The following is a 58,315-nucleotide window of genomic DNA, read 5'->3' as shown; positions in this document are numbered from 1 at the left end:
CATTGGGTCAAGCTAGAGAGCATCTCTGATAAGATTGCCCTTGCACTTTGTGCTGATGAAACGAAGCAAAGTGTTACCAACTTAGACCATTCAAATGTGACGTTTAACACCAAAGAACTGGTGAAAGACTGCTACCCACTCTGTCATGAAATAGGTGTGGGCCTTGATGTTGCATCCAAACCTGCATTCACTCACTGTGGTTATTTTGAAGCTCAAATCAACCCAACTTCACAGGTGTTTAGCGTAAACCAAACCCAGACCAATATTGAATTGCCATTGCCTGCTGAAAATGTTCATCTAGCAAGATATAGTACTGCCGTTCCTTCTGTGCAAACCTCACCTGCTACAGAAAGCGGATGTAATTTAGCTGTATCTACTAGACCGAGGCCTATTCTTTCAGATTATTGTGAACCATTCAACTTTCCTTCTGATGAAGACGAAGACTACAATGCCGATAGAAGACGAAGACTGCAATGCCAAAAAGCGGTAGAGGATAAATATATACGGCAGTGGCGTGTCAGTTACGCAAAACATAACCCAAGAGATTGTGGAAAGTATTGGAAAGATCCATACACGAAGTGCAAGGAAATTGGTGTAGATTTCAATGTTGGATCTGGAGTGAAACAGAAACTTGATCGTCATTTACTGACAAATGGTGTAATGGTTGAGGTGGCTGAATATGCTAAAGCGATTAAAAGCGCTGAACAGCGTGTTATCTATGATATTCTAGAATACAACTTTGATCTTGGTGTTTGTAATGAAGTACAATATACTTTTTCTGCCCGGACTATGGCAAAACTAAAAGACATGAAAAAGAATTACAAGAAGAAACAACCTGGGTGGTTAGCAGAAGTGTTTGAACTTCCTGATCCAAAGACAATGAAAGCAAGTAACCGCTCTCTTACATGGGCAAGGTCCAATTTGCATGACAGCGTCTCAGAAAATCGTACACCCTTTGACATCTGCATAAAGGAGGAGCCTGTTGTGGACCTGATATCTCCTCCGCATGTCAAGACTGAAAGCCTCTTTACTGAGACAGTTTTAACACGGTGTGCGGATGAGACCGCACTCTTTGGTCCTGGAAATGGACCTCATGAAATATGCACAAAGGATGAGGCTGATCTGGCTGTGATCTATCCTCAACATGTCCAGACAGAAAGCGTCTTCACTCAGAAAGACATAACAATGGAGGAATCCTTAATGATGCCCACATTAGAAGAAGCATTGGAGTACCTCTACCCTCTCTGTAAGGAAAAAGGACTTGACCTGGATGTGAAATCTAAATGTGTGAAAAAGGAGAAACTTGACTTGCATCTATTGACCAGAGACATGATGTTTGAAGTGGCTGATTTTGCTTCAGACGTGTGTGGAAATTACAGGCAGATTGTCTGTGATGTTCTAGACCAACATTTTGATCTGGATTTACAAAGTGGGAAAACTGAGCTGGCTCAAGAGATTATGGTTGCGTTAGCAGCAGTTTGGCAGAGAAAGACACATTTACAAGGTCGAAAGAGATGTGAATTTTACAAGGATACTTTCATGAAAAAATGTCGCAAACGAAAGAATCCTGCAGAGATTTGCAGTAACCAGAATTTCACTACATCATCACTTGAGCTGAAATACCGAAGACGGAAAGAAGTAACAAAAAGGAGGAGGTTGGATTTAATGAGAAAAAAAAAAGAAATGGACATGTTATTAGCCAGGGTGTCGAAGGGAGGCGATTTGCTGGAAGTCAGACAAGTAGAACCTCATTGGGTCAAGCTAGAGAGCATCTCTGATAAGATTGACCTTGCACTTTGTGCTGATGAAACGAAGCAAAATGTTACCAACTTAGACCATTCAAATGTGACGTTTAACACCAAAGAACTGGTGAAAGACTGCTACCCACTCTGTCATGAAATAGGTCTGGGCCTTGATGTTGCATCCAAACCTGCATTCACTCACTGTGGTTATTTTGAAGCTCAAATCAACCCAACTTCACAGGTGTTTAGCGTAAACCAAACCCAGACCAATATTGAATTGCCATTGCCTGCTGAAAATGTTCATCTAGCAAGATATAGTACTGCCGTTCCTTCTGTGCAAACCTCACCTGCTACAGAAAGCGGATGTAATTTAGCTGTATCTACTAGACCGAGGCCTATTCTTTCAGATTATTGTGAACCATTCAACTTTCCTTCTGATGAAGACGAAGACTACAATGCCGATAGAAGACGAAGACTGCAATGCCAAAAAGCGGTAGAGGATAAATATATACGGCAGTGGCGTGTCAGTTACGCAAAACATAACCCAAGAGATTGTGGAAAGTATTGGAAAGATCCATACACGAAGTGCAAGGAAATTGGTGTAGATTTCAATGTTGGATCTGGAGTGAAACAGAAACTTGATCGTCATTTACTGACAAATGGTGTAATGGTTGAGGTGGCTGAATATGCTAAAGAGATTAAAAGAGCTCAACAGCATGTTATCTATGATATTCTAGAATACAACTTTGATCTTGGTGTTTGTAATGAAGTACAATATACTTTTTCCTCCCGGACTATGGCAAAACTAAAAGACATGAAAAAGAATTACAAGAAGAAACAACCTGGGTGGTTAGCAGAAGTGTTTGAACTTCCTGATCCAAAGACAATGAAAGCAAGTAACTGCTCTCTTACATGGGCAAGGTCCAATTTGCATGACAGCGTCTCAGAAAATCGTACACCCTTTGACATCTGCATAAAGGAGGAGCCTGTTGTGGACCTGATATCTCCTCCGCATGTGAAGACTGAAAACCTCTTTACTGAGACAGTTTTAACACGGTGTGCGGATGAGACCGCACTCTTTGGTCCTGGAAATGGACCTCATGAAATATGCACAAAGGATGAGGCTGATCTGGCTGTGATCTATCCTCAACATGTCCAGACAGAAAGCGTCTTCACTCAGAAAGACATAAAAATGGAGGAATCCTCAATGATGCCCACATTAGAAGAAGCATTGGAGTACCTCTACCCTCTCTGTAAGGAAAAAGGACTTGACCTGGATGTGAAATCTAAATGTGTGAAAAAGGAGAAACTTGACTTGCATCTATTGACCAGAGACATGATGTTTGAATTGGCTGATTTTGCTTCAGAAGTGTGTGGAAATTACAGGCAGATTGTCTGTGATGTTCTAGACCAAAATTTTGATCTGGATTTACAAAGTGGGAAAACTGAGCTGGCTCAAGAGATTATGGATGGGTTAGGAGTAGTTTGGATGAGAAAGACACATTTACATGGTCGAAAGAGATGTGAATTTTACAAGGATACTTTCATGAAAAAACGTCGCAAACAAAAGAATTCTGCAGAGTTTTCCAATCACCAGAAGGCCACTACAGTAACACTTGAGCCGAAATACCAAAGACTGAAAGAAGTAACAAAAAGGAGGAGGTTGGCTTTAATGAAGAAAAAAATAAGAAATGGACATGTTATTAGCCAGGGTGTCGAAGGGAGGCAATTTGCTGGAAGTCAGACAAGTAGAACCTCATTGGGTCAAGCTAGAGAGCATCTCTGATAAGATTGACCTTGCACTTTGTGCTGATGAATCGAAGCAAAATGTTACCAACTTAGATATGTGAAGTTTAACACACAAATGGGTGTAAGAGTGCTACCCGATCTCTCATGAAATAGGTCTGGACATTGATGTTGGATCCTAACCTGCAAAAACAAAACTGGAATTGAATTTACTGACTAACAGTGTCGTTATCGAGGTTCATACATACTTGCGTAAGAATCGTTGAGGTAAGATTGGAAAAGATGGGTGGATATTTTGTTTGCTCTCTGATATTCTAGAATACAATTTTGATCGTAGTTTGCAAAATCAGAGACGTTATCAAGCTCAATTATGGATTTAGAGTAAAGTGACGGTTCCAAAACACAAACCTGAGCTCTTGGGAAAGGGTAAAATGTCGAAAGAAGTGTTCATAATACCTAATGTTTATTTAAAGCCGTGCAACAACAAAAAAAAAACAGTGCTTTCAGATGATTTACCTAAAGGAATATCAAAGAAATCTCACGGAAGACCATGGAACAAGATGCAAGACTGGTATATCCTAATCATGGCAAACACTATCGCCACGAAGAGCATTTAATCAAAGATTGTTCATGGCATGGCTCAACGCCAATTGATATTCTGACAGGAAATGTATTCAGCCTCCCAGAATTGTCACTACGCATTGCAGAAAAGGGTTCTTTTGAAAGTCAAGTCTACCCAACTTCAGATATTTAGGCAAACACCAACTGAACGACAACATCAGGCCAACAATCTCCCAAAACATGGTACTGCCATACCTTTTGTTCTATCCTCATCTGCTACAGCAATCGGCTGCAATGTAGAACTACCTACTAGTCCTCCTCTTCCAGCTAATTGTGAATCATTTGAACTTTCCCTCTGAAGTCTACAATGTCAAAACTGTAGATGAATATAAACTCAGCAGAAAAAGAAATGTCCTCTCACTGTCAACTGCATTTATTTTCAGCAAACTTAACGTGTAAATATTTGTATGAACATGATTCAACAACTGAGACATAAACTGAACAAGTTCCACAGACATCTGACTAACCGTAATGGAATAATGTGTCCCTGAACAAGGGGGATCAAAATCAAAAGTAACAGTCAGTATCTGGTGTGGCCACCAGCTGCATTAAGTACTGCAGTAAATCTCCTCATGGACTGCACCAGATTTACCAGTTCTTGCTGTGCGATACCCCACTCTTCCACCAAGGCACCTGCAAGTTTCCAGACATTTCTGAGGGGATTGGCCCTAACCCTTATCCTCCGATCCAACAGTTCCCAGACGTGCTCAATGGGATTGAGATCCGGGCTCTTTGCTGGCCATGGCAGAACACTGACATTCATGTCTTGCAGGAAATCACGCACAGAATGAGCAGTATGGCTGGTGGCATTGTCATGCTGGAGGGTTAATACAACTTTGATCTTCTTTTGCAAAATGAGTAATGATATGACTTTAAAAATGGCCAGAAGCAAGATGCATTACAAGAGAAGAAAACCTGGGTGGTTAACAGAAGTGTTTGAACTTCCTGATCCAAAGACAATGAAAGCAGGACAATACTCCCTTACGTGGGCAAAAACCTATTTGCATACAGTGCCTTCGGAAAGTTTTCAGACCCCTTGACTTTTTCCACATTTTCTTACGTTACAGCCATATTATAAAATGTATTAAATTAAACAATGTCCTTAGCAATCTGCGTTCAAAAGTGCTACCCACGCTGCAAGGAAATAGGCCTGGACCTCGACATTGCATCCAAACCTGCAAAAAACAAAACTTAAATTTCAGTTACTGGTAATGGTGTAAATATTTACTAATAGGATGTAAAAAGGCTAAAGGATATGCGTCTTCTCTCTCTGATAGCCTAGAATACATTTTTGATCTTAAAGTGGAACTGACAGCGTTTTAGCAATATGTAATCTTAGATCTGTTCATATACATCCCAGGAAGATTATATATATATATTTTTACCGTTTTCAGACACGTGATCACTTTTAGATATGGTCGTTTTTATAAATTCATTGAATGTTTGAGAATGAAGTATAGTAAGGCATTTGTGAAAATTCTATAAGAATATAGTCAGAGGTGTCCACATACTTTTGTGTATGGGATTTGTGTTAACGGTTAAATCTTTAAATAGTGGATTTTGCAGATTCCCTTGGCCTCCTGTTGGTTCACTTTTGTTCTTGCTGTGAAGACTGATTTATTTCTAGACTTATTTTTTCTTCACCATTAAACGACATGTTCATTGACTAGCCTAACTTTTCTATCTTTGAAAGCCTCTGTAGATGAACCTCCTGATCTTTTTTGATGTAAATAAGGTGAACAAGGATATTTTTTCTAAATAAGAGTAGCCCTAGGCACTGGTAAAAAAATCCTATGGATAATCTTTTTCTTTTTGCAAGTTTGTTTTTCAGCCATTTTTGGAGTGACTTATCAGTGGGCTATTTCTATTTCATAAAAAAAAAAAAATGAGGAGAGATTAAGAAAGACACTGCATCAAGACTTGCTTTGCAGTTACCCATACTTTTCTATTCTAAGGTCAACTATGAAGTGAAAGTATTTTTATTTTTAAGGACACTTTCATTGACATTATCAGGTGTTCCTCTGACACCTGTGGCATTACAAGGTATGCAAGTAAATGTGTGACTGAGATGCACATTGCAGCTTTTTCTACTGCTTGCCATTCAAACTTTAAAACTTGCAAACCGGTCTATCCGGGATCCTTGAGACATCGCTACCGCATTGTTTTGAAACACCATGGAAACACTAAGAATGTACAGCAGCTTTTTTTTTATGTCTACTTGGCATTTTCTTTGTTGGACTTTTTGTCACCTTTTTTAGACAAATGAGTGGATTGTCTTTGTTTATATTTTAATGAATAAATATCTACTTTTTTTGTCATTTAGACACTTATCCAAGTGCTTACAGGTTCGTGGATGTTTTTGTGATATACATTTTTCTGAGCAGATGTTAGTTTCAGCCATTTTTGGAGGCTGATTTATTTTATTTTTTTCCTTTTTTTTCTTGGGAGGATTAACACACGTTTTTGAAAGTCTTCATACTTCTCCCATTTGTGGACTGCCTAAAAGGAGTTTCTTTCTGGCATACTTTGGAGTGTCTTTGGAACAAAGGGTATGTAGCCTTTATGCTGCATTTTTGTTAATGAAATGTTAACTGTTAATTAGCTTATTCAAGACTTTTGCTATTTCAGTTATCATCTTGTGTTATCATGTAGTGTTGTAAATGTATATTTCTTAATTTCCACTCTTGAATGTATTTTGTAATCACTTGGGCCCTCCCTTGAAGCGACCACTATCCCCCAACCCCTAGGATTAGAAAGTATTTGATATGTTAAGGCCATATGGTAATAGCTCCAGCATGCCTTCTGATGGTCTTTCAGCATTTTAGCCATATTCTTTTCATATCTAAGTGTAAGGGTTAGTAGTGTTTGCTGGATCCTGCCCTGTTCTGGTAACTGAATACACATTTCTTCCCAGGTGCTGCGTCTCTGTGTCAACCGGCTGAGCGTGCGCCCCAAAAGCAGAATGGTCTTTCCGTCCTTTCTGTCATGTTTGACAGAACTCTTCAGAAGTAAGTAGCCTACCTCAAAGCCCTGAAGGGGTGTTATAGTCAGAGAATCAACTGGCAGCTTTAAAAAAAAAAATTAAAAAAAACTTTTTGAAATTTTTATTTCATCTTAATTTAACCAGGTAGGCCAGTTGAGAACAAGTTCTCATTTACCACTGCGACCTGGCGAAGATAAAGCAAAGCAGTGCGAGAGTTAAACATAGACAAAAGTACAGTCAATAACACAAAATAAAAGAAATTGAAAAATCTATGTACAGTGTGTGCAAATGTAGAAGAGTAGGGAGGTAGGCAATAAATAGGCCCTACAGGCGAAAATATTTACAGTTTAGCGTTAATACTGGAGTGATAGATGTGCAGATGATGATGTGCAAGTAGAGATACTGGGGTGCAAGAGGGTAAGTAATAACATGGAGAGGAGGTAGTCGGGTGTGCTATTTACAGATTGGCTGTGTACAGGTAGTTCTTCTTTTGGTGTTTTTCAGAGTCAGTAGAATGGTGTCTTCAGTGTTCTAAGTTTTTATAACTGTGACCTTAATTGCCTACTATTACTCATGTTACTGAGTAGGTGGGTGTGATGGCTTCCGATAGAGAGTTGCTGATGGTTCCTGGGGTGAATGGAGTCCATTTTGTGTTGACTGACACAAGAGAACTCCCACGCAATGTCACTGTCAAACACAGAGGGTTGACCAGGGCTGGGAGGGTGTAAAACTATAGTACAATACTGTTGGTCTACTGGGGTTAAAGGACTGAGTCTGTGTCTGTCTTTGCGTGTGTCTGCTAATATGTATGATGTCATGTATATCTTCTCTCCAGACTACCATGGTGGTTTCCAGCTTCAGCCAGCCCAGGACTTTAAGATAGACCGTCTGTCTGGCCTCTCTTAGGTCTCCTGCAACAAACACCACACCTTCCGCTCATGATCCCCTCACCGCTCAAATGGCTCCTCGCCAAGTCCCCACACACCACCCTACGCCAACGCCAACCGATCTACTCCCCACGTAGTGAGAATGGTACGCCCCGGCTCTATGATTAGACCTCATTGCTGTCGGAAGATACCACTCCAGAGCGGGGGTGGTCGCCTGTGAGGAATGGACACAGCGGGAGGGGCAAAATGGACCAATGGGAGTGCAGTGCTGAGAGGGGAGGTAGGAACACTCAACCCCTCCCCCTGAGCCCCCTCCGCAGGACTGAACCCTCTCGACAGGGAGGGAGAGGGGGGACTGGGACAGACAGGGAAGGGGAAACAAGTGAACAGATATTCGCCAGGACAGTCACAGAATGGTCACCATGGAAACATACCACCTGTACCAGTTCAGGACATGAGATCGCCACGTTGACCATCTTTAAGACGAAACAGTCTCTGGGTGAGTATGCCCATCAGTCAGCCGCCCACTAATCAGTAGCCTAGTACCCGGCCCCACCAGTAGAGGTCAGTGCATCACCTGCTTATTGTTATTAAAAGACCCTTAGTAAGGCTATTTACTGTGTCTCTTTAGTCTACAGCAACAGTTGGTCATCTTCCCCTGTAGATGCAGGATTTCAATCTTGCCAAAGCAGTAACACAACTGATTCAACTTAGTCTTGTACTAAAGACTATGATTTTTAGTTGATTGGCAAAAGCCTACACCTACACTGGCACTCTGTGGAGATATTCCGTGTCTCTACAGGTATCAGTATCTCAGGTGGGATGGAGAATGAGATGATGTTTCCAGGAGGAGCTGCCTCTACCAGTGACGCTCTGATGGTAAGCTTCTTTAGGAGATCACTGTAATATTCCGGCAGCTCATGCTTTAATCCAAGCTGAGCCATATAATACAAGGTGATGTGTTTAGCGATATGTATTGGTCTGTGACGTTTGTAAACAACAGTCAAGTTTGGCCTGGGCTCAGAACTCTGAGTCTACAATACCTGAATGAAAAGGCTTTGCTAGTGTGTGTGCCTGTGTTGGTGTGTCAGGCTTTTGTCTGACTGACAGTCTTATGAGTGGTAGAATGAGAGCGAAGTGGTGGAGAGAGGAAACTATTTTAAGACACCCGCATGCTTCCCATCCAGAACAGTTTGCGTATACACTACATGACCAAAATTACGTGGACACCAGCTCGTCAAACATCTCATTCCAAAATCATGGGCATTAATATGGAGTTGGTCCCCCCCTTTGCTGCTATAGCAGCCTCTACTCTTCTGGGAAGAATTTCCACTTGGTGTTGGAACACTGCTGCGGGTACTTTATTTAAATATTTTTTACCTTTTATTTAACTAGGCAAGTCATATTTACAATGACGGCCTACCCTGGCCAAACCCTAACCCAGACGACGCTGGGCCAATTGTGCGCCGCCCTATGGGACTCCCAATCACTGCCGGTTGTGATACAGCCTGGAATCGAACCAGGGTCTGTTGTGACGCCTCAGGCACTTATATGTAGTGCCTTAGACCGCTGTGCCGCTCGGGATTGTTCAATAACTTGCTTCCATTCAGCCACGAGCATTCGTGAGGTTGGGCACTAATGCTCGCAGTCGGCGTTCCAATTCATCCCAAAGGTGTTCATGGGGTTGAGGTCAGGGCCCTGTGCAGGCCAGTCAAGTTCTTCCACACCGATCTCAACAAACCATTTCTGTATGGACCTCGCTTTGTGCACAGGGGCATTGTCATGCTGAAACAGGAAAGGGCCTTCACCAAACTGTTGCCACAAAGTTGGAAGCACAGAATCATCTAGAATGTCATTGTATGCTGTAGCTTTAACGTTTTCCTTCACTTGAAATACGGGGCCCAAACCATGAAAAACAGCCCCAGACCATTATTCCTTCTCCACCAAACTTTACAGTTGATGCTATGTATTGGGGCAGGTAGCGTTCTCTTGGCATCCGCCAAACCCAGATTCGTCAGTCGGACTTCCAGATAGTGACGTTTGATTCATCACTCCAGAGAATGCGTTTCCGCTGCTCCAGAGTCCAATGGCGGCGAGCTTTACACCACTCCAGCCGATGCTTGGGATTGCGCATGGTGATCTTAGGCTTGTGAGCGGCTGCTCGGCCATTTCATGATGCTCCCGACAAACAGCTCTTATGGTGACGCTGCTTCCAGAGGCCGTTTGGAACTAGTGAGTGTTGCAACCGAGGACAGACGATTCTACTACAAATGTTTGTCTATGGAGATTGCAATGCTTTGTGCTCGAAGCAACAGTTGTGGCAGAAAAATCTGAATCCACTAATTTTAAGGGGTGTCCACATACTTTTGTATTTATAATGCATTATAATGTTTTGTGATGTTTTTGTTCGTTTTGGTCATCAAAGGGTTTTTTCAGCTGTTCGTGCACACTTTTTTCCCCTTCTCGAGGCAAGACAAAGTTCAGTGCCGAAGTCTTCACCCCTTCGTTGGTTATTGGTCAACAGTAGGGATTGTTCAATGAAGTGTTTGTCATTCAATGATAGCCGACTCGCTTTCATGCAAATTTTTTCACTGGAGAAATACTGCACCAAACATCTTAGTTAGATGTAAAGTTGAGTGACGAAGATATCCTCGGCAAAAACGCCAAAATGAATTCCTTAATTACATACATTGTGACTATTTTGAGGAAGTGTATATTGACAACGGTGTCTGAACATAGTACTGTCTTTCAAGGGAGTATTTGAGTATAATCGTTCGGTTCACCTCGCCGAGTTCGGATGGGCGCCAGCTGACCAAAACATGAGGAAGTCACCTTGCTCACAGCTCTGTGAGGAGAATAGTGTACAATAGCTGAGTGTGTGAGTGTGCGTCTCCTGAATGATATGTAGGGTGTCCACTCCACTCACCCACTCTAACCAGAGTGGGTGAAAACACGCTTTGGTGAGGACTTTTCACTTTCTTATGTTATAAAATACATTTGACCAAGACAAATATGATTCTTCATGTTATGAATCGCTCAGTGGGGTCGTTCTCTGACATCATTAATATTATATCCTAGAGGTCATATTTCATAACCTAATACATCCGATAATAAGCACTGAGCTCTGTTGACATAGTGGTGCAGCCTCATCGGATTTCACGTCTTCCAAGTTGTTTCCGTGGGTCGCAAATAGATAAGTTAGCATGACACGAGCTGAAATAAATGTAAAAGGCTTTGAAAATAAAAAGCTTGTGGTAGGTACGCTCAGTGCTCCGTTGACATTTCACAGAGATACGCCTGTTTTTGTTCATATTAAAATTAAAAGCATAGAATTAAATATGAAAATACAAAATGTCATGTCTCAACATTGATATCGATCTTACCTCTATATTGTTTTATGTCCTCCGGATTTGAGAAGAAAAATGAGTTAGCCTTAATTCTCTCACAGCATCCAGCCTGGCTGACACAATGCTATTCTCCTGATTTATGACCACTGTTCTCTGGCCTCCATTGATTTAGTCACTCTAATTTTGACCATCCTACAAGGGTAAAAACTCCAATAACTTTTCAACGGATTATGATGGAGACCATGGGGTTTCTTAGAGGAGTATCTACACAATTAACATATTATTTTACATATTGGTCAAAATGTTTTTGATTGGACACCCTATAATATCTTAGCCAGAGTGTATTACCAGAAAGAAAGATCCTGAATGAAGCAGGGGGATCAGGTCAGAGGTTACAGTGAGGTGAAATGGGGGTGATGTCTGAGAGACATACTGTAGCTCTGTAACCTAAGAGATACTAGGTCACAGCTCTGTAACCTAAGAGATACTAGGTCACAGCTCTGTAACCTAAGAGATACTAGGTCACAGCTCTGTAACCTAAGAGATACTAGGTCACAGCTCTGTAACCTAAGAGATACTAGGTCACAGCTCTGTAACCTGAGAGATACTAGGTCACAGCTCTGTAACCTGAGAGATACTAGGTCACAGCTCTGTAACCTGAGAGATACTAGGTCACAGCTCTGTAACCTGAGAGATACTAGGTCACAGCTCTGTAACCTGAGAGATACTAGGTCACAGCTCTGTAACCTGAGAGATACTAGGTCACAGCTCTGTAACCTGAGAGATACTAGGTCACAGCTCTGTAACCTGAGAGATACTAGGTCACAGCTCTCTAACCTGAGAGATACTAGGTCACAGCTCTCTAACCTGAGAGATACTAGGTCACAGCTCTCTAACCTGAGAGATACTAGGTCACAGCTCTCTAACCTGAGAGATACTAGGTCACAGCTCTCTAACCTGAGAGATACTAGGTCACAGCTCTCTAACCTGAGAGATACTAGGTCACAGCTCTCTAACCTGAGAGATACTAGGTCACAGCTCTCTAACCTGAGAGATACTAGGTCACAGCTCTCTAACCTGAGAGATACTAGGTCACAGCTTCATTTATTGGTCACGTACAGTAGAGTTTTGCAGATGTTATCGCAGGTGCAGCAAAATTCTTATGTTTCTAGCTCCAACAGTGCAGCAATATCGTGTGTGTGTGTGTGTGTGTGTGTGTGTGTGTGTGTGTGTGTGTGTGTGTGTGTTGCTGCCGCCGTGAACCTGGTGACAGCACTTCCCAGGTCCGATTAGTGTCATACACTCTGGGGATCTGGTGTCGGCTAAGCCTTTCAGTTTCTAAGAACTTCCCCTTAGAATCCCCCTTTCACACACACATACATACGCATGCGACAGAGACCTTTGAGAAGGAGGGGAAGGACAAGGAGGGAGAGAAATGGTTGGGAGAGAGAGGGAAACAGAGACATGGTTGGTTTGCTCTACTCTGACCCCCCCCCCCCCATCTCCAGTTTCTTAACTCAGCCTCACACCTCGCTGGCGTAGTCTGATAGCCGGTCCTTATCTTGTGTGTCTGCTGTCTGTCTCCCACACAGAGACCAAGTAGACAACTACAGCAGGCTTTCCTGTCCCCCTGTTCCTGTCTGAAAACACCCTATCTTTTAGCTAGCCACCAGGTGTGTGTGTGTGTGTGTCTCTCTCTGTGTCTCTCTCTGTGTCTCTCTCTCTGTGTCTCTCTCTCTGTGTCTCTCTCTCTGTGTCTCTCTCTCTGTGTCTCTCTCTCTGTGTCTCTCTCTGTGTGTGTGTGTGTGTGTTGCTCCTTTTCATCTGTGCTGTTAGCTGAGTAAGGTCACTGTGTAGTCAACAGCACCAGGATTATACTATTTACCCTGTCCTAGAGTTCTGGTGTTGCTGTCTCCAGACATATGACCTGGAGTCTGGACAGTGATCCACTACCTACTAGGAGCAATGCCCATCTAACTAATGTTAAACACACTTACATGTGGATGATGCCTATTGGCTAGACAGGGACAGGGCGAGAGAGAAAGGCCCAAAAAGATAAATATATGTTTACCTACGAGGATGAATGAGATTGTCTAATATTCAAAATTACTTTGCTTTATAGATAAATGGATTGAAGTATTTTGGTGCTGGTGTCACGGAAGGGAAGGCAGCAATGTTTTGGGTTAACCAACGCTATCAAACATTAGTTTCATGAGGGGAGATGTATTTTCAGAGTTCCAACAGGGCCCTGGTTTGGGGGAAATCGAGAAGAGACCTTGTAATGTCACATACCTCTTGCTTTGTGATTGTGTGTGACCCTTCATTGGGGTTGTCAACCAGGTGCATCCTCAGCGAGCCCTGATGACATCACAGGAAGTTCCTCTCCTCAGGGTTCTAGAACTCTTCCTGCATTAAACAATGCATTGTGTGTGTGTGTGTGTGTGTGTTTTCAACATAACCTTCCGCTGAGGGTAAACCTTGAGCGTGTGTGTGTGAGCGAGCGAGAGAATATGGTAATGAATGTACTGGGATGAAGGAGAGCAGTAGATGCTGAGTGGGAGCCCAGGTCACTGCACAGTAAGCATGTGTTGGCGTCTGTACCTCTAACCTGTCTTTGTGTGTGTCTCCAGGCGAGGTATGAGCTGGTTTCAGTGGACGGTGAGTCTCTGCAGCGTGTGACCCATCCGCATGCAGTGTTCAGCAACAAGGCCAATGACCCAGTGGTGTTCGTCAAGATTTTCAAGGGAACAGCTGACTTGCATCAGAGGAATCCACTGTCAGGCTTACACAAGTACTACACACAGTATTTTTATTGAACCTTTATTTAACTAGGCAAGTCAGTTACAATGACGGCCTACACCGGCCAAACCCGGAAGACGCTAGGCCAATTGTGCGCCGCCCTATGGGACTCCCAATCACAAACATATGTGATGCATTCTGGATTCGAACCAGAGACTGTAGTGACGGCTCTTGCACTGAGATGTAGTGCCTTAGACCGCTGCCCCACTCGGGAGCCCAGTACTACTGGCCTGTCTACAAGGATGCTCTGAGGTGCAGTTCACCCATCCACTGGAAATGATCTGAAATGGTGTTCAAACCAGAACACATGTCGACTTAAAGAGGAGGAGATGGCTCGCTCCAGCTAGGCTGCAATGGAAGGGAATGGTCTATTCTCAGAGGAGAGCAGCATGGGTACCTCGACACTGACCAATAAGCTTGCTTCTCCTCTAGGGCAAAAAGGATAATGGTTGTTTCCATAGCAAACAGGAAATACTGCCAAAATTAAAATGTTTTTACATTTTGTTGTAACTGCAGTCGACATGTGGGACTACTGTGCTTGCTTTGTGTATAACAATAATGTGATAAATACTATTTATCAAAGATGGACTTGATTATATGTATCCTTTTTCTTATATGAACTTACATTTTTGGAGAAAACACCCCATAGAATAAAAAGGTTATCTAGCATTGTCAGAAGTCAGCAGCTAGCTATCCATATTAGTATATGGATCATCAATGGACGGGAACTTTATTTTGTGAAAGCAGAGAACAAAAAACATGCACACGTAACCACACGCACCGTTCCAGGGAGCATCTCAGTCCATAGGGGTCCTGCCAGAGAGCGATGACTGTATCCAGCGTTGTGAGATTTATAGTCCAGATTAAGCCTCTGTATTATGTCAAAAGTCATCGTTGTAGTTTAATAGATGTCTAGTACATTGGTACAAAATTCAGCTCTGTTTAAAGTAGTGTTTCTGGCCTGTTTAAAACTGTTTCTGGCCAACAGAGCCATGTTTCTGGATCAGGCTTGATGACAGGCTTGTGGACTGAGCCTGTGAAGACGTGTAGGAGTTGGAGAACCTAAATGTTAAATGCAGGATATGAGGACCAGTGGCATGGCTTAAACTAGGACTACAAGTCTCCCGGGTGGCGCAGTGGTCTAGGGCACTGCATCGCAGTGCTAGCTGCGCCACCAGAGTCTCTGGGTTCGCGCCCAGGCTCTGTCGCAGCCGGCCGCAACCGGGAGGTCCGTGGGGCGACGCACAATTGGCCTAGCGTCGTCCGGGTTAGGGAGGGTTTGGCCGGTAGGGATATCCTTGTCTCAGTATGTAATATATAAAATGTATGCACTCTACTGTAAGTCGCTCTGGATAAGAGCGTCTGCTAAATGACTAAAATGTAATGTAAATGGGTGAGAGAAGGTTTGGAGAGAGGGGCTGGGTAGAGAGAAGGTAGAGAGGGGCTGGGGTGAGAGAAGTTGGGGGTAGAGAGAAGGTAGGAGAGAGGGGCTGGGGTGAGAGAGAAGGTAGGAGAGGGGCTGGGGTGAGAGAAGTTGGGGGTAGAGAGAAGGTAGGAGAGAGGGGCTAGGACTGGGGAGAGAGAAGTTGGGGGTAGAGAGAAGGTAGGAGAGAGGGGCTGGGGTGAGAGAAGGTAGGAGAGAGGGGCTAGGACTGGGGTGGGAGAGGGACTGTGGGTCTGGTGCAGGGAGTGGGGCTAAGGCTGGGATAGATCCATGGAAAAGAGGGACTGCATGGGTCTGGGAAGGGCTGATTCCAGGTCAAAGGCTAAGTTTAGGTTCCTAACTCCAAAGAATCACCAGTGTAGTACATTACGCATAGTGCCTTTTACATTTATGAGACAAAGGGCCTGAGAGATGCTTACATATGACTTGCTGGAGTGTCTGGCTGGTGACAAATGCTGCTGTATAATGTTCAAAGGCAGTATGGTCAAATAAGCTTCTGTTATATACATTTAGTTGATGCATAATACGCACGTAACTAGCATGTAATCAGGTGCATCTATAATGCCTTTTGATCATCATACAAATTGATCACAGTAAATGTTCATTTTATTTACACTTTACACAGTCTTCCTGTGTCTCTGGATCGTGTTCTGTCTTTAATGGAAGTAGTTCAGTTATCAACTGATAAATGTGAATCCTAACTTCCACTTAAGTCACATTTTTACTAAGGCCGGGATTCGTCCAAAGGCGCATTGTGCACTGCACAGTGCTCCATCTCGCCTTTTATATAAATCCCAGCTCTAGTCCTGCATTAATATCAATGGCAGAGAGTGAAAATGTGTTAGGATTCGCCCCGAAAAGCCTTCTTCACTTCAGCCAGTTGCAACATATATATATATATATATATACAGTGGGGCAAAAAGTATTTAGTCAGCCACCAATTGTGCAAGTTCTCCCACTTAAAAAGATGAGAGAGGCCTGTAATTTTCATCATAGGTACACTTCAACTATGACAGACAAAATGAGAAAATGAGAAAATCCAGAAAATCACATTGTAGGATTTTTAATGAATTTATTTGCAAATTATGGTGGAAAATAAGTATTTGGTCACCTACAAACAAGCAAGATTTCTGGCTCTCACAGACCTGTAACTTCTTTAAGAGGCTCCTCTGTCCTCCACTCGTTACCTGTATTAATGGTGTAACAGTATAACTTTAAACCGTCCCCTCGCCCCGACACAGGCGCGAACCAGGGACCTTCTGCACACATCAACAACTGACACCCACGAAGCGTCGTTACCCATCGCTCCACAAAAGCCGCAGCCCTTGCAGAGCAAGGGGAAACCCTACTTAAGTCTCAGAGCAAGTGACGTAACTGATTGAAATGCTAGTAGCGCGTACCCGCTAACTAGCTAGCCATTTCACATCCGTTACAATGGCACCTGTTTGAACTTGTTATCAGTATAAAAGACACCTGTCCACAACCTCAAACAGTCACACTCCAAACTCCACTATGGCCAAGACCAAAGAGCTGTCAAAGGACACCAGAAACAAAATTGTAGACCTGCACCAGGCTGGGAAGACGGAATCTGCAATAGGTAAGCAGCTTTGTTTGAAGAAATCAACTGTGGGAGCAATTATTAGGAAATGGAAGACATACAAGACCACTGATAATCTCCCTCGATCTGGGGCTCCACGCAAGATCTCACCCCGTGGGGTCAAAATGATCACAAGAACGGTGAGCAGAAATCCCAGAACCACACAGGGGGACCTGGTGAATGACCTGCAGAGAGCTGGGACCAAAGTAACAAAGCCTACCATCAGTAACACACTACGCCGCCAGGGACTCAAATCCTGCAGTGCCAGACGTCCCCCTGCTTAAGCCAGTACATGTCCAGGCCCGTCTGAAGTTTGCTAGAGAGCATTTGGATGATCCAGAAGAAGATTGGGAGAATGTCATATGGTCAGATGAAACCAAAATATAACTTTTTGGTAAAAACTCAACTCGTCGTGTTTGGAGGACAAAGAATGCTGAGTTGCATCCAAAGAACACCATACCTACTGTGAAGCATGGGGGTGGAAACATCATGCTTTGGGGCTGTTTTTCTGCAAAGGGACCAGGACGACTGATCCGTGTAAAGGAAAGAATGAATGGGGCCATGTATCGTGAGATTTTGAGTGAAAACCTCCTTCCATCAGCAAGTGCATTGAAGATGAAACGTGGCTGGGTCTTTCAGCATGACAATGATCCCAAACACACCGCCCGGGCAACGAAGGAGTGGCTTCGTAAGAAGCATTTCAAGGTCCTGGAGTGGCCTAGCCAGTCTCCAGATCTCAACCCCATAGAAAATCTTTGGAGGGAGTTGAAAGTCCATGTTGCCCAGCAACAGCCCCAAAACATCACTGCTCTGGAGGAGATCTGCATTGAATTATGGGCCAAAATACCAGCAACAGTGTGTGTGAACCTTGTGAAGACTTACAGAAAACGTTTGACCTCTGTCATTGCCAAAAAAGGGTATATAACAAAGTATTGAGATAAACTTTTGTTATTGACCAAATACTTATTTTCCACCATAATTTGCAAATAAATTCATTAAAAATTCTACAATGTGATTTTCTGGATTTTTTTTCTCATTATGTCTGTCATAGTTGAAGTGTACCTATGATGAAAATTACAGGCCTCTCTCATCTTTTTAAGTGGGAGAACTTGCACAATTGGTGGCTGACTTTGCCCCACTGTATATACACACACACACACACACACACACATATATATGTATATGTATATGTATGTGTACCAATGCACCACAGGGAATTCCAACAACCATGGGGACATTGTGTATCTTTTAATAAAAAGTCATTTTGTCGAAGAAATTTACAGCATGAAAATATACATGAATGACTACAAACACCACAGATTAATAAACAAAACACTAAATACACAAATATATAATTGTATATTTATGCACTCTAAGGAAGAAAACAAACAAGACTAATAAACAAACGCGTTGCTTTGGTCTAGACGCAGTGGCTACATTTGAAATATATATTTTGTCTGCGTAAAGGACTAGAATGTCGTTCGTTGTTAGACATTTACACAGCAAATGGTTATTATGGGATACTGAAAAACAGTGAGAGATGTGAAAAGGGTTCACTACACCTGTGCTACTTATTCCACTTCTGTTAAAATCATGCTACAGAGGATATGATGGAGGTATCTGTTTCTATGTGATGAACACACATGAAATATTATTTGGATTAAATGCTTTGTGTTAACACATGTAGTCTGAAGATGCCAAACACAACAAATTATGAAGATATGTGACATGAATGATGATGATGACAGCCAAATGAAAGATCAATCTCATTGAACAATGATGACCATTAACGTGCTGACCAATGTAAACCTTGGCTAAAAGCTGGATATTTCCCAAATTTTTGTATATACACTGAACAAAAATATAAATGGAACATGTAAAGTGTTGGTCCCCCCCAAAAAATCACACATTTTCCATATGCACAAAAAGCTTATTTCTCTCAAATTTGTTTACATCCCTGTTAGTGAGCATTTCTCCTTTGCTAAAATAATCCAACCACTTTACAGGTATGGCATAAAAAGAAGCTGATTAAACAGGATTATTACACAGGTGCACCTTGTGCTGGGGACAATAAAAGGCCACTTTAAAATGTGCAGTTTTGTCACACAACACAATGCCACAGATGTGTCAGGTTTTGAGGGAGCGTGCAATTGGCAGCTGACTGCAGGAATGTCCACCAGAGCTGTTGCCAGATAATAAAATGTTCATTTGTCTACCATAATCCACCTCCCACGTTGTTTTAGAGAATTTTGCAGTACGTCCAACCGGTCTCAGAACCGCAGACCATGTGTAACCACGCCAGCCCAGGACCTCCACATCTGGCTTCTTCACCTGTGAGATTGTCTGGGGGGTATTTATGTCATTAATAAAGCTCTTTTGTGGGGAAAAAATTGTCTGGGTCTGGCTCCTCAGTGGGTGGGCCTATGCCTTCCATGGCCCACCCATGGCTGCACCTGTGCCCAGTCATGTGAAATCCATAGATTATGGCCTAATGAATTTATTTCAATTGACTGATTTCCTTATGAACGGTAACTCAGTAAAATCTTTGAAATTGTTGCATGTTGCGTTTATATTACAGTAAGTTGAATCAAAATGCAGCTTGGTCAACAAAAAATTATTGAGTTTGTAAAATATGATGTAAAAAATGATTTTTAATGCATGCAATAGATCATTCCACTCTTTCTAGACATTTTCCAATTCTTATTGATCATCTCATTGGGATATGTGTGGTCCTGCAAAGATATATAAAAATCTTTATTATACTTTGTATATTAAACCCACAATGGTACCGGTGTTACCACAAAATATCTTCAGGCGCTATATAAAAAATATACACATCATCATCATAGATCATATTGATTTTTATTTATCTGTTAAGAATCTTTTTTTATATACTTTGTTTTACTCTGTAATACAAAAGATCACACCTCTAGTTGAATCCATTCTTATGAGAAAGCACAACTGAAGACCACCTTATTAATTCATGGTTCCCAGCATAGACATAGAATTACATTATAGTAAGTGTCACGTTCCTGACCTGTTTTCTGTTGTTTTTTATGTGTGTGATGGTCAGGGCGTGAGTTTTGGGTGGGCAGTCTATGTTTTCCGTTTCTATGTTGGTTTTGGGTTGCCTGGTATGGCTCTTGATTAGAGGCAGGTGTTTTGCGTTTTCCTCTAATTGAGAGTCATATTAAGGTAGGGTGTTCTCACTGTTTGTTTGTGGGTGATTGTCTCCTGTGTCAGTGTCTGTATGTTATGCCACACAGGACTGTTCCGGTTTTTGTTAGTTCGTTCGTTTTATGTAGTCTGTTTTCCTGGTTCATGCGTTCTTCACGTTGTATGTAAGTTCGTGTCCAGGTCTGTCTACATTCGTTTATTTGTTTTGTAATTATTCAAGTGTTTGTCGTGTTTTTCCGTTTTGTCTATTAAATCATTATGTATTCACAACCCGCTGCATTTTGGTCAAATCCCTGCTACTCCTCTTCGGATGAGGAGAAGGAGGAAGCCCGTTACAGAATCACCCACCAAACCCGGATCAAGCAGCGGGTTAAAGGACAGCGCACAAAGCAGGATTTCTGGTCTTGGGAGGAGATCATGGAAGGAAAGGGACCATGGGCTAAAGTTGAAGTTAATCACCGCCCATGGGAACAGCTGGAGGAAACCGGAGAGAGGAACAGGCGTTATGAGGGGACGCGTCTAGCACGGAAGCCCGAAAAGCCCGTGAGTACTACCCAAAAATTTCTTGGGGGGGCTAAGAGGTAGTGGGCCGAGGGCAGGTAGGAGACCTGCGCCCACTTCCCAGGCTAACCGTGGAGAGCGGGAGTACGGGCAGACGCAGTGTTACGCAGTAGAGCGCACGGTGTCTCCTGTACGGGTGCATAGCCCAGTGCGGGTTATTCCACCTCCCCGCACTGGTAGGGCTAGATTGGGCATTGAGCCAAATGTCATGAAGCCGGCCCTATATATCTGGCCACCAGTACGTCTCCTTGGGCCGGCTTACATGGCACCAGCCTTACTCATGGTGTCCCCGGTTCGCCTACATAGCCCGGTGCGGGTTATTCCACCTCCCCGCACTGGTCGGGCGACGGGGAGCATTCAACCAGGTAAGGTTGGGCAGGCTCAGTGCTCAAGGGAGCCAGTACGCCTACACGGTCCGGTATTTCCGGCGCTACCTCCTCGCCCCAGCCCAGTACCACCAGTTCCGGCACCACGCACTAAGCCACCTGTGCGTCTCCAGAGCCCTGTTCCTCCTCCACGCACTCTCCCTATGGTGCGTGTCTCCAGCCCAGTGCCTCCAGTTCCGGCACCACGCACTAAGCCATCTGTGCGTCTCCAGAGCCCTGTACGCACTGTTCCTTCTCCCCGCACTCGCCCTGAGGTGCGTGCCCTCATCCCGGTACCTCCAGTTCCGGCACCACGCACCAGGCCTACTGTGCGCCTCAGCAGGGCAGAGTCGGCCGTCTGCCCAACGCTTTCTGCACTGCCTGTCTGCCCAGCTCCGTCTGAGTCATCTGTCTGCCCAGCGCCATCTGAGTCATCTGTCTGCCCAGCGCCATCTGAGTCATCTGTCTGCCCAGCGCCGTCTGAGTCATCTGTCTGCCCAGCGCCGTCTGAGTCATCTGTCTGCCCAGCGCCGTCTGAGTCATCTGTCTGCCCAGCGCCGTCTGAGTCATCTGTCTGCCCAGCGCCGTCTGAGTCATCTGTCTGCCCAGCGCCGTCTGAGTCATCTGTCTGCCCAGCGCCGTCTGAGTCATCTGTCTGCCCAGCGCCGTCTGAGTCATCTGTCTGCCCAGCGCCGTCTGAGTCATCTGTCTGCCCAGCGCCGTCTGAGTCATCTGTCTGCCCAGCGCCGTCTGAGTCATCTGTCTGCCCAGCGCCGTCTGAGTCATCTGTCTGCCCAGCGCCGTCTGAGTCATCTGTCTGCCCAGCGCCGTCTGAGTCATCTGTCTGCCCAGCGCCGTCTGAGTCATCTGTCTGCCCAGCGCCGTCTGAGTCATCTGTCTGCCCAGCGCCGTCTGAGTCATCTGTCTGCCCAGCGCCGTCTGAGTCATCTGTCTGCCCAGCGCCGTCTGAGTCATCTGTCTGCCCAGCGCCGTCTGAGTCATCTGTCTGCCCAGCGCCGTCTGAGTCATCTGTCTGCCCAGCGCCGTCTGAGTCATCTGTCTGCCCAGCGCCGTCTGAGTCATCTGTCTGCCCAGCGCCGTCTGAGTCATCTGTCTGCCCAGCGCCGTCTGAGTCATCTGTCTGCCCAGCGCCGTCTGAGTCATCTGTCTGCCCAGCGCCGTCTGAGTCATCTGTCTGCCCAGCGCCGTCTGAGTCATCTGTCTGCCCAGCGCCGTCTGAGTCATCTGTCTGCCCAGCGCCGTCTGAGTCATCTGTCTGCCCAGCGCCGTCTGAGTCATCTGTCTGCCCAGCGCCGTCTGAGTCATCTGTCTGCCCAGCGCCGTCTGAGTCATCTGTCTGCCCAGCGCCGTCTGAGTCATCTGTCTGCCCAGCGCCGTCTGAGTCATCTGTCTGCCCAGCGCCGTCTGAGTCATCTGTCTGCCCAGCGCCGTCTGAGTCATCTGTCTGCCCAGCGCCGTCTGAGTCATCTGTCTGCCCAGCGCCGTCTGAGTCATCTGTCTGCCCAGCGCCGTCTGAGTCATCTGTCTGCCCAGCGCCGTCTGAGCCATCTGTCTGCCCAGCGCCGTCTGAGTCATCTGTCTGCCCAGCGCCGTCTGAGCCATCCGTCTGCCCAGCGCCTTCTGAGCCATCCGTCTGCCACGAGCCATTAGAGCCGCCCGTCTGTCCCGAGCCGCTAGAGCCGTCCGTCAGTCAGGAGCCGCTAGAGCCGTCCGTCAGTCAGGAGCCGCTAGAGCCGTCCGTCAGTCAGGAGCCGCCAGAGCCGCCGGCCAGTCAGGAGCCGCCAGAGCCGCCGGCCAGTCAGGAGCCGCCAGAGCCGCCGGCCAGTCAGGAGCCGCCAGAGCCGCCGGCCAGTCAGGAGCCGCCAGAGCCGCCGGCCAGTCAGGAGCCGCCAGAGCCGCCGGCCAGTCAGGAGCCGCCAGAGCCGCCGGCCAGTCAGGAGCCGCCAGAGCCGCCGGCCAGTCAGGAGCCGCCAGAGCCGCCGGCCAGTCAGGAGCTGCCCAACAGTCATGAGCTGCCCAACAGTCATGAGCTGCCCTACAGTCATGAGCTGCCTTACAGTCATGAGCTGCCCTCCAGTCATGAGCTGCCCTCCAGTCATGAGCTGCCCTCCAGTCATGAGCTGCCCTCCAGTCATGAGCTGCCCTCCAGTCATGAGCTGCCCTACAGTCATGAGCTGCCCTACAGCCAGGACCTGCCAGAGTGCCTCAGCCAGGACCTGCCAGAGTCCCTCAGCCAGGACCTGCCAGAGTTCCTCAGCCAGGACCTGCCAGAGTCCCTCAGCCAGGACCTGCCAGAGTCCCTCAGCCAGGACCTGCCAGAGTCCCTCAGCCAGGACCTGCCAGAGTCCCTCAGCCAGGACCTGCCGCCCCTTATCCCGGTGCTGCCCCTTATCCCGGTGCTGCCCCTTCATTTAGGTGGTTTTAGTTGGAGGGTGGTCATTGGGAGGGGGATACAGAAGCGGGGAGTGACTATGGTGGTGTGGGGACAGCGTCCGGAGCCTGAGCCACCACCGTGGTCAGATGCCCACCCAGACCCTCCCCTGGACTTTGTGCTGGTGCGCCCGGCGTTCGCACCTTGAGGGGGGGGTTCTGTCACGTTCCTGACCTGTTTTCTGTTGTTTTTTATGTGTGTGATGGTCAGGGCGTGAGTTTTGGGTGGGCAGTCTATGTTTTCCGTTTCTATGTTGGTTTTGGGTTGCCTGGTATGGCTCTTGATTAGAGGCAGGTGTTTTGCGTTTTCCTCTAATTGAGAGTCATATTAAGGTAGGGTGTTCTCACTGTTTGTTTGTGGGTGATTGTCTCCTGTGTCAGTGTCTGTATGTTACGCCACACAGGACTGTTCCGGTTTTTGTTAGTTCGTTCGTTTTATGTAGTCTGTTTTCCTGGTTCATGCGTTCTTCACGTTGTATGTAAGTTCGTGTCCAGGTCTGTCTACATTCGTTTATTTGTTTTGTAATTATTCAAGTGTTTGTCGTGTTTTTCCGTTTTGTCTATTAAATCATTATGTATTCACAACCCGCTGCATTTTGGTCAAATCCCTGCTACTCCTCTTCGGATGAGGAGAAGGAGGAAGCCCGTTACAGTAAGTTTATTTCTATGGTTCCCAGTGGCTGCCAATATGTTGACCAGAGATTTCAGTCCCATCCCCCTTGGAGCTCCCAAGGCAATAACATAACCAGTGTAACAGTTCCATAATGACCGGGGTGTCATGCCTTAGGCTAATCTATCATGCAATGTCCAGCACAAACCCCTACATTATCTGGACCGACTCTGACAGACAGGGAAAGACATGCAATCATGCCACCCACATTATCTACATGTCAGTGAGGGAGTCTCACAGTCAGGGATAGGAAGACTAGGAAGTGTTATTTGTTTTTTTTGAGTGAGGGAGGGAGAGGGGGGGGTCTAGTAATACTCGGAAGAGTATTCACAGTCCAGAGTGTGTGACAGTGAGAGAGGACAAGGGAGGGAGGTCTACAGTACAGTTTGGCATTGATGTTTTGTTGCTGTCACTGTGATACCATCAGGGAAAGTGCCACCAAAGGCTTCCTGATCCACGACCCCTGACCTCACGGATCCAAGAAGGCTCCATAACAGTCCCAGCAGCCGTTGCAGCATCAATATCTTTGACGGGCAGCTTTAGTTTTAACCAATAAATGTTTGTTTTTTCCTTTGATATGAAAATCTGTGCTAGTTAACAGGAAAGAGAGAGAGATTTGTTTCTTCCTTTGATATGAGAGCGAGATCTCCCAAGCTGCACTCTCTCTTATTGCTACATGCTTCTATCTCTTCTGTGTCCATACAAAGAGGTCAACTACATGAGAAAGACAGAACAGTCACGTCCAGAACTGAAAAGAGCATTATGAATTTTTTTGCAAAATGATCCCAGGTATTCTCTTGGTGTAGCCTAGTTTGTGTCTTAGCCGGTGTTGATAACTGAATGGTTGCACTTACTATGTGCCAAGAATCCTTATACATTCCATTAAAATACTCCAGTGTTTCTGTAACTCAGAAAAGACCAGGCTGTAGCTTAAAATTGCTACGTCTAGATCAGTTGATGATCCATTGAATAGTGTATATGTAACATGAGAACACATTGTAAAAGTGGGACTTTTGCTCTGAGTCCTGTGGACAAACGTAAACACAGTCGAGGGGTGATGTCATCTTTATTGTGATGTCATCATTATGTGCTGGTCGTCAGATAGTCACCCCTGTGTGCTATATACAGATATGATTTCACTTGATCTGAGATCTGTGCCCTTTTTCTGCGACTCCCATTGCTTTCAATACCCTGATTTGAGCAAGGTTTGAGTGATGCCTGCTTGTTTCTCAAGTCAAAAGTCATAGTATACGTCCCATAGAGTGCTGGTACTATAGCTGGGAAATCAAACCCATGTGAGAAGGCAATGAGGATGTGTTGGTCTGAGGGTGAATCTCAATCTGGAAAGGAAGCCACTTTAAACTGTTGAGATACACCCTAAACTTCTTTCAAGTCCGAATGACGAAATGATGGAGTCCTTTCTGACTGCAGGTAGTCAGCTGTTCCTGTGAGGGCCTAGAGGAGGGTGCATCCCAGTGTCTAGTAGAGTAAATCAACCCTGAGACAGAGATGCTCCCTTAATGTCCATGACAGCATACACACTTAGAAAAAAGGGTTCCAAAAGTATACTTCGGCTGTCCCCATGGGGGAACCCTTTTTGGTTTGAGGTTCTGCCTGGAACCAAAAGGGTTCTATCTGGAACCAAAACGAGTTATTCAAAGGGTTATCCTATGGGAACAGACAAAGAACCCGTTTAGGTTCTAGATAGCACATTCTTTCCCAAGAGTGTAGAGAAGTAAAGAGTGCTGGTACTGTGGTTAGGGGAGTAAGTCCAGGTACACCCTCTGTAGTCTGGATGCAAATTTAAAACGGTAACCTGTTCTCTATCCAAAATAAGTGCACTACATAGCGAATAGGGTTCCATTTTGGACGCAGACCTCTCAGTAGCAGTGATGGGGAAATCAGATCAAATCAGGGTGCTGGTACTAATTGTCATGGGAGCGAGAGGACACTGGGGTTAGACAACGCCCCTATCTGGTCTCTAAATCTCACTGGGGTTAGACTACGCCCTGTCTGGTCTCTAAATCTCACTGGGGTTAGACTACGCCCTGTCTGGTCTCTAAATCTCACTGGGGTTAGACAACGCCCTGTCTGGTCTCTAAATCTCACTGGGGTTAGACTACGCCCTGTCTGGTCTCTAAATCTCACTGGGGTTAGACTACGCCCTGTCTGGTCTCTAAATATCACTGGGGTTAGACTACGCCCTGTCTGGTCTCTAAATATCACTGGGGTTAGACAACGCCCTGTCTGGTCTCTAAATATCACTGGGGTTAGACTACGCCCTGTCTGTTCTCTAAATCTCACTGGGGTTAGACTACGCCCCTGTCTGGTCTCTAAATCTCACTGGGGCAAGAGGACACCCTTGTATGGTCCCTCTAGATCTCAGTAGCGGCGATCTCCTCGAAGTGGATGTCGTTGCTGCCGCTGTGGATGTCGTAGTCCTCTACATCTCTGTTCTCCAGCTCTAGACTGAGCTCTCTCATCACTCTCTCCAGATCTCTGTTCCTCCTGTACATCTGGATGTAGTTCTGCTGCAGCTGCTTCTGGTAGCGGATCACCTTTTCCTTTTCCTGCTGCCAGACCCTCCTCTCCTCCTCAAATCCGCCCAGCTGCTCCTCACTGCTCCTCCTCTCGTACATCAGCTCTGCCCTCAGCCTCTCCACCTGACACACAACACATGGATTGATTGGTTGATTAACTGATTGATGGAAGTTATTTGATCATTTCAAAATCCATATGAAGTTGTTCTATCACAATGTTAAAACAATACACAACAGAGCAGTATAAGTATTATTCAAGCACTATTCTGCAATGAAAATGGTAAAAAAATTATTGAAACATTGTTTTTTCAAGTGTGTGGTTTTAACATGTATTACAGTACAGGTTTTACTGTCTGAACACCAATAGAGAAACCACAGAAACTAGTGCAATGGTGTGAGGGTTGGGGGTTCATATGAGACTGAAAGAAAGTATAAACATCGTTGTTGTTGGAGCTCACCTGTTGCCTGAGTCCCAGCACAGCTTCAGCACTCTGCCTCTGAGCCTTGGTCTCATCACTCTCCCCTCCCCAACCCAGCCTCCCCTCCTCCGCCTCTCGGTGCCCCACAGAGGGGCTGAGGCCCTCCCTTCCACCCCCCACGCCCCTGGGAGAGGGGCAGGCTCATACATTGGCCCTTAGTGGCTGGTGCCTGGCCTCCAGGAAGATAACCTCCTTCCTGATTGGCCAGGGCATCTCGGAGGCGGGCCAACTCTTCCTCCAAGCGTCCGACTTTCTCGCGGAGCAGCTCGGCTTCGCTCTTCCTGCGCTGGAGCTCATTCTCGCAGACCTCCAGCTCCAGGGAGCGTGTTCGTAGGGCCGACCCAGCCTCCTGGGTCGTAGCCTGGCTGTTCTGGAGATCGGACCTGACCTCTCTCAACTGGGACTTCAGGACCACCAGCTCCCCGCCCTTCTGGCTCAGCTCTGACTGGCACTCCTTCAGTTGCTGTTTCAAAAGGGAGATCTCACCTGATTTCTGACACACCTGGGGAGGGAAGGAAGGAGGAAATGAGGGAGAATAAATATTTTGTGAATATTGAGATCACTTACTTTGAAATGGTGTACATGAATCAACCCTAATGTCTGACCCACCCACCTCCCACTTGGTCTCTTCTAGGCGTGGTCCCAGCTGGGTCTGCTCTCTCTGTATAGAGGCACACCTCCTCTCCAGCTCTTCCCTGTTCTGCAGCAGAGAGGAGAAGTCCTCCTGAAGCTTCTTCTTCTCTTGCTGCAGTTGGAACACCTGAAATAAAGACACAGACAGTTACATGCTGACCACACCGCTCACGTCGCATTTGCGAGCATTGCAAAATAAATTGTAACATACATGTTATTCAATTATTGCACCCACACTGCTCGCGTGCCCCATTGAGCGTCTGCGTTGCCAAGCGCTAATATAGAAGTCAGTTCTATTTGTGACGCTGAATGGAGTGCAAGTCCTGCCTCTCCCATCTCCTCATTGGTTTATAGAAGCAGATACCCACGTGCCATCTCCTCATTGGTTATGCCCATGTGGGTGATTGAAAGATGAACTGAGTTCGGTCGGTCATCGTGGTAACTATGGAAGTTAGATGCCAATCGCCATATAAAGTCCAAAGAAGAAAAAGCATGGAAGGAGGAGGGATGACTAGAAACGATTCGGTTGACCGTTTTATGTGTGGATTAATTTTCGGAGTAGAGGACCTTGTGCATTTCAGGTAAGATAGCAACTCAACGTTTATATCCCAGGACAAATTAGCTAGCAACAGCAAGCTAGCTAGCTAAATTGCCATAAATGTTTAATGCTTTTCAACCTGTCCCCAAATTAATATAATTGGTTCAGAGTTTGTTTTGATATTTCAACCTGCGTGTCGGGATCGCGTTTGGTGTGGGGAACAAAATCAATTTGCGCACAATGGTGCACGTGCGCGGCCTGTTTGGGTACGGTGTTAGGGTGACATTTTGACAGTCCGAAAATGAAGAGACGCTACCGAAACAGAAGTAACATATCATACAGTAATAAACAATAATAATAATAGCTTTTTATGTAACTTGCAACAATACCTGTCACACAAAGAAGGGCCCTGCTTCTCAAACTAAGTTGACTGAAGTATCTCTGTCTGTTACCTGTAGCTGTAAGGCCTGTTGTACTCTCTGGGCCTTCTGTGAAGCCTGTTTCATCTTAGAGGAACAGCTCTGTCTCAGCTCTTCCAGCTCTCTCTCACAGCGAAGCTGCTTCTTCTCGTATACCTACAGGACAGGAGGTCAGGGGTTAGACGTCACAGTTTAGAGGTTACATACAGTTACCACATCCAGAGGTCAAACTGTGAACCAGCACTAGTATGGCTCAAAAGTATACACTGAACAAAAATATAAATGTAACATGTAATGTGTTGTTGCCATGTTTCATGAGCTGAAATAAAAGATCCCAGACATTTTCCATACGCACAAAAAGCTTATTTTTTCGCAAATTATGTGCACAAATGTGTTTACATCCCTGTTAGTGAGCATTTCTCCTTTGCCAAGTTAATCCATCCACCTGACAGGTGTGGCATATCAAGAAGCTGATAAAATAACATGATCATTACACAGGTGCTCCTTGTGCTGGGGACAATAAAAAAACACTCTAAAATATGCAGTTTTGTCACACAACACAATGCCACAGATGTCTCAAGTTTTGAGGGAGCGTGCAATTGGCATGCTGACTGCAGGAATGTCCACCAGAGCTGTTGCCAGACAATCTAATGTTCATAAGCCACCTCCCACATCGTTTTAGTGAATTTGGCAGTACGGCCAACAGGCCTCACAACCGCAGACCATGTTTAACCACGAAAGCCCAGGACCTCCACATACGGCTTCTTCACCTGCGGGATCGTCTGAAACCAGCCACCCAGACAGCTAATGAAACTGAGGAGTATTTCTGTCTGTAATAAAGCCCTTTTGTGGGAAAAACTAATTCTGATTGGCTGGGCCTGGCTCCCAAGTGGGTGGGCCTAGGCCTTCCCAGGCCAATCCCTGGCTGCGCCCCTGCCCAGTCATGTGAAATCCATAGATTAGGGCGTAATTTATTTATTTAAATATCAACTGTTTCATTGAAATTGTAGCATGTTTCATTTATATTTTCGTTCAGTATATATGGAATAATTGAGCTTAGTAATAGAACCAGCAGAAATGACAGAAACAAACATTTTAATCATATTGCTCCTCGAGGAAACACTTTAGGCCTGCTTAAATCCCCTCTCACCTGACAGATGGCGGCCTCGTTCTCGTCCAGGTTCTCTCTGAGTTGCTGCAGCTCCAGGTCTCTCTCCCTCAACTTCTCCTCCAGCTCCCTAACCACCCCCTCGTAACCCTCCAGGGTCGGGGGCGAGCGCCCACACGACCCGCTGTCCGACAGGGGCTGGCCTCGCCCACTCAGCGACCCTGTGCTCTTACTGGACGACGACCGCCCGCTGTCCGAGTTTGAGTGACCGTGGGAGGTAGAGTGGGCGTGACCTCCGTTGATCCCCGACCCCCCGTTTGTGGTGGTGGTTCTCCCAGGCTCCGGGCCCACCCCGGACCCCACAGACCCTGAACCCGACCCGGAGGCCTCGCTATTGGCCAGGCTGCTGTGGGTGGGCAGGCTGGACAGGGAGTTACGGCCAGAGTCTGACATGGAGCAGGAATGGCTGCTGCGAGCGTTGCGTCCTCCGCTGTATGAGTTCCTCTTGCTATCTGAGGAAGAGGACGAGCCGACCAGAGGTACAACGTTCCCGTAGCTCCCCGTGCCATTGACCACGTTATTGAACACGGTATTCACGTTATTGACCACTGTATTTCCGTTATTCCCGTTGATAGACAAGGGCATGAGGAGGTTGAGGGTGCCTTGGCTCTCAGAGAGGTTGCCCCCTGGTCTCGGGGAGAGGTACTGCACTGAGTGGCGGTTCTTCGGGACCACCGGTTTGAACGCGGTGGGACGGATCAGAACCTTCTCCATGTTCTGCAATGGAAGACAGTATTTGTTAATGAAGACAGTATTTGTTAATGAAGACATTATTTGTTAATGGGAGACAGTATTTGTTAATGAAAACACTATTTGTTAATGAAGATAGTATTTGTTAATGAAGACAGTATTTGTTAATGGAAGATAGTATTTGTTAATGGTTCCTGTTGTTCGTATCAAGTGCATTTCCAGAAAACTCACTTTAATACATCTTAACATTGTTGTTTTTAACGATAAATAATGAATTATTATCATGTTCATGATTTTCCTTATTGCCTGATATCAAAATCAATTGAATCTAGACAAGACCCTCTCAATCCTGTAGTATCATAGCTCCGACCAACACTTTACTGGCATTTCCTTGTTAAATAAAGGGAAAGAAATATAAAAGAAACTGACGTTGGTGATTTATACCAGCAGTGTTAATTAGAAATGCCTGGTCTCCTCCCATTGAAGACAGGCACACTGATAGGACGGAAGGTCATTCTGAAAGCTCTGATTGGCTTCATTAATAGTCACAGGTTTCCAGTACGCAGCTTTTGTAATGATTTTGAGTATAACTTTTTGAGGCTCTGAGGACCCGTGCCAAATCTTTTCAGCCTCCTGAGGGGGAAGAGGTGTTGTGTCCTTTTCACAACTGTAGATGTGTGTGGACCATGACAGTTCCTTAGTGATGTGGACACCGAGGAACTTGAAGCTCTCGACCTGCTCTACAAGAGCCCTGTCGATGTGGAAGGGGGCGAGCTCGGTCCTCCGTTTCTTGTAGTCCACAACCAGCTCCTTTGTCTTGTTGACGTTGAGGAAGAGGTTGTTGCCCTAGCACCGCACTGCCAGGTCTCTGACCTCCTCCCTGTTGGCCGTCTCATCGGCATCGGTGATCAGGCATACCACCATTGTGTCATCAGTAAACGTAATGATGATATTGGAGTTGTGCACTACCACACAGTCGTGGGTGAACAGGGAGTACAAGAGGGGACTAAGCACGCACCCGATGGGCCCCCGTGTTGATGGTCAGTGTGGCGGATGTGTTGTTGCCTACCCTTACCCACTGGTCCAGGATCCAGTTGCAGAGGGAGGTGTTCAGTCCCAGGGTCCTTAGCTTAGAGATGAGCTTGGAGGGCACTATGGTGTTGAACTCTGAGCTGTTTTCAATTAACAGCATTCTGACATAGGTGGTCCTCTTGTCCAGGTGGGAGAAGGCAGTGTGGACTGCAGTAGAGATTGCTGTCATGCAGAGCAGTGGAATGACTCTTCAGCTGTGAAAAGCTGCCTTGTCTCATTGAGGCTCTCTGCTCCCTCTGATACCTGTTGACCCTCACCTGCACATCTTTGGAGTTCCATTCATGAAGTGTGTCGTGTCTTTGGCTATGCCGGATTAAGTGATATGACATGCTATTCTATAAAATCCTTTCTCTGTAATTAATATTACCTGATTGAGCTAATCATGTAAATGTAATTAACTAGAAAGTTGGGGCACCACAAAATAATATTTATAGAGCAGTTATCTTCTGAATAAACTCTTAAAGACCTAGTAATATTTTACATCAATAGCAGTCAATATTAATCGTCACCTTATTTCAGTCTCATCTGAAAGTTGTAAATTCTTGGTTATCTTCACGAACCCTGGCTAACAATTTGAATCAGCAATAGAAAATTGGGTTTAATTATTTATTAACTAAATACCTAACTAATCACACAGAATTACATATACACAGAATGAATCATACGTTGATTACAAATTATATCATAAAGGAAAACGTCCCTAGCGGACGGAACAGATATGACAGCTGGTTACACAAAGAAAAGGGGGCTGGGTTTGAGTGAAAGAGCGGGAAGACTGAAGAACAAAGGGAGAAGCGATGTCTATCGTAAATACAGAATCTTATGCATTCTAAATTACCGCCCATTTGGAAAAGGAAAATGCAATAAATATTTACTCTGAGCTGCGCTTCGGTAGGTTGGTGGTAGATGGAAGGCCTTTGTCCTTTGAAGAATGTCTCTGCTGATAAATTGGATGCGTTGTAGTAACGTCGTTGTGTGGTAGACGGGATACTCTGTCTGTTCTTTCCTAGCCCACGTTTGCAGCTGCTGTTGCTAAGTCAACGGCTAGGAGGTATCACTTCTGTAGTGAATAAGAGTTCAAAGTTCATACCATTCGCAACCAAAGCTCACGCTGAGGTTGGCTTCGTTCTGTAGTCATTTTCTTGTTTAAAAAAATTACGGCTAGCCAGGGGCACACTCCAACACTCAGACATTATTTACAAACAATGCATTTGTGTTTAGTGAGTCCACCAGACCATAGGCAGTAGGGATAACCACGTGTTCTGTGGATAAGTGTGTGAATTTCACAATTTTCCTGTCCTGCTAATGATTCAAAATGTAACGAGTACTTTGGGTTGTCAGGGAAAATGTATGGAGTAAAAAGTACAATATTTTCTTTAGGAATGTAGTGAAGTAAAAGTTGTCAAAAATATAAATAGTAAAGTACAGATACCCCCCAAAACAACTTAAGTAGAACTTTAAAGTATGTTTACTTACAGTGGGAAGACAAAGTATGTGAACCCTTTAGAATTACCAGGATTTCTGCATAAATTGGTCAGAAAATTGTATCTGATCTTCATCTAAGTCACAACAATAGACAAACAGTCTGCTTAAACTAATAACACACAAACAATGATAATTGTTCATGTCTTTATTGAACACACTGTGTAAACATTCACAGTGCAGGTTGGAAAAAGTATGTGAACCCTTGGATTTAATAACAGGTTGACCCTCCTTTGGCAGTGTAACCGATGTGAAATGGCTAGCTAGTTAGCGGTGGTGTTGGTTTTGTCTTGATTGTTTTCACCTGTTGCATATTTTGGTTCATTAAGGGTCTCTTTAAACTTCCAGTGCCCGCCTGCTTTTTTGCGGGCTTATTCTTACTGTCAGTGGTGAAGTTGTTTTCCTCCTGCGTAATTTGTTGTATGTTATTTTCCTTGTTTTTGGAGACATACCTGTTTTATGGTCATTGCCTGTTTGTTGGCTAGACCAAGCGAAATAAACACATCTATTGGAAGTATTACTCTCTGCGCCTGACTCTACACCCACCACTCCTAGAATTCCATGACAGACGCATACCATTACATATTTGTGATCATTGTTGAGTGGTCCCTGCAGCGTACTATCGCAAATATGTGTTTGGAACAGGAGCAACAGAATGTATGATGCAACACATACGTTTAAACAGCATTATTGTCTTAAAAGCATCTAAACAATATTTTGTGCTATTTTTCTTCAATTTCACCTTTTATTGTAAAAGATAAATGTGAACTTCCTCATCCAAGCATCACGGAACACATCCACAGCCAAACTCTATAAACCAGTCTAAATAACAGGCAAATAATAAAGTTAGCGACCTAACAGCTAGACTTGTTTACAATGTACCACATCTCTAGTAAGCACATGAGAGAAATGTAATATTGTTTAGAAAAGAGATACATTTCAGCTAAGCTAACAGCAGCTAAATTCTTTATGATGGCAGCCATGTTTGTTTATGTTTAACAAGCTAAAAACTCCCTTATCCCAGAATGCCATTCACTATAAGACGCAAATAAACAAAGTCAAAGTTGGCAGCGCCCATTGTCCGAAAAATATCAACTTAGTATGACCACTTTTCAGCATATTACAAATCTTCGATGTGCTTGCTACAGTGTATTCAAGAACCGGAGCACATGACCTGAGAAGTCGTTTACAGTTTTTGACGAATCACAAAGCAAATCAAATGCTATCACCTCACAGATCATCACCCCAAATACAAGTCTACTGCCTAGACGTAGCGCGAAAGCTAAACAGGATTGCCAGATTTATTTAAAACCATTTTAGGGGGGTATATGGGGGGGTCATTTAATTTGTGGGGGGTTTTCAATTCATCGGGGTAGAAATGGGGGAAGGTATCATGAGGGGATATGATGGAGGAAATATTACTATGATGGGTGATTCATCAATAAACACAGATGTTTATAATCTGAATAAAAATAAAACTCCTGGGAAGGAGGGGTCTAAGCTGGCAACCCAGAGTAACCATACCTAGAATCTAAGTCAGTCATGACAAAAAATCGTAACTCTTGACAGACACTGATAGCCTTTGAGTATAGAGATAATGTCAGGTTTCAAAAGGAAACGCCTCACTGATGAGGAGGTACAATAAATATTTTGTAATTCTGAAGAACCTGTGTATGAGAGTGACAAGGGTGCCCAGTCCAACCTTGCAGGCAATGAGCATCCCTCACCTTCCCAAGATGCTGGTGCTACTGCCAATCTTGTAGGCTGTAAGGGAGAAGAGGTTGAAGTTGAGGAGGTCGCTCCCCGCTGCTGGAGATCCTGTCACTTCAAACAATCAGAGATAGACTTTAATGACACCCTGTCTGGTGTACAAAGCACCCTGCCTACCTCCTCAGAGGCAGAGTGTTTTAAACTGTTCCTTGAGGAATTGGTGGAGAGTGTGGTGCAGGAAACCAACAGGTATTATCGTTATCATATTACAGAAAACCCCAAGGCTCTTTTCAAATGTATCAAAATTCATAATGGCTTTAGCCTACTAAATGTGCATAATTTGTTTGCAAGTTTTCTCATGAACTGAAAGAAAAGACTGTCGCTGGCATAAAAGGGAAGTTCTCAAAATGGGTGAACAATACCATCAGTGAAATGTATACCTTCCAGGTCGCGGTGCTGCTGATGGGGCTAGTGAAGAAGGGCTCTGTGAGGGACTACTGGACCACTGACCCCATGCTGCAGACCCATTTTTCCCAACCCTTATCTCCCAGGACCGCTTCCTTGTCTTGCCGAGTGCGCTCCACTTTATGAACAACGCCACTGCCAACCTTGCCGACCCCCTTCACAAAATCAGGAATGTCCTGGGCAACTTGACCAGGGCATTTGGAAGAATTTTTGTGCTTTACAAGGACTTGTGCTTTGATGAGCCTCTCATGGCTTGGAAAGGGAGGCTTACATTCTGCCAATACATCCCATCAAAGCATCACAGATTTGGAGTCAAGTTCTCTGTTTACGTGGCTCTCTGACAGGATATGTACAGGACCTGATCATCTACACCGATGCCACCACAGATATAAGGCATTTTGAGGGTCTTGGCATATCTGGGTCAGTGGTGATCACCATACTGCAGCCTTATTTATTTAAAAAATATATATATTTAACTAGGCAAGTCAGTTAAGAATTTTTATTTATTTACAATGACAGCCTAGGAACAGTGGGTTAACGGCCTTGTTCGGGAAAAGAAGGACAGATTTTTAACTTGTCAGCTTGGGGATTCTATCTTGCAACCTTTCGGTTACTAGTCACTATAGTATCTGGTCAATATAACGGATCATCTGTGACTACGTATAAAATTAGTCAAAACCGAATTGCACGGCGGGAGAATAACGTCACGTTCGTCTGTAGCTGTACCGCAACTAGCCACAACCACCTGACGAGGGACTTAAAGTGCTACTTAAAAATTCCACTCCGACGCATGCTGCTGCTAGCTAGCAGGCGGTTTTAAGAAATGTGAAGTCAACTTTTTGTGTCTCGATTTTCTTTAAACACAATGCAGGCCAAGGGATTTGCTGTAGTCCACCACCAGTAAAGGTAACGGTACGTTATCTTAGGTAGGTAGCCTAGTAGCAAACTTAACGCTAGCTAGTTATGTTACGGACAACTAGCTAGCTTGCTAACGATTGGTTAGCAGTTGCTAACCGCATTAACCTAGTTAGCAAAATACAATAAAAAGTTAAATCTAAATAGCTAACGTTAGATACATCGCCAAATACGATTTAGGCGTTTGTTGCCATTTAGCTAGCTAGCTAGCTCGTTAGCTAGCTAGGAAGTTGGCTGGCTAGCTAGCTAGCTAGCTAGGAAGTTGACTGGCTAGCTTGGTCAGATCAGTTGTATGGTAATTTTTATAGCCCATGTATGTATTGGAAAGACACGGGTAGTCGCAAATTGGTGAATTATATATTTTTAGCAGTCTGACAGCGAGTCTGATTCCCGGGTGGGTCTGAAAAAGAATTTACAGTATTTATCAATATTAAATAAATGACCAATTGCTGCTGGTGACTGGTTGTACCGTAAAGTGACGTTGACATTCCTTTTTTTTAATAAGTTGTTCTGTCATATTTACATTTAACATTTTACATTTAAGTCATTTAGCAGACGCTCTTATCCAGAGCGACTTACAAATTGGTGCATTCACCTTATGATATCCAGTGGAACAACCACTTTACAATAGTGCATCTAACTCTTTTAAGGGGGGGGGGGGGGGGTTAGAAGGATTACTTTATCCTATCCTAGGTATTCCTTAAAGAGGTGGGGTTTCAGGTGTCTCCGGAAGGTGGTGATTGACTCCGCTGACCTGGCGTCGTGAGGGAGTTTGTTCCACCATTGGGGTGCCAGAGCAGCGAACAGTTTTGACTGGGCTGAGCGGGAACTGTACTTCCTCAGAGGTAGGGAGGCGAGCAGGCCAGAGGTGGATGAACGCAGTGCCCTTGTCATATCTAACAATCGACTGTTCTCAGTTTAGAGATTGTCATCAGGGCTTTTTGACGAGTTTGTTTTTGTAGTTTATTGGTGCAAAATGGATGTTAAGATGGAGGACGATGAAGCAGAGAGATCCCAAGTAACCATTTGGTCTGATTCAATTAATGCCTGCATAGATTACCCACATTCTCCAGTGTCAGGAAACACAGAAACAAGTTATCTGGAAACCAAAACCAATTCAACATATGAACATGACTATACAGTGATCCAAACTACCAACAATTTATCAGACAGTTATTTTCCTTCTGAGATTGATGTAAAGCTTGAGGAGAATGACATGGGAATATCCCCAACTGTCCCATGGTCTTCATGTTCCTATGTGGGTTTACCAAAAGAGCATTCACATGTACCTTCCATCAGTTCCCAAACAACAAGTCAAGGGCAGATTTTACGTCTTTTCCCTGAAAAGACAGGCACAAGTGATGGGGAGAATAACGCTGTCAAAGTGGTTTATTTCTGTAATGCCCAAGATCCCGTTAGTACATCCGAAGGGCATTTTCTCAAAGAGAAGTCATGGCATGGATCACCGTCCAGTGATATTCCCATAGCAAATGCATTCACCCTATGTGGTTCATTTGAAGCTCAAATCAACCCATCTTCACAGGTGTTTAGCGTAAACCAAACCCAGACCAATATTGAATTGCCATTGCCTGCTGAAAATGTTCATCTAGCAAGATATAGTACTGACATTCCTTCTGTGCTAACCTCACCTGCTACAGAAAGCGGATGTAATTTAGCTGTATCTACTAGATCGAGGCCTATTCTTTCTGATTACTGTGAGCCATTCAACTTTCCTTCTGATGAAGACGAAGACTACAATGGCGATGGAAGACGAAGACTTCAATGCCAAAAAACAGTAGAGGATGAGTATATACGGCAGTGTCGTGTCAGTTACTCAAGAAAAACCCCAAGACATTTTGGAAAGTATTGGAAAGCTCCATACAAGAAGTGCAAGGAAATGGGTGTAGTTTTCAATGTTGGATCTGGAGCGAAACAGAAACTTGATCGTCATTTACTGACAAATGGTGTAATGGCTGAGGTGTCTGAATATGCTAAAGAGATTAAAAGAGCTCACCGGCATGTTATCTATGATATTCTAGAATACAACTTTGATCTTGGTGTTGGTAGGGAATTACAATATGATTTTGGCAGCCGGATTATGTTAAAACTAAAAGAAATGATGAAAAAGAATTACAAGAGGACACAACCTGGATGGTTAGCAGAAGTGTTTGAATTTCCTGATCCAAAGACAATGAAAGCAACTAACTACTCTCGTCAATGGGCAAGGTCCAATTTGCATAACAGCGTCTCAAAAAATCTAACACCCTTTGACATCTGTATAAAGGAGGAGCCTGTTGTGGACCTGATATCTCCTCCGCATGTGAAGACTGAAAGCCTCTTTACTGAGACAGTTTTAACACGGTGTGCGGATGAGACTGCATTCCTTGGCCCTGAAAATGGACCTAATGAAATATGCACAAAGGATGAGGCTGATCTGGATGTGATCTATCTTCAACATGTCCAGACAGAAAGCGTCTTCACTCAGACAGACATAACAATGGAGCAATCCTCAATGATGCCCACATTAGAAGAAGCATTGGAGTACCTCTACCCTCTCTGTAAGGAAAAAGGAGTTGACCTGGATGTGAAATCTAAATGTGTGAAAAAGGAGAAACTTGACTTGCATCTATTGACCAGAGATGTAATGTTTGAAGTGGCTGATTTTGCTTCAGACGTGTGTGGAAATTACAGGCAGATTGTCTGTGATGTTCTAGACCAAAATTTTGATCTGGATTTACAAAGTGGGAAAACTGAGCTGGCTGAAGAGATTATGGATGCGTTACGCATTTTGAAGAAAAAGCCATTTTTACAAGGTGAAAAGAGATGTGCATTTGACAAGGATACTTTCATGAAAAAACGACGCAAACGAAAGAATCCTGCAGAGATTTGCAGTAACCAGAATTTCACTACAGCATCACTTGAGTTGAAATACCGAAGACGGAAAGAAGTAACAAAAAGGAGGAGGTTGGATTTAATGAGAAAAAAAAAAGAAATGGAGATGTTATTAGCCAGGGTGTCGAAGGGAGGCGATTTGCTGGAAGTCAGACAAGTAGAACCTCATTGGGTCAAGCTAGAGAGCATCTCTGATAAGATTGACCTTGCACTTTGTGCTGATGAAACGAAGCAAAATGTTACCAACTTAGACCATTCAAATGTGACGTTTAACACCAAAGAACTGGTGAAAGACTGCTACCCACTCTGTCATGAAATAGGTCTGGGCCTTGATGTTGCATCCAAACCTGCATTCACTCACTGTGGTTATTTTGAAGCTCAAATCAACCCAACTTCACAGGTGTTTAGCGTAAACCAAACCCAGACCAATATTGAATTGCCATTGCCTGCTGAAAATGTTCATCTAGCAAGATATAGTACTGCCGTTCCTTCTGTGCAAACCTCACCTGCTACAGAAAGCGGATGTAATTTAGCTGTATCTACTAGATCGAGGCCTATTCTTTCTGATTACTGTGAGCCATTCAACTTTCCTTCTGATGAAGACGAAGACTACAATGCCGATAGAAGACGAAGACTGCAATGCCAAAAAGCGGTAGAGGATAAATATATACGGCAGTGGCGTGTCAGTTACTCAAAACATAACCCAAGAGATTGTGGAAAGTATTGGAAAGCTCCATACACGAAGTGCAAGGAAATTGGTGTAGATTTCAATGTTGAATCTGGAGTGAAACAGAAACTTGATCGTCATTTACTGACAAATGGTGTAATGGTTGAGGTGTCTGAATATGCTAAAGCGATTAAAAGCGCTGAACAGCGTGTTATCTATGATATTCTAGAATACAACTTTGATCTTGGTGTTTGTAATGAAGTACAATATACTTTTTCCGCCCGGACTATGGCAAGACTAAAAGACATGAAAAAGAATTACAAGAAGATACAACCTGGGTGGTTAGCAGAAGTGTTTGAACTTCCTGATCCAAAGACAATGAAAGCAAGTAACTACTCTCGTCAATGGGCAAGGTCCAATTTGCATGACAGCGTCTCAGAAAATCGTACACCCTTTGACATCTGCATAAAGGAGGAGCCTGTTGTGGACCTGATATCTCCTCCGCATGTGAAGACTGAAAGCCTCTTTACTGAGACAGTTTTAACACGGTGTGCGGATGAGACCGCACTCTTTGGTCCTGAAAATGGACCTCATGAAATATGCACAAAGGATGAGGCTGATCTGGATGTGATCTATCCTCAACATGTCCAGACAGAAAGCGTCTTCACTCAGAAAGACATAACAATGGAGGAATCCTTAATGATGCCCACAATAGAAGAAGCATTGGAGTACCTCTACCCCCTCTGTAAGGAAAAAGGACTTGACCTGGATGTGAAATCTAAATGTGTGAAAAAGGAGAAACTTGACTTGCATCTATTGACCAGAGATGTAATGTTTGAAGTGGCTGATTTTGCTTCAGACGTGTGTGGAAATTACAGGCAGATTGTCTGTGATGTTCTAGACCAAAATTTTGATCTGGATTTACAAAGTGGGAAAACTGAGCTGGCTGAAGAGATTATGGATGCGTTACGCATTTTGAAGAAAAAGCCATTTTTACGAGGTGAAAAGAGATGTGCATTTGACAAGGATACTTTCATGAAAAAACGACGCAAACGAAAGAATCCTGCAGAGATTTGCAGTAACCAGAATTTCACTACATTATCACTTGAGCTGAAATACCGAAGACGGAAAGAAGTAACAAAAAGGAGGAGGTTGGATTTAATGAGAAAAAAAAAAGAAATGGAGATGTTATTAGCCAGGGTGTCGAAGGGAGGCGATTTGCTGGAAGTCAGACAAGTAGAACCTCATTGGGTCAAGCTAGAGAGCATCTCTGATAAGATTGACCTTGCACTTTGTGCTGATGAAACGAAGCAAAATGTTACCAACTTAGACCATTCAAATGTGACGTTTAACACCAAAGAACTGGTGAAAGACTGCTACCCACTCTGTCATGAAATAGGTCTGGGCCTTGATGTTGCATCCAAACCTGCATTCACTCACTGTGGTTATTTTGAAGCTCAAATCAACCCAACTTCACAGGTGTTTAGCGTAAACCAAACCCAGACCAATATTGAATTGCCATTGCCTGCTGAAAATGTTCATCTAGCAAGATATAGTACTGCCGTTCCTTCTGTGCAAACCTCACCTGCTACAGAAAGCGGATGTAATTTAGCTGTATCTACTAGATCGAGGCCTATTCTTTCTGATTACTGTGAGCCATTCAACTTTCCTTCTGATGAAGACGAAGACTACAATGCCGATAGAAGACGACGAAGACTGCAATGCCAAAAAGCGGTAGAGGATAAATATATACGGCAGTGGCGTGTCAGTTACTCAAAACATAACCCAAGAGATTGTGGAAAGTATTGGAAAGCTCCATACAAGAAGTGCAAGGAAATTGGTGTAGATTTCAATGTTGGATCTGGAGCGAAACAGAAACTTGATCGTCATTTACTGACAAATGGTGTAATGGTTGAGGTGTCTGAATATGCTAAAGAGATTAAAAGAGCTCAACAGCATGTTATCTATGATATTCTAGAATACAACTTTGATCTTGGTGTTTGTAATGAAGTACAATATACTTTTTCCTCCCGGACTATGGCAAGACTAAAAGGCATGAAAAATAATTACAAGAAGATACAACCTGGGTGGTTAGCAGAAGTGTTTGAACTTCCTGATCCAAAGACAATGAAAGCAAGTAACTACTCTCTTACATGGGCAAGGTGCAATTTGCATAACAGCGTCTCAGAAAATTGTACACTCGTTGACATCTGCATAAAGGAGGAGCCTGTTGTGGACCTGATATCTCCGCATGTGAAGACTGAAAGCCTCTTTACTGAGACAGTTTTAACACGGTGTGCGGATGAGACTGCACTCTTTGGTCCTGGAAATGGACCTCATGAAATATGCGCAAAGGATGAGGCTGATCTGGATGTGATCTATCCTCAACATGTCCAGACAGAAAGCATCTTCACTCAGAAAGACATAACAATGGAGGAATCCTTAATGATGCCCACATTAGAAGAAGCATTGGAGTACCTCTACCCTCTCTGTAAGGAAAAAGGACTTGACCTGGATGTGAAATCTAAATGTGTGAAAAAGGAGAAACTTGACTTGCATCTATTGACCAGAGATGTCATGTTTGAAGTGGCTGATTTTGCTTCAGACGTGTGTGGAAATTACAGGCAGATTGTCTGTGATGTTCTAGACCAAAATTTTGATCTGGATTTACAAAGTGGGAAAACTGAGCTGGCTCAAGAGATTATGGATGGGTTAGGAGTAGTTTGGATGAGAAAGACACATTTACATGGTCGAAAGAGATGTGAATTTTACAAGGATCCTTTCATGAAAAAACGTCGCAAACAAAAGAATTCTGCAGAGTTTTCCAATCACCAGAAGGCCACTACAGTAACACTTGAGCCGAAATACCAAAGACTGAAAGAAGTAACAAAAAGGAGGAGGTTGGCTTTAATGAAGAAAAAAATAAGAAATGGACATGTTATTAGCCAGGGTGTCGAAGGGAGGCAATTTGCTGGAAGTCAGACAAGTAGAACCTCATTGGGTCAAGCTAGAGAGCATCTCTGATAAGGTTGACCTTGCACTTTGTGCTGATGAAACGAATCAAAATGTTACCAACTTAGATATGTGAAGTTTAACACACAAATGGGTGTAAGAGTGCTACCCGATCTCTCATGAAATAGGTCTGGACATTGATGTTGCATCCTAACCTGCAAAAACGAAACTGGAATTGAATTTACTGACTAACAGTGTCGTTATCGAGGTTCATACATACTTGCGTAAGAATCGTTGAGGTAAGATTGGAAAAGATGGGTGGATATTTTGTTTGCTCTCTGATATTCTAGAATACAATTTTGATCGTAGTTTGCAAAATCAGAGACGTTATCAAGCTCAATTATGGATTTAGAGTAAAGTGACGGTTCGAAAACACAAACCTGAGCTCTTGGGAAAGGGTAAAATGTCGAAAGAAGTGTTCATAATACCTAATGTTTATTTAAAGCCATGCAACAACAAAAAAAAACAGTGCTTTCAGATAATTTACCTAAAGGAATGTCAAAGAAATCTCAGGGAAAACCATGGAACAAGATGCAAGACTGGTATATCCTAATCATGGCAAACACTATCGCCACGAAGAGCATTTAATCAAAGATTGTTCATGGCATGGCTCAACGCCAATTGATATTCTGACAGGAAATGTATTCAGCCTCCCAGAATTGTCACTACGCATTGCAGAAAAGGGTTCTTTTGAAAGTCAAGTCAACCCAACTTCAGATATTTAGCCAAACACCAACTGAACGACAAGATCAGGCCAACAATCTCCCAAAACATGGTACTGCCATACCTTTTGTTCTATCCTCATCTGCTACAGCAATCGGCTGCAATGTAGAACTACCTACTAGTCCTCCTCTTCCAGCCAATTGTGAATCATTTGAACTTTCCCTCTGAAGTCTTGAATGTCAAAACTGTAGAGGATGAATATAAACTCAGCAGAAAAAGAAATGTCCTCTCACTGTCAACTGCATTTATTTTCAGCAAACTTAACGTGTAAATATTTGTATGAACATGATTCAACAACTGAGACATAAACTGAACAAGTTCCACAGACATCTGACTAACCGTAATGGAATAATGTGTCCCTGAACAAGGGGGGTCAAAATCAAAAGTAACAGTCAGTATCTGGTGTGGCCACCAGCTGCATTAAGTACTGCAGTAAATCTCCTCATGGACTGCACCAGATTTACCAGTTCTTGCTGTGCGATACCCCACTCTTCCACCAAGGCACCTGCAAGTTTCCAGACATTTCTGAGGGGATTGGCCCTAACCCTTATCCTCCGATCCAACAGTTCCCAGACGTGCTCAATGGGATTGAGATCCGGGCTCTTTGCTGGCCATGGCAGAACACTGACATTCATGTCTTGCAGGAAATCACGCACAGAATGAGCAGTATGGCTGGTGGCATTGTCATGCTGGAGGGTTAATACAACTTTGATCTTCTTTTGCAAAATGAGTAACGATATGACTTTAAAAATGGCCAGAAGCAAGATGCATTACAAGAGAAGAAAACCTGGGTGGTTAACAGAAGTGTTTGAACTTCCTGATCCAAAGACAATGAAAGCAGGACAATACTCCCTTAAAACAATATTGGCATACAGTGCCTTCGGAAAGTTTTCAGACCCCTTGACTTTTTACACATTTTGTTACGTTACAGCCATATTGTAACATTTATTAAATTAAACAATGTCCTTAGCAATCTGCGTTCAAAAGTGCTACCCACGCTGCAAGGAAATAGGCCTGGACCTCGACATTGCATCCAAACCTGCAAAAAACAAAACTTACATTTCAGTTACTGGTAATGGTGTAAATATTTACTAATAGGATGTAAAAAGGCTAAAGGATATGCGTCTTCTCTCTCTGATAGCCTAGAATACATTTTTGATCTTAAAGTGGAACTGACAGCGTTTTAGCAATATGTAATCTTAGATCTGTTCATATACATCCCAGGAAGATTATATATATTTTTATTTACCGTTTTCAGACACGTGATCACTTTTAGATATGGTCGTTTTTATAAATTCATTGAATGTTTGAGAATGAAGTATAGTAAGGCATTTGTGAAAATTCTATAAGAATATAGTCAGAGGTGTCCACATACTTTTGGGATTTGTGTTAACGGTTAAATCTTTAAATAGTGGATTTTGCAGATTCCCTTGGCCTCCTGTTGGTTCACTTTTGTTCTTGCTGTGAAGACTGATTTATTTCTAGACGTATTTTTTCTTCCCCATTAAACGACATGTTCATTGACTAGCCTAACTTTTCTACCTTTCAAAGCCTCTGTAGATGAACCTCCTGATCTTTTTTGATGTGAAAAATCCTATGGATAATCTTTTTCTTTTTGCAAGTTTGTTTTTCAGCCATTTTTGGAGTGACTTATCAGTGGGCTATTTCTATTTCATAAAAAAAAAAAATTGAGGAGAGATTAAGAAAGACACTGCATCAAGACTTGCTTTGCAGTTACCCATACTTTTCTATTCTAAGGTCAACTATGAAGTGAAAGTATTTTTATTTTTAAGGACACTTTCATTGACATTCTCAGGTGTTCCTCTGACACCTGTGGCATTACAAGGTATGCAAGTAAATGTGTGACTGAGATGCACATTGCAGCTTTTTCTACTGCTTGCCATTCAAACTTTAAAACTTGCAAACCGGTCTATCCGGGATCCTTGAGACATCGCTACCGCATTGTTTTGAAACACCATGGAAACACTAAGAATGTACAGCAACTTTTTTTTAATGTCTACTTGGCATTTTCTTTGTTGGACTTTTTGTCACCTTTTTTAGACAAATGAATGGATTGTCTTTGTTTATATTTTAATGAATAAATATCTACTTTTTTTTTGTCATTTAGACACTTATCCAAGTGCTTACAGGTTCGTGGATGTTTTTGTGATATACATTTTTCTGAGCAGATGTTAGTTTCAGCCATTTTTGGAGGCTGATTTATTTTATTTTTTTCCTTTTTTTTCTTGGGAGGATTAACACACTTTTTTGAAAGTCTTCATACTTCTCCCATTTGTGGACTGCCTAAAAGGAGTTTCTTTCTGGCATACTTTGGAGTGTCTTTGGAACAAAGGGTATGTAGCCTTTATGCTGCATTTTTGTTAATGAAATGTTAACTGTTAATTAGCTTATTCAAGACTTTTGCTATTTCAGTTATCATCTTGTGTTATCATGTAGTGTTGTAAATGTATATTTCTTAATTTCCACTCTTGAATGTATTTTGTAATCACTTGGGCCCTCCCTTGAAGCGACCACTATCCCCCAACCCCTAGGATTAGAAAGTATTTGATATGTTAAGGCCATATGGTAATAGCTCCAGCATGCCTTCTGATGGTCTTTCAGCATTTTAGCCATATTCTTTTCCTATCTAAGTGTAAGGGTTAGTAGTGTTTGCTGGATCCTGCCCTGTTCTGGTAACTGAATACACATTTCTTCCCAGGTGCTGCGTCTCTGTGTCAACCGGCTGAGCATGCGCCCCAAAAGCAGAATGGTCTTTCCGTCCTTTCTGCCATGTTTGACAGAACTCTTCAGAAGTGAGTAGCCTACCTCAAAGCCCTGAAGGGGTGTTATAGTCAGAGAATCAACTGGCAGCTTTAAAAAAAAAAAAAAAAAAAAAAACTTTTTTAAATTTTTATTTCATCTTAATTTAACCAGGTAGGCCAGTTGAGAACAAGTTCTCATTTACCACTGCGACCTGGCGAAGATAAAGCAAAGCAGTGCGAGAGTTAAACATAGACAAAAGTACAGTCAATAACACAAAATAAAAGAAATTGAAAAATCTATGTACAGTGTGTGCAAATGTAGAAGAGTAGGGAGGTAGGCAATAAATAGGCCCTACAGGCGAAAATATTTACAATTTAGCGTTAATACTGGAGTGATAGATGTGCAGATGATGATGTGCAAGTAGAGATACTGGGGTGCAAGAGGGTAAGTAATAACATGGAGATGAGGTAGTCGGGTGTGCTATTTACAGATTGGCTGTGTACAGGTAGTTCTTCTTGGTGTTTTTCAGAGTCAGTAGAATGGTGTCTTCAGTGTTCTAAGTTTTTATAACTGTGACCTTAATTGCCTACTATTACTCATGTTACTGAGTAGGTGGGTGTGATGGCTTCCGATAGAGACTTGCTGATGGTTCCTGGGGTGAATGGACTCCATTTTGTGTTGACTGACACAAGAGAACTCCCACGCAATGTCACTGTCAAACACAGAGGGTTGACCAGGGCTGGGAGGGTGTAAAACTATAGTACAATACTGTTGGTCTACTGGGGTTAAAGGACTGAGTCTGTGTCTGTCTTTGCGTGTGTCTGCTAATATGTATGATGTCATGTATATCTTCTCTCCAGACTACCATGGTGGTTTCCAGCTTCAGCCAGCCCAGGACTTTAAGATAGACCGTCTGTCTGGCCTCTCTTAGGTCTCCTGCAACAAACACCACACCTTCCGCTCATGATCCCCCTCACCGCTCAAATGGCTCCTCGCCAAGTCCCCACACACCACCCTACGCCAACGCCAACCGATCTACTCCCCACGTAGTGAGAATGGTACGCCCCGGCTCTATGATTAGACCTCATTGCTGTCGGAAGATACCACTCCAGAGCGGGGGTGGTCGCCTGTGAGGAATGGACACAGCGGGAGGGGCAAAATGAACCAATGGGAGTGCAGTGCTGAGAGGGGAGGTAGGAACACTCAACCCCTCCCCCCGAGCCCCCTCCGCAGGACTGAACCCTCTCGACAGGGAGGGAGAGGGGGGACTGGGACAGACAGGGAAGGGGAAACAAGTGAACAGATATTCGCCAGGACAGTTGCAGAATGGCCACCATGGAAACATACCACCTGTACTAGTTCAGGACATGAGATCGCCACGTTGACCATCTTTAAGACGAAACAGTCTCTGGGTGAGTATGCCCATCAGTCAGCCGCCCACTAATCAGTAGCCTAGTACCCGGCCCCACCAGTAGAGGTCAGTGCATCACCTGCTTATTGTTATTAATGGCCCAGTCTGAAAAATACCCTTAGTAAGGCTATTTACTGTGTCTCTTTAGTCTACAGCAACAGTTGGTCATCTTCCCCTGTAGATGCAGGATTTCAATCTTGCCAAAGCAGTAACACAACTGATTCAACTTAGTCTTGTACTAAAGACTATGATTTTTAGTTGATTGGCAAAAGCCTACACCTACACTGGCACTCTGTGGAGATATTCCGTGTCTCTACAGGTATCAGTATCTCAGGTGGGATGGAGAATGAGATGATGTTTCCAGGAGGAGCTGCCTCTACCAGTGACGCTCTGATGGTAAGCTTATTTAGGAGATCACTGTAATATTCCGGCAGCTCATGCTTTAATCCAAGCTGAGCCATATAATACAAGGTGATGTGTTTAGCGATATGTATTGGTCTGTGACGTTTGTAAACAACAGTCAAGTTTGGCCTGGGCTCAGAACTCTGAGTCTACAATACCTGAATGAAAAGGCTTTGCTAGTGTGTGTGCCTGTGTTGGTGTGTCAGGCTTTTGTCTGACTGACAGTCTTATGAGTGGTAGAATGAGAGCGAAGTGGTGGAGAGAGGAAACTATTTTAAGACACCCGCATGCTTCCCATCCAGAACAGTTTGCGTATACTCTACATGACCAAAAGTATGTGGACACCAGCTCGTCAAACATCTCATTCCAAAATCATGGGCATATGGCGTTGGTTCCCCCTATTGCTGCTATAGCAGCCTCTACTCTTCTGGGAAGAATTTCCACTTGGTGTTGGAACACTGCTGCGGGTACTTTATTTAAATATTTTTTACCTTTTATTTAACTAGGCAAGTCATATTTACAATGACGGCCTACCCTGGCCAAACCCTAACCCAGACGACGCTGGGCCAATTGTGCGCCGCCCTATGGGGCTCCCAATCACGGCCGGTTGTGATACAGCCTGGAATCGAACCAGGGTCTGTTGTGACGCCTCAGGCACTTATATGTAGTGCCTTAGACCGCTGTGCCGCTCGGGATTGTTCAATAACTTGCTTCCATTCAGCCACGAGCATTCGTGAGTTTGGGCACTAATGCTCGCAGTCGGCGTTCCAATTCATCCCAAAGGTGTTCATGGGGTTGAGGTCAGGGCCCTGTGCAGGCCAGTCAAGTTCTGGCCTAGAGATACTAGGTCACAGCTCTGTAACCTGAGAGATACTAGGTCACAGCTCTCTAACCTGAGAGATACTAGGTCACAGCTCTGTAACCTGAGAGATACTAGGTCACAGCTCTCTAACCTGAGAGATACTAGGTCACAGCTTCATTTATTGGTCACGTACAGTAGAGTTTTGCAGATGTTATCGCAGGTGCAGCAAAATGCTTATGTTTCTAGCTCCAACAGTGCAGCAATATCGTGTGTGTGTGTGTGTGTGTGTGTGTTGCTGCCGTGAACCTGGTGACAGCACTTCCCAGGTCCGATTAGTGTCATACACTCTGGGGATCTGGTGTCGGCTAAGCCTTTCAGTTTCTAAGAACTTCCCCTTAGAATCCCCCTTTCACACACACATACATACGCATGCGACAGAGACCTTTGAGAAGGAGGGGAAGGACAAGGAGGGAGAGAAATGGTTGGGAGAGAGAGGGAAACAGAGACATGGTTGGTTTGCTCTACTCTGACACCCCCCCCCCCCCTCCCTCCCTATCTCCTGTTTCTTAACTCAGCCTCACACCTCGCTAGCGTAGTCTAATAGCCGGTCCTTATCTGGTGTGTCTGCTGGCTGTCTCCCACACAGAGACCAAGTAGACAACTACAGCAGGCTTTCCTGTCCCCCTGTTCCTGTCTGAAAACACCCTATCTTTTAGCTAGCCACCAGGTGTGTGTGTGTGTCTCTTTCTGTGTCTCTGTGTGTGTGTGTGTGTGTGTGTGTGTGTGTGTGTGTGTGTGTGTGTGTGTGTGTGTGTTTTCAACATAACCTTCTGATGAGGGTTAACCTTGAGCCTGTATGTGTGAGCGAGCGAGAGAATATGGTAATGAATGTACTGGGATGAAGGAGAGCAGTAGATGCTGAGTGGGAGCCCAGGTCACTGCACAGTAAGCATGTGTTGGCGTCTGTACCTCTAACCTGTCTTTGTGTGTGTCTCCAGGCGAGGTATGAGCTGGTTTCAGTGGACGGTGAGTCTCTGCAGCGTGTGACCCATCCGCATGCAGTGTTCAGCAACAAGGCCAATGACCCAGTGGTGTTCGTCAAGATTTTCAAGGGAACAGCTGACTTGCATCAGAGGAATCCACTGTCAGGCTTACACAAGTACTACACACAGTATTTTTATTGAACCTTTATTTAACTAGGCAAGTCAGTTACAATGACGGCCTACACCGGCCAAACCCGAATTGTGCGCCGTCCTATGGGACTCCCAATCACAAACATATCTGATGCATTCTGGATTCGAACCAGAGACTGTAGTGACGGCTCTTGCACTGAGATGTAGTGCCTTAGACCGCTGCGCCACTCGGGAGCCCAGTACTACTGGCCTGTCTACAAGGATGCTCTGAGGTGCAGTTCACCCATCCACTGGAAAAGATCTGAAATGGTGTTGAAACCAGAACACATGTCGACTTAAAGAGGAGGAGATGGCTCGCTCCAGCTAGGCTGCAATGGAAGGGTCTATTCTCAGAGGAGAGCAGCATGGGTACCTCGACACTGACCAATAAGCTTGCTTCTCCTCTAGGGCAAAAAGGATAATGGTTGTTTCCATAGCAAACAGGAAATACTGCCAAAATTAAAATGTTTTTACATTTTGTTGTAACTGCAGTCAACATGTGGGACTACTGTGCTTGCTTTGTGTATAACAATAATGTGATAAATACTATTTATCAAAGATGGACTTGATTATATGTATCCTTTTTCTTATATGAACTTACATTTTTGGAGAAAACACCCCATAGAATAAAAGGTTATCTAGCATTGTCAGCAGCTAGCTATCCATATTAGTATATGGATCATCAATGGACGGGAACTTTATTTTGTGAAAGCAGAGAACAAAAAACATGCACACGTAACCACATGCACCGTTCCAGGGAGCATCTCAGTCCATAGGGGTCCTGCCAGAGAGCGATGACTGTATCCAGCGTTATGAGATTTATAGTCCAGATTAAGCCTCTGTATTATGTCAAAAGTCATCGTTGTAGTTTAAAAGATGTCTAGTACATTGGTACAAAATTCAGCTCTGTTTAAAGTAGTGTTTCTGGCCTGTTTAAAACTGTTTCTGGCCAACAGAGCCATGTTTCTGGATCAGGCTTGATGACAGGCTTGTGGACTGAGCCTGTGAAGACGTGTAGGAGTTGGAGAACCTAAATGTTAAATGCAGGATATGAGGACCAGTGGCATGGCTTAAACTAGGACTGGGGTGAGAGAGGGGCTGGATAGAGAGAAGGTAGGAGAGAGGGGCTGGGGTGAGAGAAGTTGGGGGTAGAGAGAAGGTAGGAGAGGGGCTGGGGTGAGAGAAGGTGGGAGAGAGAAGGTAGGAGAGGGGCTGGGGTGAGAGAAGGTAGAAGAGAGGGGCTGGGGTGAGAAGTTGGGGGTAGAGAGAAGGTAGGAGAGGGGCTGGGGTGAGAGAGAAGGTAGGAGAGGGGCTGGGGTGAGAGAAGTTGGGGGTAGAGAGAAGGTAGGAGAGAGGGGCTAGGACTGGGGAGAGAGAAGTTGTGGGTAGAGAGAAGGTAGGAGAGAGGGGCTGGGGTGAGAGAGAAGGTAGGAGAGAGGGGCTAGGACTGGGGTGAGAGGGTGGGAGAGGGACTGTGGGTCTGGTGCAGGGAGTGGGGCTAAGGCTGGGATAGATCCATGGAAAAGAGGGACTGCATGGGTCTGGGAAGGGCTGATTCCAGGTCAAAGGCTAAGTTTAGGTTCCTAACTCCAAAGAATCACCAGTGTAGTACATTACGCATAGTGCCTTTTACATTTATGAGACAAAGGGCCTGAGAGATGCTTACATATGACTTGCTGGAGTGTCTGGCTGGTGACAAATGCTGCTGTATAATGTTCAAAGGCAGTATGGTCAAATAAGCTTCTGTTATATACATTTAGTTGATGCATAATACGCACGTAACTAGCATGTAATCAGGTGCATCTATAATGCCTTTTGATCATCATACAAATTGATCACAGTAAATGTTCATTTTATTTACACTTTACACAGTCTTCCTGTGTCTCTGGATCGTGTTCTGTCGTTAATGGAAGTAGTTCAGTTATCAACTGATAAATGTGAATCCTAACTTCCACTTAAGTCACATTTTTACTAAGGCCGGGATTCGTCCAAAGGCGCATTGTGCACTGCACAGTGCTCCATCTCGCCTTTTATATAAATCCCAGCTCTAGTCCTGCATTAATATCAATGGCAGAGAGTGAAAATGTGTTAGGATTCGCCCCGAAAAGCCTTCTTCACTTCAGCCAGTTGCAACATATATATATATATATACAGTGGGGCAAAAAGTATTTAGTCAGCCACCAATTGTGCAAGTTCTCCCAATTAAAAAGATGAGAGAGGCCTGTAATTTTCATCATAGGTACACTTCAACTATGACAGACAAAATGAGAATTTTTTTTCCAGAAAATCACATTGTAGGATTTTTAATGAATTTATTTGCAAATTATGGTGGAAAATAAGTATTTGGTCACCTACAAACAAGCAAGATTTCTGGCTCTCACAGACCTGTAACTTCTTCTTTAAGAGGCTCCTCTGTCCTCCACTCGTTACCTGTATTAATGGTGTAACAGTATAACTTTAAACCGTCCCCTCGCCCCGACACAGGCGCGAACCAGGGACCTTCTGCACACATCAACAACTGACACCCACGAAGCGTCGTTACCCATCGCTCCACAAAAGCCGCAGCCCTTGCAGAGCAAGGGGAAACCCTACTTAAGTCTCAGAGCAAGTGACGTAACTGATTGAAATGCTAGTAGCGCGTACCCGCTAACTAGCTAGCCATTTCACATCCGTTACACTCACCCCCCTTTCAACCTCCTCCTTTTCCGCAGCAACCAGTGATCCGGGTCAACAGCATCAATGTAACAGTACAACTTTAAACCGTCCCCTCGCCCCAACATGGGCGCGAACCAGGGACCCTCTGCACACAACAACAACTGACACCCACGAAGCGTCGTTACCCATCGCTCCACAAAAGCCGCGGCCCTTGCAGAGCAAGGGGAAACCCTACTTAAGTCTCAGAGCAAGTGACTTAACTGATTGAAATGCTAGTAGCGCGTACCCGCTAACTAGCTAGCCATTTCACATCCGTTACAATGGCACCTGTTTGAACTTGTTATCAGTATAAAAGACACCTGTCCACAACCTCAAACAGTCACACTCCAAACTCCACTATGGCCAAGACCAAAGAGCTGTCAAAGGACACCAGAAACAAAATTGTAGACCTGCACCAGGCTGGGAAGACTGAATCTGCAAAAGGTAAGCAGCTTGGTTTGAAGAAATCAACTGTGGGAGCAATTATTAGGAAATGGAAGACATACAAGACCACTGATAATCTCCCTCGATCTGGGGCTCCACGCAAGATCTCACCCCGTGGGGTCAAAATGATCACAAGAACGGTGAGCAGAAATCCCAGAACCACACGGGGGGACCTGGTGAATGACCTGCAGAGAGCTGGGACCAAAGTAACAAAGCCTACCATCAGTAACACACTACGCCGCCAGGGACTCAAATCCTGCAGTGCCAGACGTGTCCCCCTGCTTAAGCCAGTACATGTCCAGGCCCGTCTGAAGTTTGCTAGAGAGCATTTGGATGATCCAGAAGAAGATTGGGAGAATGTCATATGGTCAGATGAAACCAAAATATAACTTTTTGGTAAAAACTCAACTCGTCGTGTTTGGAGGACAAAGAATGCTGAGTTGCATCCAAAGAACACCATACCTACTGTGAAGCATGGGGGTGGAAACATCATGCTTTGGGGCTGTTTTTCTGCAAAGGGACCAGGACGACTGATCCGTTTAAAGGAAAGAATGAATGGGGCCATGTATCGTGAGATTTTGAGTGAAAACCTCCTTCCATCAGCAAGGGCATTGAAGATGAAACGTGGCTGGGTCTTTCAGCATGACAATGATCCCAAACACACCGCCCGGGCAACGAAGGAGTGGCTTCGTAAGAAGCATTTCAAGGTCCTGGAGTGGCCTAGCCAGTCTCCAGATCTCAACCCCATAGAAAATCTTTGGAGGGAGTTGAAAGTCCATGTTGCCCAGCAACAGCCCCAAAACATCACTGCTCTAGAGGAGATCTGCATTGAATTATGGGCCAAAATACCAGCAACAGTGTGTGAAAACCTTGTGAAGACTTACAGAAAACGTTTGACCTCTGTCATTGCCAAAAAAGGGTATATAACAAAGTATTGAGATAAACTTTTGTTATTGACCAAATACTTATTTTCCACCATAATTTGCAAATAAATTCCTTAAAAATCCTACAATGTGATTTTCTGGATTTTTTTTCTCATTATGTCTGTCATAGTTGAAGTGTACCTATGATGAAAATTACAGGCCTCTCTCATCTTTTTAAGTGGGAGAACTTGCACAATTGGTGGCTGACTAAATACTTTTTGCCCCACTGTATATATACACACACACACACACACACACACATATATATATATATATGTATATGTATGTGTACCAATGCACCACAGGGAATTCCAACAACCATGGGGACATTGTGTATCTTTTAATAAAAAGTCATTTTGTCGAAGAAATTTACAGCATGAAAATAAACATGAATGACTACAAACACCACAGATTAATAAACAAAACACTAAATACACAAATATATAATTGTATATTTATGCACTCTAAGGAAGAAAACAAACAAGACTAATAAACAAACGCGTTGCTTTGGTCTAGACGCAGTGGCTACATTTGAAATATATATTTTGTCTGCGTAAAGGACTAGAATGTCGTTCGTTGTTAGACATTTACACAGCAAATGGTTATTATGGGATACTGAAAAACAGTGAGAGATGTGAAAAGGGTTCACTACACCTGTGCTACTTATTCCACTTGTGTTAAAATCATGCTACAGAGGATATGATGGAGGTATCTGTTTCTATGTGATGAACACACATGAAATATTATTTGGATTAAATGCTTTGTGTTAACACATGTAGTCTGAAGATGCCAAACACAACAAATTATGAAGATATGTGACATGAATGATGATGATGACAGCCAAATGAAAGATCAATCTCATTGAACAATGATGACCATTAACGTGCTGACCAATGTAAACCTTGGCTAAAAGCTGGATATTTCCCAAATTTTTGTATATACACTGAACAAAAATATAAATGGAACATGTAAAGTGTTGGTCCCCCCCAAAAAATCACACATTTTCCATATGCACAAAAAGCTTATTTCTCTCAAATTTGTTTACATCCCTGTTAGTGAGCATTTCTCCTTTGCTAAAATAATCCAACCACTTTACAGGTATGGCATAAAAAGAAGCTGATTAAACAGGATTATTACACAGGTGCACCTTGTGCTGGGGACAATAAAAGGCCACTTTAAAATGTGCAGTTTTGTCACACAACACAATGCCACAGATGTGTCAGGTTTTGAGGGAGCGTGCAATTGGCAGCTGACTGCAGGAATGTCCACCAGAGCTGTTGCCAGATAATTAAATGTTCATTTGTCTACCATAATCCACCTCCCACGTTGTTTTGGAGAATTTTGCAGTACGTCCAACCGGTCTCAGAACCGCAGACCATGTGTAACCACGCCAGCCCAGGACCTCCACATCTGGCTTCTTCACCTGTGAGATTGTCTGGGGGGTATTTATGTCATTAATAAAGCTCTTTTGTGGGGAAAATATTGTCTGGGTCTGGCTCCTCAGTGGGTGGGCCTATGCCCTCCAAGGCCCACCCATGGCTGCACCTGTGCCCAGTCATGTGAAATCCATAGATTATGGCCTAATGAATTTATTTCAATTGACTGATTTCCTTATGAACGGTAACTCAGTAAAATCTTTGAAATTGTTGCATGTTGCGTTTATATTACAGTAAGTTGAATCAAAATGCAGCTTGGTCAACAAAAAATTATTGAGTTTGTAAAATATGATGTAAAAAATGATTTTTAATGCATGCAATAGATCACTCCACTCTTTCTAGACATTTTCCAATTCGTATTGATCATCTCATTGGGATATGTGTGGTCCTGCAAAGATATATAAAAATCTTTATTATACTTTGTATATTAAACCCACAATGGTACCGGTGTTACCACAAAATATCTTCAGGCGCTATATAAAAAATATACACATCATCATCATAGATCATATTGATTTTTATTTATCTGTTAAGAATCTTTTTTTATATACTTTGTTTTACTCTGTAATACAAAAGATCACACCTCTAGTTGAATCCATTCTTATGAGAAAGCACAACTGAAGACCACCTTATTAATTCATGGTTCCCAGCATAGACATAGAATTACATTATAGTAAGTTTATTTCTATGGTTCCCAGTGGCTGCCAATATGTTGACCAGAGATTTCAGTCCCATCCCCCTTGGAGCTCCCAAGGCAATAACATAACCAGTGTAACAGTTCCATAATGACCGGGGTGTCATGCCTTAGGCTACTCTATCATGCAATGTCCAGCACAAACCCCTACATTATCTGGACCGACTCTGACAGACAGGGAAAGACATGCAATCATGCCACCCACATTATCTACATGTCAGTGAGGGAGTCTCACAGTCAGGGATAGGAAGACTAGGAAGTGTTATTTGGCTTTTTTGAGTGAGGGGGGGAGAGGGGGGATCTAGTAATACTCGGAAGAGTATTCACAGTCCAGAGTGTGTGACAGTGAGAGAGGACAAGGGAGGGAGGCCTACAGTACAGTTTGGCATTGATGTTTTGTTGCTTTCACTGTGATACCATCAGGGAAAGTGCCACCAAAGGCTTCCTGATCCACGACCCCTGACCTCACGGATCCAAGAAGGCTCCATAACAGTCCCAGCAGCCGATGCAGCATCAATATCTTTGACGGGCAGCTTTAGTTTTAACCAATAAATGTTTGTTTTTTCCTTTGATATGAAAATCTGTGCTAGTTAACAGGAAAGAGAGAGAGATTTGTTTCTTCCTTTGATATGAGAGCGAGATCTCCCAAGCTGCACTCTCTCTTATTGCTACATGCTTCTATCTCTTCTGTGTCCATACAAAGAGGTCAACTACATGAGAAAGACAGAACAGTCACGTCCAGAACTGAAAAGAGCATTATGAATTTTTGTGCAAAATGATCCCAGGTATTCTCTTGGTGTAGCCTAGTTTGTGTCTTAGCCGGTGTTGATAACTGAATGGTTGCACTTGCTATGTGCCAAGAATCCTTATACATTCCATTAAAATACTCCAGTGTTTCTGTAACTCAGAAAAGACCAGGCTGTAGCTTAAAATTGCTACGTCTAGATCAGTTGATGATCCATTGAATAGTGTATATGTAACATGAGAACACATTGTAAAAGTGGGACTTTTGCTCTGAGTCCTGTGGACAAACGTAAACACAGTCGAGGGGTGATGTCATCTTTATTGTGATGTCATCATTATGTGCTGGTCGTCAGATAGTCACCCCTGTGTGCTATATACAGATATGATTTCACTTGATCTGAGATCTGTGCCCTTTTTCTGCGACTCCCATTGCTTTCAATACCCTGATTTGAGCAAGGTTTGAGTGATGCCTGCTTGTTTCTCAAGTCAAAAGTCTACGTCCCATAGAGTGCTGGTACTATAGCTGGGAAATCAAACCCATGTGAGAAGGCAATGAGGATGTGTTGGTCTGAGGGTGAATCTCAATCTGGAAAGGAAGCCACTTTAAACTGTTGAGATACACCCTAAACTTCTTTCAAGTCCGAATGACGAAATGATGGAGTCCTTTCTGACTGCAGGTAGTCAGCTGTTCCTGTGAGGGCCTAGAGGAGGGTGCATCCCAGTGTCTAGTAGAGTAAATCAACCCTGAGACAGAGATGCTCCCTTAATGTCCATGACAGCATACACACTTAGAAAAAAGGGTTCCAAAAGTATACTTCGGCTGTCCCCATGGGGGAACCCTTTTTGGTTTGAGGTTCTGCCTGGAACCAAAAGGGTTCTATCTGGAACCAAAACTAGTTATTCAAAGGGTTATCCTATGGGAACAGACAAAGAACCCGTTTAGGTTCTAGATAGCACATTCTTTCCCAAGAGTGTAGAGAAGTAAAGAGTGCTGGTACTGTGGTTAGGGGAGTAA

The 58,315-nt window shown here is 44.0% G+C and overlaps 2 protein-coding genes and 1 pseudogene across 3 annotated transcripts in view; 2 read left to right on the top strand and 1 right to left on the bottom strand.

The window, feature by feature from the left end:
* LOC120017726 (PDZ domain-containing protein 7-like) overlaps positions 1–14,234 on the top strand; it is a 17,102-nt gene extending 2,868 nt beyond the window's left edge. Inside the window, exons 2-6 of one of the 2 annotated variants that reach the window (XM_038960676.1) lie at positions 6,558–6,658; positions 7,024–7,117; positions 7,928–8,478; positions 8,782–8,858; positions 13,957–14,234. In XM_038960676.1, the coding sequence (XP_038816604.1) occupies positions 8,226–8,478; positions 8,782–8,858; positions 13,957–14,142 (516 nt within the window). In that variant the 5' untranslated portion in view covers positions 6,558–6,658; positions 7,024–7,117; positions 7,928–8,225 and the 3' untranslated portion in view covers positions 14,143–14,234. Of the gene's footprint in view, positions 1–4,849; positions 6,659–7,023; positions 7,118–7,927; positions 8,479–8,781; positions 8,859–13,956 lie in introns of those variants that run through there. The other variant, XM_038960675.1, reaches the window with a different exon arrangement.
* Positions 14,235–26,713: 12,479 nt separating this feature from the next.
* On the bottom strand, positions 26,714–30,881 carry LOC120017830 (annotated as a pseudogene).
* Positions 30,882–44,422: 13,541 nt separating this feature from the next.
* Positions 44,423–50,469, top strand: LOC120017727 (PDZ domain-containing protein 7-like). Its single transcript, XM_038960677.1, has 5 exons — positions 44,423–46,169; positions 46,535–46,628; positions 47,439–47,990; positions 48,309–48,385; positions 50,192–50,469. Exons 3-5 carry the CDS (start codon positions 47,738–47,740, stop codon positions 50,375–50,377), a joined length of 516 nt encoding a protein of 171 aa, XP_038816605.1. The 5' UTR covers positions 44,423–46,169; positions 46,535–46,628; positions 47,439–47,737; the 3' UTR covers positions 50,378–50,469.
* The last annotated feature ends 7,846 nt before the right edge of the window (positions 50,470–58,315 follow it).

The sequence above is a fragment of the Salvelinus namaycush genome, chromosome 22, assembly GCF_016432855.1.
Source record: "Salvelinus namaycush isolate Seneca chromosome 22, SaNama_1.0, whole genome shotgun sequence".
NCBI lineage: Eukaryota > Metazoa > Chordata > Actinopteri > Salmoniformes > Salmonidae > Salvelinus > Salvelinus namaycush.
The sequence above is the reverse complement of the archived record's forward strand: the minus strand, read 5'-3'. Positions and strand labels throughout refer to the sequence as shown.

Bases quoted from the DNA above. Each gene is read 5' to 3' on its own strand.
- LOC120017727 (XM_038960677.1), top strand. From the start codon at position 47,738: ATGAACCAATGGGAGTGCAGTGCTGAGAGGGGAGGTAGGAACACTCAA. The intron at 47,991-48,308 runs GTGAGTATGCCC...GTGTCTCTACAG, and splicing joins TAAGACGAAACAGTCTCTGG to GTATCAGTATCTCAGGTGGG. The intron at 48,386-50,191 runs GTAAGCTTATTT...GTGTGTCTCCAG, and splicing joins CTACCAGTGACGCTCTGATG to GCGAGGTATGAGCTGGTTTC.